General features: G+C 41.7%; 3 protein-coding genes across 6 annotated transcripts in view; 2 read left to right on the forward strand and 1 right to left on the reverse strand.

Moving 5' to 3' along the window:
- Nucleotides 1–6,679: 6,679 nt before the first annotated feature.
- On the forward strand, nt 6,680–34,850 carry LOC109853080 (tRNA dimethylallyltransferase, mitochondrial-like; the record flags this gene model as incomplete). The annotated part of the gene is made up of 6 exons (XM_020424821.1): nt 6,680–6,815; nt 24,023–24,138; nt 33,217–33,313; nt 33,830–33,943; nt 34,144–34,329; nt 34,614–34,850. Coding segments are annotated over 6 exons (799 nt in total), but the record flags the coding sequence as incomplete, so codon positions are not given.
- A 424-nt stretch (nt 34,851–35,274) lies between these two features.
- On the forward strand, nt 35,275–53,607 carry LOC109853087 (protein FAM49B). Of its 4 annotated transcripts, XM_020424832.1 has the most exons (8): nt 36,347–37,120; nt 47,105–47,291; nt 47,868–48,001; nt 48,097–48,321; nt 48,698–49,032; nt 49,950–50,029; nt 50,138–50,264; nt 51,220–53,607. In XM_020424832.1, exons 2-8 carry the CDS (start codon nt 47,266–47,268, stop codon nt 51,355–51,357), a joined length of 1,065 nt encoding a protein of 354 aa, XP_020280421.1. In that variant the 5' UTR covers nt 36,347–37,120; nt 47,105–47,265; the 3' UTR covers nt 51,358–53,607. The 4 variants fall into 4 exon arrangements, with proteins under 4 accessions (XP_020280424.1, XP_020280421.1, XP_020280423.1 ...); XM_020424835.1 differs by lacking the exons at nt 36,347–37,120; nt 47,105–47,291 and adding an exon at nt 35,275–35,547; XM_020424834.1 differs by lacking the exon at nt 47,105–47,291.
- Nucleotides 53,608–58,907: 5,300 nt separating this feature from the next.
- Nucleotides 58,908–72,089, reverse strand: part of LOC109853088 — a 52,393-nt gene continuing 39,211 nt past the window's right edge. Inside the window, exons 3-4 of the mRNA XM_020424837.1 lie at nt 59,941–60,014; nt 58,908–59,326 (exon numbers count right to left, since the gene is read on the reverse strand). Of these exons, the coding sequence (XP_020280426.1) occupies nt 59,244–59,326; nt 59,941–60,014 (157 nt within the window). The 3' untranslated portion in view covers nt 58,908–59,243. The remainder of the gene's footprint in view (nt 59,327–59,940; nt 60,015–72,089) is intronic.

Consider the following 72,089-nt stretch of genomic DNA (forward strand, 5'->3'; position numbering starts at 1 on the left):
TTCGAATTTCACGTGTAAAAATTTACATGTGAACACGTATATATGGACATATATACACGTATAATTTCCGCACAACACCTAGTGAATGGCTCCAATGACCGAATATATATTTATTAGTTTAGAAACTACAGAGCCGGAATAGATTCTTTAATTAAAAATATTTATTTCTTTTTCTCTAGTAATAAGCTCGCGCAAAAAGTTTCTCGCGCCGAATTAATTCGGGAAAACAAAACTAACGCGAGCAACCGACCCGATCGATTTGTTTACAATCGATTTTGCAGAATTTCATCGATCGAGGAAGGTGTTTTCGCCGCACGTTACACATTTGCGCACTCTATTACATTTACCTTTACCCTTAGTCGTAAATAGAATAACGAGTTTATTGCCGAACGGCGGATCGACTCGATCGTTGCGCACGCGATAATACACGGTCCGATACGTGGCGGCTTATTAAACGTATTTTATCATCGCGCGCGCGATTCGACTTTCACGTTGACGCAGGAAAACAATTATTTCGCTATCGCAAAGCCGAGCGCTATTTCCTGCGCTCTGTATCTTGATCGCGCGCGCACACATGCAAACGTATTTCACGTCGTTCGCGTTCGTGTGGTCGATAACTCTTCCCTCTATTCACACCTCTCTTCCGAGTCTTTTCTCCTCTTCCCGCGCAATACCAGAAGAAACAAACGCTAAACACCTGTGTTCACACTAATAGCGTCTGACGTTTCCTAAGTGGATGTATCGACCTACCTCGAGGAAAGAGTGAAAAACCGAGGTCTCTGAGCTCAAGCGCTAATTCGAGTTTATTAGCGCTCCGGAGCCTAAATATGAACAGGTGGTCTTGCACCTTGTTCCACCATGGAATTGCCGATCGTCTATGATAAATGATTCGAAGCCACGAATCGCGCGCGCGTACGAAATACGTTTGCATGTGTGTACCGATCGAGTAAGAAGTATAAAAAACTACCGGATTTTTTGGCCCCAGCGATGAAACCTTTTTTATACATGTTTTTTTATGTTTTTGGATGTGCTGAATTCAGAAAAAGCAAAAGTGCTCCGATGGAAAAGCATTAAAATCCGCATTTAAAGTAGTCCCGCTCTTAGCCTGATCGAAGATTAACAACGTGTATATAACTGATATACACGTTTTCCTGAACTAGCTGGGTATTTAGATAATCTTTTTAATATCAAAGAATATTTTAATGATGATGATGTTGACGATTAAATAAATAACAAAGAACGAACTTTGAACACACACATAGCACAGAGGATTTGGAGGCAAACAATATGGAGGGAGTGACGAACCGTAGGGTTCTTATCTCTGTGGCAAACACACACACACACACACGTGCATACATGGGACTAGGGTTTGTCGGGTTTTAAAAATCGAGTTTAAAAACCGGTTTTGTGGATAAATTTGTAAATTTTAAATAAAATTATCAATTTTATTTGTAAATCTGATAATTGTTAAATCTAGTATCTAAAACCGTATAAATGTTTGTTTTATTATTTTAATTATATTTCGTTTTTTTTTTGCAAAAATTTTTGCAAAAGGAAGTTTTTTTGACTTGGGAAAAAATAAAATGAAAAAATACTTTTGTATAAAAATATTTTCGTATAAAACGTTAGATATTATGTCTCAAGAATGTTAGCACAAATTTTACGGAGCTCGGAATGTGCGTGTCGAATCGATTATTGTAAAAAACGGATTTCCGTTTCAAAGCGCAGCAGGGCGCAGTTTTTTTTCTTACCCTTCTCAATTTTACGAATTGTGATGTGTCACAATTTTTGCGAGGTTCTAGTTTTCTTGTTTTCAACCGTTTTTTTCGTTTGTCTGCGATTGTCGAATAATCATGCGATGAGAATAGTTCCTTCTTAACACGGGAAGGAACACGTTGCCCGAAAAGCAACGACGGCACTATTATTGGAGCGCGGGTGTGGAATTACGTTACCGCCCGTCTTTTATTAGCCGACGGTTGTAGCCACGCATTTCGCGCGCGCGCTCTTCTTCCTACTCTAGTCCTAGGCGAGACTCCTACGGGATGAGTAACTTCTCCGTCCGTTCTCGCTTTCTCTCGCTTTTCTGGCACTATTCCAGAAATACTCCTTCCTCCCCTCCTTCCTCTTTCCCCAGTCGAGAGAAGGATTTTGTGCGCGACTCTTCCTTTCTTCTTCTCCTTCTCTTTTCTCTACTCGTCTCAGCACAACCTTGGCCAAGCGAGTGCTCTTGTCATTGGCATTTGGTAGGTTTCTTTTTCGAAAAACCTTCTTTCCAAGAACGTATATACTACTCGGAACGATAAATTACACCATTTTGTTACGTATTTAATCTGTGTGAAAAAAAATCCCTTACTTGGGTAATATTTATTTTCGATAAAAGTCTGCACTCCGTGTGTGTTGTTTACTTTCGTTTGCCTATATTGACACGCTCAAGTTATCTGATACGCGCCTATGTAGTTGGACATTGCGAAGAGCATATCACATCCCGTGTAGCAAGTATCATCTTGATAACAAAAGGCAAAAAAGTGTTCTCGAAAACCGAAGAGTTTCGAGAGATGATATTTCTCGAAAAAACGAATTTTTTTAATTTATTCCCGTAGGGTGGATGTCAGTGAGCAACAATGTCTGCGAAAAACTTAATTATCCGAAATGTTTGTAAACAAATTAACTTTTTAGACCTGAAAAAATATTCTACCTGTTCAACAAACTGAGTCTGTGAGACCCACGCGACTTTAAAATCGAATATCTCCGCGAAAAATCAATATTTTTTCTATTTTGTTTTGTTTTTTATTTGAAAGGTTGGACGATTCTGCGTCAATCAAAACGAACAAATCGAAAAAATATTCAGTATTTTCGAAGAGCGTTTAAAAAACCTAATTTTTACTAGAGACGCAGGTTTGCAATTTTTGTAGGGGTCTGAAAGAAACCTCTGTCTGTCAGCGAAGAGTTAATTACATGCCGATGAATTAAGAAATATTACACTTGTGTTACTTCGGCACTTAAATAGGCGATATCGACTCCACTTGTGTGTCGGTGCAGATCTTATACGCCTCGCTCTCTGGGATTTAGTTATCAAAGCCGAACACACACAGAGAAAACCCAGCTTCAATAATAATAATAAGAAAAGATATCGTCGCTATCTACCCCATATATATTGCGGCCTTCGAGTACTCCGTGTGGCCGGCAACGGGATTTATGGCAACGACTCTGCGAACGACTGCGAACGAAAATGCGAGTGGAAAGTGGCCTTTTGCCGCGCGCGGAACGGCTCGTAAAATTCTAATCTCGCATTATCTCTCTCTCCGGCGGCGTGTACGTTCTCCTTGCATATTTCGCGCGGCGGTTGTACCTCAGCGAGCGCGGCAACGGCGAGATATGGTGGCGAGTCGAGAGATCTAACACAAGGGGAAAGTATTGCGACGTATATAACGAATCGCGTCGGGTGAATTGCTGGAGCTTGCTTAGTGCGCGCGCGTTTGTTCGCGCGCTATCGCTAGATTTACTCTGACCTCATTCCACCGTCCTAAATACGTTTGCGCGAACTAATACGCGCGTTTCTAGATTCGCGATTCGAAAATCGGAACGACAAGTCAAGGAGCGAACGAGCGAACGGACCGGTCGATGTCGATCGCCTCGGGAGTCATCACTCGTTCGTGGCATACATAAAAGAAATACATTCCACAAACGACACACACGTGTTACCTGATGGCAGACGCGTGTCCGCAGACACAGTGGCACGCGGATATTATTTCATATGCGAATATCTGGCTCTGTGTTCTCGAGAACGATGTCCTTGGAATCCGATCGACCGGTTTTCATTGTGTCGCTCCTGTCAGAAAAAGAATACATGAAAAATCCTGTAAATTCTGAAAATCCTGTTTTTCTGAAGATGATCCCATCCGGGGATCAAAACGTTAAACGTTTTTGAATAAATTTTATTAGCAAAACATTTACACACTGTTAACTGTGTTTAGGCTCACATTGGCCAATTTACTTGCTTAAGTTTTTCTCTTTATGTATTTGTAAATAGTTACCAACAATTTAATTTTATCGATTTTCATCAGTTCGCGTCGAAATACAAAGTGGTAATTGAAGGGTGAGATCACGAGGTGTCTTTTTAAATTGACTTGTACCGGGAGAAAGTCGTCTTTTCCATTTGCTGTTCGTCATCTCCATTTCTCTTCGTCGAACGCCGCTGAGAGAGAATTGCACAATCGACATCGGACGACTTGAAATCGCGACTCCGAAGATATATAGAAGAGAGAAGAAAAAACGGCGCAAGAAACGGCGAATCGAAATTCCAATGCGAATCGGGAACCGCCGAGAGATCGTTAATTTTTACCTCGCTCGGTCCGTTCGCTGCGACATATTTATATATTTTTCATTCTTGAAACGCTGCAATTATCACGCGTTCCGTTCTGCAAAAATGTTTGAATTTTCGGCGTTGTTTGATTTTTTGCGAAATTTCTCGTGGGACCACTGCGGTCATGCTGACCAAGGCAATGCGAGACGAGATAAAGTCGCGATATCGGACGCGAATGTTTCGTAAATCTCGTCGCGGCGTTTCGCAACGAATCGCTTTAATTAAAGTTGCAGAAGATTTATTTAACGACAGTCCCGTTGCGGCTTATCCAAATGGCTTCGCTGAACTTCACGTTCGGCAAATTATGCCTAAATATATCAATTCAATAAATTGACTGATGAGAATCGATGGGAAGAAAAATACGTTTCTCTTCAGAATTTCAGACTCGGCGATGATGTACTCGAAGAGAGTTTCTCATGACCGACAGAGGATAATTCGTCGATTCTGATAATTCGTTTCGCAGAGCTTCAGCGATTTCCGAGGAATGTGTCCTCAAATAATTAAATTGAGATCCGCGGCACTAATCTCACGCAATTGCAACACGCGTGTTGGATATTTGAACTTGTCACAAATTAAAATCTAACAATTGCCGGTACAAAAAATTTGATACTATTTTTTCGTGGAACGAAAAGATATCAATGATTTAATGCGATGACTCGCCTTGACGGAGATATCAGCGAGCGTTGCGCGCGGACTCCGAGCGTATCATTTCATTACGTAACGAAAGAACAGTCGGAATTACAAACGTCCCATTAATTATCGCGAATTACATCCGCCGCGTGACGTATTTACGACTGGGATGATGTTACAGAAAAAACGATATATTTTCGCAATTGATGTCAAGAAAATTGTCGTTACTGTTCGAACGAGTTGACGACGTTATAACTTTACAAAGCTGCGAGCAACTCACGTGCCGATAAGCGAGTGGATGGGATTCGAACCCTATGATCGTGATGGTTCGACGAGAGTGTCGGATTTATTATTATCGCCGAAATATACTGGATGTTTGATCGTTTAGGGATCGCGAATCGACGGCTCGGCTCGATCGCGGCGCGCAATAAGCGCATTCCAACAAAATTTTAACGGAACTTCATATTTTTCTTCGTGTGCGTATATGTATATATATATATGTATATATATATATATATATATATAGAGAGAGAGAGAGAGAGAGAGAGAGACATTTCAGTTCGGGAGAACAAGGCAAGGAAATTCCAGTCCCCCGTCTCTTTATATTTCCCATCGATAGCACATTTCTCGCGAGCGATCGCATTTCGCTTACCGGTTTCGCACGTTGCAAATTGCGTCTATTTTGTGCAATTGTGTTCGATACGGATCAAATATGATATTAAAAACTTTCCAGTGTTTCGAAATAACGAATGCAACGACAAACTCCCTCGCGATTCGCGATTAAAAATGTGATTTTAATCATTTTTTTTAACACGTTATACGCCTCTGTAATGAGATGTAATGAAAATTTATTTTGTAAAATGATTTAAACCTGTACACGAACGTCCGATACACACGTCGACGTTGTACCTACGCATAGGTTTCTACAGCCCAGGGCCGATAAATTTCGTACGATTGTCGAAGAAACGATCGGTCGTTTACCTCATTAACAATCGCGCCGCGCAGTTTCTTTCCGGAGGCTGATGCACCGTCGTCGTCGTCGTCGTCGTCGTCGTCGTGGTGCGCGCGCGCGTCTGTGATCCTCGTTTCTTGTTCTCTATCCTCACCTCTCCCGCCTCGGGGCTTTGCTCGACGACGAACGAGGCGGCGACCGTCACGGAAATAGCGACCCGCTGTCGTAGACAGGGTACGCCCGAATTAAAATCAACATTTAGAGACCCCTCTACCCTCGAAAACGGTACGTGATCGCGGGATCCTCTTTCTCGACGACCCAGTCACGAAATTAAACGACCCATCGAGATCGAGAAAGTCGGAATGACCATTAATTCTAGACGTCGCTCTCTGAGAGCTCACAAAAGAGACTTGCTTCCAATCAAGGGCTGGCGCTTGTCGACGCGCGCCACGAACGTAAATTTAAACACGCATTTGTCGAAAATATGTCATGCTCCTACACACATGTTTCCCGTTACACACAGTCGCTATCTCCTTGAGAGGTAGGAATGTTTGAAAGATTTTTTTTCTGCGACTTGAAGACTCAATCGCGCGCGCACACATACACACACACACGCGCGCGCGCGCGACAGTAGTCGCTCTTTAACGCGTTAATGTTAAGATAAAAAAAAACTAGCGATGAAACACACATCGGAGCTGCGAATTTGAGGATTCGATTGATGACTTTTGTTGCAGATCGTTGGAAGTTTTTTATCAACACGGGAAAACCCATTCCGAGCTTCTGAGGCTCCAACGCGCCGCCGGCGGCTGTGGATTAGGAGGTCCTCTGAGATACTCAAACGCCATTATCCTATGGCTGCGCTGCAACAAGGTAAGTTTTTTTTTTTGTTTTTTTTACCCGCACGATAAAAATTTTTCAACACATTCTTTCTTTGAATACGCTACACGAAATTCATACGTCGACGACGATCGATAACAGCTGTCTAGTACTGTCAGAAGCAGACGTGTGTGATGTATTGCCAAAGAAACGAGGAAAAGTATTCTCTCTCTCTTTCTCTTTGTGTTTGAGTTCGCCATCGGCCGTTTCCCAGACCGCAGTCCTCTACTGTTCGCAGTCTGTCTTTGTCAGTACACATTTATCGGTTTTTGATTTATTCTTCTTCTTTCGAACAAAAATCTTGTGAGGCTATTTGGAAATATTAGTTTTTTTTTTAATAAATATTAGTTCTTGTATCAATATTATCGGTTTTTTATTTATTATTTTTCTTTCGAACAGAAACTTCGTGATATGAAACTATTTTGAAATATTAGTTTTTTATATTAGAATTCTTGTATTAATATTATCAGGTTTTTTATTTATTCTTATCTATTCTTTATTTATTCTTTTCTTTTATCGAACAGAGAAACCTCGTGATGTGAGACTATTTTGAAATATTAGGTTTTTGTAATATATCAGTTTAAATATTAGTTCAAATATTAGTTCAAATATTAGTTCTAATATTAGTTCTAATATTGCTAATAGAATTGAAGGTTACGAGAGCTCTTTCTCTTATACTATTAAGAAATAAAGAAACATCGAGCAACGATAAGAATCGAATTATTTGATAGATAATCTTTGATTCTTTCCGACAGAAAAAACATAAATGTAGTCGTAAACTAACTATCGCATCGCGCGTAGTTGAAATTTATTAACTCTTGAGTGCGCTTCTCTCTCTCTCTTCGTACTAATCGACGGCGCCATGTTTACTTTGCCGTTGATAAGTATTTCATTTTACGAAACCAATAGAAAAATCCGAAGGCACCGAGAATTGTCGCCGTTGGCACACGGTGTTGGAAGAAACGTGCGACACAAAGCGTCGTACTAAAGTACTAATTATTCAGAATTACATCCGAGACGCGCGAATGTGTGTGTTTATCTTGAAACCTTACCCTATCCTACGCGCTTGTTTAAATTGATCTTTCGCGAAGGCGGTGAATAAAACAAATAATATCGCTCGATATCATCTTTGACTCTCGATCTTAGAACTCGAGAAATCGCCGTCGTCGTGTAGTTTTCTCAGCGGTGCTACTAGTTTTCCTCCTTAGTGATAAAGTTTATCGTCTTCAAACTTGGCCGGGTTTATCGACGTCTTTCCGATAGGAGATACACACATAGCCGATAATGCTTTAGCGCAAATAGCGTGTTTCGCGGTACCGGTCTTGAAAGAGATCATTGTTCGAGGATAGCCGTGGCACACAACATCCACGAAAAAACCTTTCATTCGGTTAAACTAATTTAATTCTTCACGGACAGAAGTGAGTCTCCTAGATTCACTCAAAAGTGGAAAAAATATTGATATTTCGCGAAGATATTCGATCTCAAACTCGCGTAGGTCTCACAAACCCAGTTTGTCTTCGTAAGTCATTTTCGAGGTCCGTCCGCGAAAGATTAAATTGTCCAGGAAAAAGTTAAATAAAAATAATAAATAAACTTGAATCGCCGTACGTAGAAAAATATGTAAATTATCGTTCATTATGTCCTTCACACGGAATCGTAATTTTTATTCGATTTCTAATCGCGTTTAACGCGATGTATCAGAATTACCTCGCTGTCAGAGTATTCGCCGTTTCACAACGGCGTATTAATTCACGATGAGCGCGCGAACGACCGTTGTATCGGGGATACAAAATTACGAAAGATAATTACGAAAATGGCGATGCCGATTGCAGCGTGCAAGGGAGAATGATAGAAAATAGCTATTTTTTTGGCCTCGCCTGGAAGTGAAAAGTTCATGCAAGACCGTTAACGATTATCGCTCAAGAAACAGAAACTCATGTCATTATCACTTTGTAAAAAAACCGATGGGAAAGTTGTCAAAAATGAACGCAAACATATTCGCTCACTATTATCATTATCCGTTTGGATGGATTTTTGGATTGACATCTACTTTAAATAACTTTCCCATCGTTTTTCGACAATAGATAAAGACGTTTTTGTTCCTTGAGTGAAATACTTTTAACGTTTCATGTTTCAAGAGGTATGGAATGTTAAGGGTTCTTCCTTTCGTGGAAAATTTTTCATTTCCAGACGGGAAACCGAGAATGGCAATTTTCTATCGTCCTTTTTTAACGAGTTTAATCACCGATATGAATTCAGGTAAAAAAAGAGATAGTAAATACCTCTCGAGATAACATTGTATCTTTATAGGAAACTGAATTGCGATCAGAGAAAATCAGAAGTGTCGATCGGCAGCTGCTCCGTCGAGAGGACTCGTCATTTCTATGCGCGCGGTGTACGTGTGTGTAGTTTCCGCGTTATTCAATTTATTCTCGATACCGTTTTGTGCTCTGCACCCCGGCTTGCTCGTGAAAGTAACTCACGAAATCTCTTGTGTGAAAATAAATCAATAAATAAAAGCTATTTAAAAATTTTAATAAATTTTTGTAATTTTCTTTCCGTTTTTTCTGTCTTGTCTCTCGATTACCCGAAGCTTCTTAAAAATAGCTTTTTAAAAACTATAAGTGATGAAAAACATTCCTGCAGGTAATAAAGTAACAAAAAGTAACTCTCACGAGATTTCGAGAAAAGTAACTATGTGAGATTTCTTCTCTATGTGAACAAAGATCTCGTCAATCACTTTTCTCGCATTATCTGCGAGAAAAGAAGAATATATATTCGAGAATATATTCGCTTTATCGCGAGAATATTATCGTTTACTTTTTTTGTTCACACAAATACCTCGTGAGTTACTTTTGTAACACACTATCTGCGAGAATATTCACTTTTGTCGTTGTTTCGAATATTCTAAATAGTTTTAAAAAAAGCTATTTTTAAATAGCCTCGCGTAACCGAGAGACGAGACAGAGAAAAACGGAGACGAAATCACAGAAATTTATTACAACCCGGAGGGGGAGATCGAATCCTGATTCACGAATTAGTTAACCTTCGAAGGTTCACGTAATCGCTCTCTCACGACGAAAAGTAAAAGCGCGGCGAAGCAAACCCCACATGCTAATACGCCGTTTTAAGCGGTGTCGGATCTCGTAACCGTCTGACACGAATACCGACGCGTTCGCTAGAAAATCACGCGCCTACTTATATCTCAGATATATATACACCCCTCCGCGAAACGGACCAATACCTAAGCTCGATTTCGAAATCGGAAGTCGATCCCCTCGGCCTTGCCTGCGCCGGTTTCGAGGGAATTTCTTTGGCTTACGTCGCGCAAATCCGCGGTCTCCACTTTCTCCAAGATCGGCGGCGTTAAGTAACGGCGCGCGCACGTTCTCCAATAAGGTCTCTCTTTTACATCATGTTTCTCAACCGAGAATAGATTAATATTCCGTAATTCTTTCTTGTAAAATGACAAAAGTCACAAACAATATGTTCTTTAGTCACGCAATTCGCACGTGTGTGTGACTTTCTCGTTTAATGCGTTTGTTAAATATATATATATATAACATCTGTGGCGATCTCGCGAGTCCAGTTCGCGAGAACAGATGCGATAATGTGGGAAAGGTTTAACTTGGTACGTCGCTGTTCGCGCGCGCGCACGGATCGCTGACTGCGTTTCGCGAGCCCGCACTGGAATGTCGGATTTTTCTCCCCGCCGCCCCTCTTCTCTCGAGTTACCTTTCCCATCGATACTCGCGGGCGCACACGCCGCGTTTAAACACAACGCACACACACAGCATCACGGACGAGAGCTTCCGCTCTCTCCCTCTCTCTCTCCGTCCACCGGAGAGTGAGAGGCGATACGCGATTCGCTTTTCCCGTTATCGTTCGCCACCTCTGATTGAGCGGATCGATTAAGTTCCTCGCCCGGTTACGGAGTCACGCGAAAGGATGTAAAACGAGAAATGCAAGTAAACTCGGAATGAAAAAAAAACAACAGCGTCATCTTGCCAACCTCTGATCGTTTCTATTCAAATACGATGGATCGTGTAATTTTAATATTGTGATAAATTTATCTGTCCTTGAATTATCCTGAGACAAAAAAAAAATGAAAGAACTGGTTGTGTCGCGTTGCTACTCGTCGACAACTGACGTCTCCCCCCGGTTGCGGAAGCGACGTATCTAGTTATTAAGAGATATGATTAATTACAATGTAATCCCTCGCACGTGTTTCTTTTTATTATTTTCTCGATAAACTTCGCGCCCATTGGCAGACTCGATGAACGATCGTTCTGGAAAACGGAGAAATCTAGTGAAAAGAATTAATACTTTTAATTTAGCTCGTCCGCGCGATAATTTGACGTTGTCGAGTCTCTCGCGCGAGATTTTCTTGAAACGAAAATTGTCGCGCCAATCTCGTTCGCATGTAAGTCGGCGCGAAGTTCGGAGATTTCAGCGCGAACGCGCTGGAATTCTCGGATGCAAATCCGGGAACAAGTCGCCGACGACGAGTGGCGGAAGAGGATGGAAACGACGAGTGGTGTCGTGACGGCTAATTCGTGGAACGGATACTAATTATTACGAGAGGGGGGGCGCAGAGGCGCGCGTTTAAGTGCGCGTAAACGCGCGCATCCGCCTTTCGTGCATTTTCTTGCGTTGCACCGGTGCAATTGCGAAGTTGCGGGTGTGTCTCGTGATTCGAGTTTGTTAAAAAAAACAGAAATTTACGACAACGATCAAGTTCGCTGCTTTTTCGCAACGTTCACGTCGACGATATTTCTGATTTGAAACGTTCATTCCGCGAACAGATCGCGAACACATAATCGTCGCTAAGACAGCAATCTCGTTTTAGGAGTCGTGAAAATTAACGAATTCCCCCCGACAGTTTTTCTCGCCCGGAGCGACGACCGCGACGAAGTGCCGCATTTCGTCCGCAATGCGGACGCCCGGCTCGTGAATAATCCCGACGAGATATACCGCGATCTCTAGCTTGACGCTGGGACGCGAAAATCCGAAAATCGATGTTCGCTCGCGCGCTTACAGAAACATATCGTTCTCTTCCTTGTTGCAAGTGAATGGAGGAAACGAGAGCCCGGCAGAATTTACAACGTTTGTGACGTATAGCGACACACAGCCCGTTGAACGGATACTAATTATTATGCGAGACGTAAGTGTGTTCAAGTGTGCGGAAATAAGTGCATCCTTGGGGGGATACCTCAACCTTGAACCGAGAGATAGAGCTCTTTTGAGAATTATCGAACGAGCTTTTTATATGTACTTTTTTTTTCTTTTTATTATCCGCTATTAATTCCGCGTTTATTTTTGCGCGCACTAATTGCTTAAGTGGCGGAAGGAGAAACGCGCGTGTTATCGCGTTATCTTTACGCAACGCAAACATGAGGAAATTCACTCGAGAGAGAGAGAGAAAGAGATTTTCTTGCACTTAACGCGCGCGCCCGCGTCTTATCAAACTTATTCAAGAAACGTCGTCGCAAACATTCCTCTCTCGCGTAGGTACATTATTATTTACAATATCTACACGCAGCTTTGTGTTCGCAGAAAACCGCGTATCTGTTTGCGAAATCATTCATGTGCATCGAGTTCTCTCTTTCTCTTTCTTGCGCGCACTTCATCCGGCGACGATTCCTCTTCTGCGCTTTTGCAAAGTTCAAGGCCGCGGTTTTGCAATATGTCGCACAAAGTAAAAAGAAAAAAAGAACATTATACACTTCGGCCCGTCGTAAACAGCTCGGTTTTTTCGATCTTTATTCAATCACGCCCTCGTTTACGAATGCGTTTACGTCGCCGGCATGAAGTTGCGTTTGAATATTGCGAAAACACGATTGTTATTTTGCATTTGTTAGAATTGAATTATGCGCGTGTACGAGGAAAATTGCGCAAATCGCACAGAAAAACTTTTGCATCAACTCCACGCGTTGTATTCTGTTTTTTTCTTCTTTTCAGAAAACAACTGCAAATTTTAATGTCTATTTGACGCGAACCGTCAACGTAATTTCACGACGCGACAATAATTAAAACAAAATTTTTTTTTTTACTCGCACGCGCGACCCAAAATTTCTCAGACACGCGTGACAATCGCGAAACGGAATTGTACGGCCTCCCCACGAGACACTCTTAGAAAGTTCTCTTCTCGAAGAATTATTGAGATGTAACTTTGTTTCCCGAAAGAGAAAGAGAGAGACTTTACGTCGTCAGAGAATCCGTAACCGGTCGTATTTTAAGACTTATCTTATTACGCAGACGCAAGTAAATTTATGCAAATTCTATGGGGACTTAAACACCGTGCTTTTCGGAGATATAGGGGCGTTCTAAAATAGTATGATGCGTTGACGTTAAAATTGAACATCGTTCGCCACGAGAGAACGTTGTTGTAATTCTCATCTCAAATTTAGAACTTCTCAGAAATTAACACACATTGTATTTTACATGCACCGTGTGTGATTTTCGCGCGAAGTTTGTTATTGTTGGACTTTTTTTTGTAAAACATACGCACTGACGGCGCGTCTTTATTGACAGATGGGATCGATACGATTCGAGTGTGTCGAGAAATGACAGCCGATTTCAGATTATCACTTCTCGATTACGCTATCGGATCATATTGACCTCGTTTTGTCAGTAAAAGACGCCGTCAATGTGTTTTCCGTTCGCTCTGTAAATGATACACACGGTTGTCCTGTGAGCAACGACGAGAAGCGTTTCATAAAATGTTGATTCGCGACAATCCGTCGCGCGCGCAACGAGCGTAAAATTCGTGTGACTCAACCTTCCTATATGTCTTGCATTACGTTAGAACTCTGCTGCAACTCTGTTTCTCAGTACGTAGCCTCGAGAGCACGCGTGTGTGCATGTGTGAAACAGTATATGCCGAGAAGCGTCTCTCTCTTTCTCCCTCTCTCTCTCTCTCGTGGTATGCGTGCACCGGTCCGTGTTATTTTTATGAATGACTCGCCGGCTACATAAAATCCCGCGCGCTTGCATGCAACTGCACAGCTTCAGAGCTACGTCAGCGTCTCAGAGCGCCGGGCGGCGCTTTATAGGAAGTTGAATGATTTCTTTCACAGACGCGTGCCTACGTACGTAGGCATTGAAATTAGATTTACGCAAATGTTATCATAGAGATACACAAATGTTACGTAATCGATAAAATTCTATTAACTCGCATTGCACGCGGTAGTTTATCAAGTTAGCACACGCGAGAGAGTCTCAAGCGCTGTGGGAAATAAATTTAATTCGATTTTCTTCGATTGTGTCGATTGAAGAACAATTGAATCGCTCCCGATGTTTGTTTCACCTCAGAGTTTGTACAGACTAGAGTGTAACATTTATTTACGTTGAAATTTATTTATTATTTTTTTTAATTTTAACTCTTCGCAGACAGATTCCAAAAAAGCGATCTACTAATTGGACAGACTGGGTCTGTGAGACCCACGTGGCTTCAAAATCGAATATCTCCGCAAAAAATCAATATTTTTTTTCAAAGTTTGTTTTTTTTCAATCAAAAGTGTGATTCTGCGTCAATCAGAAATCAAATTGAAAAAATCTCTAATAGTTTCGAACATGTAAGCGTTTAAAAAACTTAATTTTTACTAGAGATGTCGATGCGCAAGTTTTGAATGAGCTTGGGGGAGACCCGTGTCTGTCCGCGAAGGGTTAAAGTGTCAATATACACATACATGGAACATCTACTGACTTCAATTATACGAACACACTGTGTAATCTCATTCATGTCCCGAAGACCATTGAATGTGTCTATGTGAGAAACATTCATTTCTCGTGTCCAGACAAGAAAAAGAAGAGAAAGAGGAGGAGGAGAACGCACACTTCCTGTTATCCAGAGAACAAACCACGATGGGAAAAGGGTCATCGAATGGCCCTGAGTTCGGGGTCATCCGTCTCGGAGGATGTCTGGTCGTTAATTAAAATGTGCCGCGCATATGGCAGAGTGCCGTTTCTTTCTTTTATTCTCTCTTCCTTTCTTCGTCTCACGTCTCTTTCCCCGCGCTTCGTTTCGATCCGCGCAGCACCTTCTTCTTGCGCTCTCTCGGAGACGATGGCGATTTTTAAAGAGCACACACGAATACATCAGTTAGTCATTTGGACGCCATCTGCCAAAAGAAACCTAATGCGAAATATGTTGACCCCCCTCGTTTGTTTCTCTAGCAATCTTTGCGACTCCGACCCACCGTTGTGTTTTTTTTCTTTTTCTTTATCTTATTCAAGCAACATGTGGTTGTATCTCGGGATGCTATCTAATTTCCCTCGCAATTTTGGAATGTCGCATATCTTAGCGTGAAAAACACAGGGAATGAACATACAACTGTTCCATTCTTCGATTTCCGTTACAACTTAAACGTTGTACTACAATTAATTTTAAGTTGTAACGGAAATCGAAGATTGATTCGAGAGCGGTACAGATCAATACTTTATGCGAGGAAAATTTTAGAGAGACTAACACTTTTCATTTTTCTACGATACAAAAGTGTTTTTTTTGTCGAAGTGTTCTAAAATATCTTCCTAGAGATAACAATATAAAAGTATTTTTTTTTCAACGGACAAGTTTTCTTCTTTATTCAGTTAGTTAGTTTTCTATTCAGTTTTCTCTTTATTCACTTCAGTCCAGTAACTGTTGTCGTATACAATGTTTCTAAAAAAAAAGTTTTATACAGCCAAATTGAATAGATATTGTTCGGTCAATTTGAACATAAATGTCTTGTGGAGTTTTGCAAAGTCTACGTATTGAGAGATAAATCAATACATGTGAGTCGTGGGAATTAATGGTCCGGACTTAGTAGGTGTGTGAAACTTTTTGATTTAAATTAATTCAATCTACCTTCACCTTTCGGCTGTGTCAAAATTTTTCAAACACCCTGTAGGATCGATGTTTCTTTAAAGTATAAAATGCATTTTGTTTTTAGTTTTTATCTGCGATAGTTGTAAAATCACCTCGCTTTGTGGTAAAACGTCGAACTTATAAAATAACATTCCTTGAAAGCTTGGAAAATAATGATATTGTTGACACTAACAGCGCCCCGTATGACCAGAGAAAAGCGTAAAAAGGTCACTTGCACCAGAGATTCTCTGCTTCTTTCTCAGCTGGATCTCTTCTCTCGTAAGCCACACTACGGAAGCAAACAAGGATTTATAATCGCATTTTCAATTCGCGAGTATTTTCGAAGACGTGAGTCGCTTTGCTCTCACGGAGACGAGTTTATTCGAGCAGCTCCTCGGAGAAAAATCGACGAAACGTGCGTAATTCTCGGTTCGATCTCGTTCTTTCCGGACCAGACGGATGAGGCTGCTTCTGTTATCGCGGTTTCGTGAAAATCATCCCGGAAGTCGGACTACTCGTGTGGTCCCAATCTCATGGAACCTCAGGATCCGGGAAGCTGTCGATAGGAGAAACCTGTTACAAAGCCGGTCAGCCGCGAAATCAAAGTTGTTCTGGCGCGCGAAGCAAAAATACTCGATCAGAAAGAAAAAAAACTCGACGCGTAGTTTCTCTTTGCTTTCGGTATTGTATTACTTTTTAAAAATCCAAAAAGATTTGCGAGAAACTATAAATAAATGTCGCGAGAAAGAAGTAAAATACATTTTAATTGATGAGACGTGCGTTGTGAGAAAAAAGAAATACCGTGATTCTCTCGAAAATTGAAATTTTGCGACGACTTTGTCGCAAAAAAAAAAAAAGTCACAACTATTTCGACGCGCGCGCGCTCGCGGGGAAAACGGTCTTTTAAAATAGACGAACCTCCCGCAGTCGCCACGTAACGTGGTGCGAACGCGCTTTTAACACCGTCAGTCTACAGTCGCTATTAATAAAGTAATTACAAGGGCTACGACCGCTATGTGCTTACTCGGTTACGAGTTCATCCGCTCGTGAAGATGTGCCATTTTTTTGGGGCAAAAAATGTTATATTCACTGCGCTATTTTTTTCAAACTTTAGAAAAAAATGTACACTTTGCCGATGTTTTTTCAATGAAAATTATATCTGGATTTCATCTCGTTGACTCGCCAATAAACAACATTTAATTGTAACAATATTAAAATGAATAATTTATATATATCGGAGATGCAAATTGAGCAAACGAGAATTTTCGATTTGAAATCAATTCGAATTTCCAAGCGTATCGATTTACGCGTTTAAAAAACATAATTGCACGTATATTCGAAGCATTCGCGAGCTTACAATTTGTTGTTAACAATATTTAAATCCTTGTTTTAATATTGTCGAATAAATCTCTGGTTTTTCTTTGGGATCGCAAAAAAATGGCGGATGGAGGCCAGAAATCAACTTTTCTCGGAAAAAAAACCGATCGAGAGAATATTTCACTCGAGAGAGAATAAGAGCAACGTGCGGAACAGACGTATAGGCTCTTCTTTCCTCTGCCAATCTCTCGTTCTCTTCACCCTTTTTGCTTTTTATCGACCGTGGCGTCTCGTATGCGGATCTGACTGCAGTGGTTTTAGACTCCGCGGCACGCACGGCATTTCCGGCAACTCGATAGGTCGAACGCGGTCGAAGATAGCTCGCGCGCGAAAGAGAACGAGAGAGAGATTTTCGTACTTTGTATTCCGACTTGAATTCGCCGTAAGGAGGCGAGAGCGATGATAGCGTCTGTCTCTCGTGCGTTGAGATTAAAGTGGCCCTCGCGCGTTATATCGCATCGCACGCGGTCGGTGGCAATACGTCGGCGGAAGAAACCGGAGAAAGGATTATCGTCCAGTGACAGGGATATTTCTTTTCTAGACGTTCGTTCGCGTCCCTCCCTGTTCGCGTTTCCGACTATTTCTGATCTTCGTTCGTTAAATCCTCGGGAGAAGCGGACGCAATTAAAATGTGATCTTCGTGCGTGCAACTGAATGCGCGCGATTGAATCGTATGCTTATTAATTCACAAAAAAAAATTATTAAAACGCAAAGTAACAGCGCGAAGTGGTAAATACGATAAGAGATAATTAATTTTGTCGCTATAAGCGCGTATTAAACACACGTTCTATTTCCGAACTTGTGTTCGTGAGAAAATCGCGACTTTCACGAAAATACAAGAAAATCGAGAGACGAGACATTTACGTCGCTCGTGTAAAAGTTACGGAGACAGTTGTCGGCCGAGTATTTCAATTATCTCTTCTAGAAAAAGATAAATTCAAGATAATGTATATGGTTTTACGTTATCATGTTTTTACTCCGTACAAAAAAATGCATAGTAAAAGATAAGTAACGCAGTTAAACAGCAACGTAGTAAAGCGCGCGTTCTTCGTCGCGTCATTTAACTCTCGCAATATCTCGCAGGAATTCCTTCACGCATCGTGTATGCGACACTCGGAGAAGATTCATGCGTACAAGCTGCATAATGGATTTTGCCACTTAACAGGAATCGAATTACGTAACGACAGAATTTCCCGCGATCGAATGTGTGACAATGCGCGAACATATAACGTCTTCGCGTACATAGGTATGGTATTTATTTTTTTCTCTCATCTCAAAGAAATTAATTAACGCGAGATCTGAGGAAAAAAGCGAACAATTTCGGATGGGAAAGCCCCGCATCGTTCCGCGCGCGGCACTTTTCAGACAGAAGTTTTGCTAAAAGATATGCGTAAAGAAAAATAAAAAAGAGAGAGAAACCCTTGTAACCAGAAACCTTAATTATTTTGTTAGCGAATCTTTCGCAGGTAATCGCGCGCGGAGCAATTTTTGCGGTCTTCTTAGAATCGGAGTCAGAGGGTCTGGGGAGAATCGTTTTCGTGTATCCCTCCGTCTTGTTAATGCCTCGGGTCACACACGGACACACACGCACACACACGTTCGTGTGTATACACGCGCGCGCGAGGCGGCTTCTCTGGGGCCTTCTTCATTCTTTCTCTATCGTGCCGCCCTTTCGATCGAGAAATTATGCCTAGCGGGGTCTGGCATCGAGTCGCCGCCCGTTCTTAAATAAAACAAAAAGAAACAAACGTGTGTAAACTTCGGCGAGAGAACCGAAAAGGGGATAAATAAGAATATTATCTGTTTGCGAGACGATATATTTGAGTGAGTAACCCGCTCGTGTGCAACGAGTCGATTCGGGTGACACATAGATATTGAAAAAAACTGTGTAAATTTACTTATCTACATCGCAAACACACAAGAGCAATCTTTTACTACTGTACTTCCGCAAATTGCAATGACATTTCTATTAATGTCTCTCTATCTTCGTAGAAGCGGAAACCAATAATCGAAAATATTTCGGATTATTTGAGTTACGTCTTCGAGAGATATATAAGAAAGATATCGCGTGTAGAATAGATGGGCGAGTGTGTGAGGGATCCCTTTTTTTTTTTTTTTTTTTCTTAAATTCCTTTATTATCTTCATTTTTTCCTCCTAGACAAAGTTTTTAAATATTGACATAAAAGTGCGCAAACCAGTTTTATATGCTTATCGGATATAGTATCGCGTGCGTTTAAAAATTAAAAAAAAATGAAAAAGACGCGCAAGTTTTTCATGATCGTCGGTTTCTTTTCCCGACGCTATACTCCCCTTTGCAAGATCCCGGATTTTCGGCTTCTCGTTAACCGAGATATTTATCGACCGGTTGAAGATTTAAACACACACCTGCTTTTATTCTCTCGCGCTTGATCGACTTTCTCGGTATATTATTCGAGACATTTGAGACTGTGTGCGTGCTACATTCACCTACTACGAAGCCACACGAAATCGCGGGAATTATTCGGGTCGGGTCTTGATTTCGTCGTTGTTTGCGGGTCCCAGTTTTACGAACCTCGCGCGGAAATGACGGAAGTGCGGAACACTTGAACGTTACGACGAACAACGCGTAATTGTCTCCACTTAATATTTCATCGTAACAGATGCGTAATATGTTTGTTTTATATTTTTTTATTATTTGTACGTGCGCGTTGACGCGCGTCGAGTTTTCAAATAATTCTCTTGCGCAATTTCACAGTTTTTCCTTCCGTATTTTCCTGTGTGTGCAATGTGTGCGACGTGTATGTAAATCTCTATTCGTGACATTAAAAAAACATACGAGAATACGCATCAGCGTTGCATCGCGCGAAACGATCGGATTACGTGACAAAAAAAAAACAAAAAAAAAAAAACGCGCGTCGAATAAACAAACGGTACGTTGCAACTTCGACATCCGGATAAAACGCTCGAGAGGGATGCTCCGTTAATTGATACGCGAGACGAGATGATCTATGCTTTGCGCGGTCCCGAAGATATGACAGTGCACATCCCGATCCTTCGCCTTCGTCTGAAGGAGATTCGCTCGAGGATTAATATCGTCCGATTCTCTTTTCATCTTTCTCTTTCTCTCGGAGTTGCAAAGTTGCATCAACGTCGCGGAATTCGCGCGATCGATGAACGGTTCCGCCACGAACAGAGAGAAAGAGCTCCGTTCGTGTCTTATCCGCGTGATCTAATCGCGTATTCCGCACGGTAGCGCCGCCCACACGACGCCCGATGACGACGCCCGCGCGCGTTTGTATGCACGCGGTTACCGAATCTCCAACTGGCAAAGTCTCCCGGGCCTTTGACTTTTTCACCTCCAGACAGGGATCATTGATTTCGGCGAAGGCCGCGACGCAAAAGTTGCGCGATAATAGCCGCGCGAAACGATCCGCACACACAGAACGCGCTTGACTATTTGCGGAACGTCCTACCTACGGACTGCCGCTGAATATTTTTTTTTTTTTTTTTTTCTTGAATGCTCATTAGCTTTCGGTTTCGATTCATCAATTTTAATCAGTTATCGGACGGCGCGTGATCTTCAAAATAAACTTTTCACTAGGAGATTTGAATTCTTTTTGACTTTATTCAAATATTGTATTACATTTCATCCGCGCGAAAAGAAACACCTGGCCGAGAACATCTCAGACCTGAAATGAACCACGAAATGTCCACAAAACATGTCGATATAAAAATACACTAGCGCGAAAACCGTCGTTCAAACCCAAAAATCATCTTTTTATAACACACAAAGATCATCAAATGTCACATTATTAATATCATCGTGTGCGTTGGGTAATATGTATTTGTATACAAAATTTGTACACATTTTCGTGACAGAAGTAGAGAGTCGGAAAAAAGTTGTTAAAAAATAACAAAGAGGCAAAATATTTTCTTATTATTTTCTCTGTTTTACGAGCACAATTTTTTTTACGTGCAGCAATCGTAAATGCTGTACAGTCGCACCTTTTGCCTTCACGTGTGACATAAAGATATAGACGCCGAGATATTTTTGATATCGTCTCAATGCCACTCGTGTCGTTTACGTCGATCGTAAAATCTGTCATAGTACGTGAACACACACAGCGAGCATAACGCGGAACGGATGTAATTCCGGAGCTGCGCGGTACCTACGCGCTCGTGTGAGCGATCATCTCATCAAATAACCGATTTCGGCATCGCTTGTGCGTCATCGACGAGCGCGCGCGTTCGATCGTATGAATGAAAACGAGGAGAAAGCTCGCGCGGAAAGATAGAGAGATATATATATATACATATACGCGCTCGCGCGCGCACGTGTGTGTACGGTAGGGCGCGCGCGGTAGAGGCTCCGGCATTTAAATGGGATTTAAAGTGAGCGCACAGTCGAAACAAGTTGCGGAGGTCGCGTTTTAACCGTGAACGACCGTGAGAACGACCGTCTTTCTCTCAAATTGGACGCGATGTCGTTTCTCTCTCTGCGTCACGTCTTTCTTTTCGATTACGATCTTCTTCCTCGCACGGTAATGATTGATGATTTGTTCCTTTTTGTTTATCGGTAAACGAATTTGCAACGTAATACAAAAAAAAAAAAAATATCTAAATATCCAAAGATGACATCTTGGAGGACTCGAGCGAGCAACATTTGATAATCTAGTATTTGTCTTAGACATATTGTCTTAGACGCGTCGTCACGTTTGTCATCGACAATTGCATTGAAACTTTCTCTCGCTGGTTACTTTCTACGCGATTCTCTAACAAACGCGCGCGCGCGCGCGCAAGAGCTCACGAGATGATAATGCAACAATCGAAGTTATTTGTTGAGCGCTTATTTCGTGAAAAAAATGTTTGCAATTATGTCGTAGCAACGCGATAACGATCCTATTTTAACTCTTCGTATTTCACAGGCCATTAATAGCAACTTGATGAGTTTGTCGAAAGAGACGAAAAATTTTTGTATCTTACGGATTTCATCGTCGTTTACATCGTCGTTTGTGTCATATTCAGCCGAGTGTGTTATTTATCAGTTTTTACTATCAGCATTATTCTATCACTCTTATGAGGATTATTAAAAAAAAAACAAAAAACTGAATTTAATTACTTTAAATTTTACGGTCTGCGGATTACCCGTTGGCCTTGAGTTTACTCGGTCATTGACCAAGGCTTTTAATTTTAGCCACTACAGTATTGTGCGTGTAATAGGAATGCCGTTCGCGCGATTAATGTTACACACAACTCGCGTTACACGCTTTCGTCGAATCTGTTACGGCGCGTTATACAACTATAAAACCGCGGGTAGCCGGACAACCGCGCACGTTTGACATTGAAGATTTGACATTGATTACACGCTAAGTGTGTGCGAGCGAGCGAACGAACGCGCGCGCGCGCGCTCAACCGCACATCTCGCGACTGCATCTCTTCCTCAACTCGTTTCCCGCGCGTACCGAGTTTTAAATTCGAAGGATATTTATTCCCGTCACGAGGAGAGCATTTTTTTTTTTTTTGTACGCGATCGTCGCTCGATAATGTTTTTCCTGTTACTTCCCATCGCGGACGCGCGATACCGATGGCATTACACGCGATCGCTTTCAACGATATTCCCGCGTAACGCGCTCACGAGTACACATCGCTCTCACGAGATTAAGAGTATAATCTACTTTTTTTTTCCCCGAGGATTTCACGTCAGAGTGATGTATCGCCGCGCTTAAAAACTGCTTAAAATCTATAGCGATGCGCGCGCGCACACGCACACGCGCGCACACACGCACACGCGCGCGCGCACTACCTGTCGGGAATTTCGCACCATACTCGACCGTCGAGGACACCACCGCCTGTCTTCTAACGCGCCTTTGTCATTAGCGCGAGGCCACGTAGAAGAGAGACATAATTGCGAAACTCCTCGGCAACTACCAAGGTCGCCGGACTTTTTCTTTCTAATCTAACGGGAATGGCTGTTCTCGTCGTTGGTGTCGTTGAACGTTTAATATAGAGACCTTGGTATTGAGCCTACATATTGATCAGAGTCTTTCCTTGACGCGATCGCGATCTTAACAAGCGACACCGAGAGATGATTTCGATTCTATTCGGCACGGTCTTATCTGATATTTTAAGCGAGTACCCTATAAATCCTGCATGTGTATCAGAATATCTTTTTATAAATCTATGATTGACGTTTGTACGCGCTGAACTAGTTTTGCGCCGTGGACTTCTTCCAAGGAATTTTTATTAGTTGTTTGAATGTAATTTTATAAAATTTATAGAGGGATAAATATTTTTCTTTCATAATTAATATTAATAACGGTTTGATGAAACAATTATAAAACTAAGAAAAACCAAAGAGCCTATGTTCCAGGTTTTTATTTTATTTTAAAAAGAATTTAGTTTATAAAATGGATAATTTGTATATCAGAGATGCAAATTAAGCATCTCGGATGAATTTTTGAATTGAAATTAATTCAAGTTTTTATGTGTATTAATTTACATATTATTTATATTATATACATAAATAATACAAATTAAGTATAAATATATATGAATAATATACATGTATATTGTATTTATACATATCATTTATATTATTTAAAAAATATAAATATTTTTACGTACATCCGGCTTGTATCGACTTTTTAAAATATCTGCTACTTGAAAACTTTTGTGAGCTTAATATTTGTTAGAACATATTGTATTTTTCTCATAACAATATTAAAGAAAGAAGAATATCTCAATATCGACAATCAAATCGATCGTTAAAAACTCGCGTAATTTGATCCAACTGGATTGTAGGAAAAAAAAGAAAAAAAGAATCACACACAGTCGTGTATGATAAAATATATTTAATATCTGGAGTAAGTCGCGCGATAGGAAATGCGGTCGAGTCGAGTGGTGTTCGAAACGCCCGCGGACATTTCTTAACGGGCGATGTCTGTCGATCCGCTCTTAATTATTAAGGGGCTCACCTTTCTCCGAAATTCTTTGCAGAAGGTTCTCGGCGAGAGGCTGGACAATAGAGTTGACGGCATGCTGGAGGCCGGTCTGGTGCAGGAATTACTTGACTTTCATCGCCGATACAACGAAGAACGACTCAAGTCCAACACGTGAGTGTCACACTAATTAGTTAATGATAATGTTCCGTATCGTTGCGGGTTCAAAGATAGATATTTACTCCGCCGCTTTGTTTTTTTTCTTTCTCTCGCTTGATCGTCTTATTTAGCATCTATATTTGATGTCGCATTAATGCAACATTTTTTGTTTTTCCTGTTTATCCTGTTTTGATGCCGCCGCGTTTATTGTGACAAAAAAAGTGGACAAACATTTTTAAAAAATCCTTATGCAACGAGCAAAGTTTCTTTATATTGTAACTGGAAAATGCAAATAGAAGCGCGTCAAGGATAACGAGTGAAGGATCAATTTAAAATTCTCTTATCACGATTTCTCTCGATGTAAAATGAAAAATCTTCCGGCGCGTTTCATACGACGCGCTTATAAATTCCCTCTCCGTTTGTCGCGCGCTGTTTGTCATAAAAACTACTATATTTATCATCCCGAAACATGTTTTCGGAAGATAAATTTTTTTTTTTAACACAAACTAATGTTTAAACAATCAGTTTGTTAAATATAAAACTTGTGTGCGTAAAAAAAACGTCAGCTCGGGAATATTTCCTCCGCGATATTTCTTCTTATGTATATGCAAAGTATTGTGAGTCAGGTTTTTATCGGACGTCATAGTCACTTATTGATACTTCCTCGTAAAACGTCAGGTAGAAAAAAAAGATTTATAATTACCTGATAGACGAATGAAATAAATTTTCTTTTGTGCGAAATCCAGCCGTTGTTTTTTTTTTGTTTTGTTTAACGGTCAGTCGTAAGGAAGTCAATTGAAATAATGTTTCTTGCAAATGCACGTCGATGCGTGCGTGCACCGCAGCAATGCGCTTCGTTGAATTTGCAAGTTGTGCCTCGGCATATACGCACACGTGACTCGGCGACTCGACGTATATACTGTATATCGCTGCTGCAGACATGCTTTGTGAATGGGGCCCCTCTTGCCTTGTCGCGCCTCGACTTACTCACTTCCGGAAGTCGCAGGCGTGTAACGCCAAGGCGGATGTCGGCGCAAAAATAAAGGAAGTAGCCGACCGCGAGGAAAAGCACGAGGAGGAGGCGAGCGCGATTACGTGCGCGCGCGGTGCCGGGCACCGAAAATTAATCACCATTTAATGAGCCGCCGTCTTCCTTTCCGAAAGGAAAGAAAAAGATACCGGTTTCGAACAATTGAGACGACGCGGCTTCTCACCTTAAAAAACCGAACCGCCGTCGCGTGAAAATTTCTTTCCAGAGAAAAAAGAAGCGCAGGAATAATAATTTGCTCGACAAACTTGTAGTAATAGAAAACTTAGCAACTTGCGTGCATTTGTTTTTATGTACAAATACATGATCACCTCAAGGATTGACGTTGGACGCACGCGTCGAGCGACAAACTCGATTTAGTTTCAACGCGAGAAACTCTGGGGTTATATCAAATGTTTCTTAACAATTCATGACTAAAGTAAGGTCACGTGACAAAGAGGAAAGGAAAAACAAAACGTGACTAAAGTCACGTGTCTTGAAATAAAACTGTGGATTGAATTGACACAGTACTCGCCAACACACAGAGAAACGGAACAAAGCATGAGCGTTTTACAAATCATTTAATGACACATATGAGAGGTGTCAGAAATAAACGCATGAAAATCAAACTCGTAAAATAGAGAGAGGGAGGAGTGGAAAAACAACATGTGACTAAAGTGACTTATTACAATCTTTTATTACGACTTCCTCCCGCTCGCCGTAACAATCGCAGTACAGAAGATAAATAAGAGCGTGGCTAAAGTTCAGTCGCGGAAATAAAACACGGCGGCGTCTTTCTTTCTCTCTCTCTTATCCGTCACTTCCTTGATCGCGGAGGTTCTAAAGCGAGAAATCAGAACGGTCGGATTGTGCGATGAAAAATACATCCGAGGTTTACGCGCGAGCATAAGGTCACAGTTTAAATGCGGGAACGAGAGAGTTTAAAATGTTGTCTGAGAAACGCGAATGGGAGTATAACGGCGAATCGTATTATGAGATGGCATAATGTTACACCACTTTGCGCGTCGTGTCACATTGTGCACGCGTTGCACATTCTTGCGCAACATGTGCAATCGTGTTGACGACTGCAATACACACACTCATCTCCTTGTATTATATATATTTTGCGTGTATATAGTCTTCCTAGCAAGTTTGACACACATGTGACACTTGATCTTCGTACACAAACATAAAAAATAACGTGCGATAATTGTACAGAATAATTGTACAGACTAGATCTGTGAGACCCGCGCGACTTTGAAATCGAATATCTCCGCTAAAAATCAATATTTTTTCAATTTTGTTTTGTTTTTTTTTTTTTTTTAATCGAAGGTTGAATGATTCTGCGTTTATAAAAAAAAACTAAATTGAAAAAACTTCTAGTAGTTTCGAAGATATAAACGTTTAAAAAACCTAATTTTTACTAAAGACTTCGATACGTAAGTTTTGAATGGGTCTGGGACTCATGTCTGTATACTTGAAAGGTTAATAATTAAAAAAAAAAAAACAAATTCGAATCACTGTTACAAGCCGTTACATGTTTCGCTGTTTAACGAAGCGATTTAAAAAAAGTCGCTCTCGCACGCAAAGCAAACCACCATTAAATCACGGAATTCTGCGGTCGGCCGCGGGCTTCGGTTTATTTGTTGTGTTTCGCGCCGAGGAAGAGAAAGATCCGATCCGTTCACATCGCGTCAAATCAAATTCCGCGAGTAAGCCGATGGTCGCCGCTAACGAAATATCTCGCTCTCCGCGCGTTTTCTTCGCAAAACCATCGATCGATAAGAAACTTGTTACTGTTACACAAATACGCGACAAATTAGCGCAGCTTGTCGACCGCGCGAAGTCCGATCGATCGTTTCTTCATTCGTTCTCGTTTTACAATTTCAAAATTGTCGGATTTAACGTGATTTGTTGACACTGCGAGTAATCCAGTTTCCGAATTTGAAACACGACGAGTCTAAAAGAGAACGAATTGATCGGCGACCCACTTGCGTTCAATTTTCGAGAACAGTTCGCAAAATATAGAATTTGTAATTCAACAAAATCGAATTATATTTTGTTTTCTCCCGATTCTTCGCGAGTTACGTTCCTCGCGCGCGTGTTTCGCATGTTACGCTGTTTTTTTTTTCCAAAACAGCGCACTTTCAAAATAAACTCGCGCGAATCACCGGCGGACGATCATTCGGCTATTTCTATCGGGCAGAGGCGCGCGAAATCTTGCGAGCGCGACTCTTTCCTCGACGCTTTCTTCGCGCGCGGCTTCGAGATCTGCTCCGTTGTGATAACAGACGGGAAAATCGTGCAACGCAAATAAAATGGCATATCGGTCACGCTCGCGTTTATTGCCGGGCCACGTCCGCTCCGTATCTTCCTTCTCGCACACAGGCGGGAGTGAGGATGGGCGCCTCGAGCTGTCTCCGATTTGTTTGCGAAATAGCTGAACCAAACGTGATCCGCGCCACGGCGCAGATATAGAATTGTAACGAGAAAAAAAAAAAAAGAAACGTCAGCGAAGCACCATAGGGCGCAACCATAGTAGGAACGAAATTGCGGGTTTTCTTTCTCGGCCGCAAATAAATTAGACGATCAAATTGATCGCATCGTATGTATCAACGTCCGATAGCGAGTGTAGTCCTTATCGCTCGGAAATCTACAGCGATGTAATTATTTATCCGACTCGGATCTTTTGCACAAAAATTTCTAGTAGTAGTTTTATAATCGCATGACCGGGAGGGAATCGTGCTGGAAACCTGCACCGAAACGAATCGCTCGCGATTCTTTTCCCGTCGGAAGGCGCGGCCGCGTCCACATCGCGTGCGACGATTTCTCTTATCGATGTAGGTAGGTAGGTAGATAGGCAGGTAAGCAAATCCAGTTGGTTATCAGTCAGTCAGTCAGTCAGTCAGTCAGTGCGCGCTCTCGCTTCCACTTACATAATCGGTGCCGATAATACGGGCCGATCTCTCGTCTTCTGCGATTTCTCCGTGAGCTCTTTTGTAAGCGCGGAGTCGCTCAATTTTCCCCAAGATAAATTTCTTATCGATAAAAGCGGCCGCTTATAAATACCGTCCGGTCATTTATCTCTAATTATCACTGACCGCCTGTACGCACATGGCGCATCCGCCGCGCCGCTATGCAAATCGCCGACGCCGCCGTCGGCGCGATTGCGGCACGTGTGCCAATACGTGCCGCATAACGAGAACTTGACGAAGCGATTATATTGAATTACATCGAAAAGTCGGGAGATCAATCATATCTGCCAGTCGATTCTTCTCTAATGACAATAAAAGTATTATAAAAAGTTTTTTTAAATTGAATCAAGAAGCGGAACTTTGACAGCCGTACGCTGCTTGTACGCGCGCGAGAATATATTTTCAACGTGTAAATCAATGCACACACGTAGAAAACATTCGAATTGAATAAAAATTTTAAAATTCACACGTCACTTTGCATTTGTTATACAATTCGAATTTGTTATGTATTAAATGTGTATTAAAAAAATTTTCACGTTAAAAATAGTTTTACGCACGTACAGTATCCCGCTGTAGATATACAACCGTATATGACGGACGGAAGTAGTACAGTGGTTACACATACTACTGTACGTCTGTCTGAACGGCTTCTACTTCTCTTGCCCCTGTGTCTCGGCAGCGAACTTACCAGCGAGGAACTTCCGTCCGACATATACGCGGCGTGTCCTATTTCTTGATTTAATTTATGGATTCGTATATTTGTTTTAATTTTTTAATATTAAAAAGATTAAATAAAAAAAAAACGAAGAGGATTGAAATTGGAACATGATAATAAAAATACGTGAAATATGTGTCGATGTTTGCAGCAATATAGTAAAAAAAAATATCTGTGCGATAAAGCGAAACAGATTTGTTGGCACGACTTCGTAAGGTGTAGATAAGCGCTTTATCGTGTTTTATCATACACATATTCGGGTCGCAAATCCAATTTAGAAATATTGAAGATGTAATAATCGCGATGAGAGAGAATAGAGAGATAAATCGTCAATGTTTAATAAACTGAATAGATAATGTCTGAATTAGTAATTACTTGAGAATTCTTGTGTCTAGTCTCTCTGACATTGCTGCGATAAGATCGATTATGAAGTCAAAACGGCAAAGCAATTTCAAACTGCTCCGGGAAACGAAACCGTTTCGCCGAATTGGTAGTTCGCGAAACTACTGCGAGAAATTTGCATCATTAACATTTAATAAGATGATTTATCGGTTTATCGCTGTTTATGATAACTGCTGGAACTTTGTTTTAACATTGTTGACATTGATTTTCCGACATTGCTGACGAAATCAAAACATAAACTAAATCCCCAAACGAAACATAACGGTTTCGTCGAGTAGTTAATGCGATACAGAACTGTAACGGAAAATTTCAGTAGAATTTTTTCTCTATCTCTTAAATAAATATCAAATTTATGTTCCGGAAAAGTTAGACGGTCTTATCTTATAGATCTTGTTCTGCATACCATATTGATATATTTTATCTCGATACAAGAGCGAAGGTCTCTAGAAAGTATTTAACGCCGTTGAGTAATTGATGAGAGGAAGAGACCGTCTGCTATCTCGCGAGATCTTTGATAAATTACGGGCGATAGATAATCAAGATCACATTTTATCTAACTACGTTGAATTTAAATATCTCCCAGTCCGGTGGTGTGGACTCTCTTGTATCTCAATCGCGACGCTCTTTAAATGTAACATTGAAAATGATGCGTCGTTTCACTCATGATTATCATTATGTCACCGATCACACGCGCAATGTAATTCTCTTATCTCGACAATATGTGCAATAAAACGTATCAAAGTCTCGAAAAAAAAAAAACTTCATTTACACAAGAATACACTTGGGAGAGACCGAGAGGCGCCAAAGTGATATTCAATAAATAAATTGTAACAACTTAACATAGCGGAGAAGAACGTTCTCATACATTTAGCAAGCGAGATACAAGCTGTGCGACAACTCAGCCCCAGTCTTCCCCTAGTTACTTTCAAATATTACCGCCACCATACATCGGAATTCGCAATATCGTACGTTCGCAAATTGCAAATTGTACACACGTGCGCGGAGTTGCTGACCGACGTTACAAAATAAATTTGTTCCAAACGCATAGTCGCAAGTGACGTTACGTAAACGAAAGTGCAGTCGATAATAAGTCGCGATCAAAGATCAGAAATGCCTTGCGATCTTTTAATCGTGTGTTACACACACACACACACACACACAGAGAGAGAGAGAGAGAGAGAGACGAGTGAACATTGTTCGCTCGAGCGGATGATTATTCGCAATCATGTTGAAAAGAGCCCCATTGTGCCAAAGAACAGACGAGATTACTATCAAGATGTATGGACGACGACAAACCGTGTGTCGGAAAATAATACGGCGCCGTTGTATTACGCTCTGTTAACCTGCAACGATGCTATTAATGGCAAAATCGTGCGCAATGTAGCATACATAATACACGCTTTATCGAGACGGTGACCGCGACGGTGGCGACGTGTATCGATGTAGATCGATTGGCCTTGAATTGAAAGATTAACGATTGTCGGAGCCCTCTCTCTCTCTCTCTCCCCCGCATCGTCTTCTGCTATCGATCGTCTCTCGGAGAAGGGTTGCGAGAAACGAAAAAAAAAGTCCGCGACTTTCTTCTTCCGCTCGTTGACGAATCTGCGGGTGAAAGTTCGTCGATTGATTAAAAATTTCTCGCTTCAACTTTCAACGTCAATACGCGGATTATTTTATGCAAAAAGAAAGATGCAAAATTACGTATTTTATGTTCTTCGCTGAACTATTTTAGTTGCGATAAATGTCACGACTGTGAAAAACCAGGTATACAAGAAGAAAGACAGACCAGCGCGCGTGCACTATTGGTTTACGAAGACCATAAATCCTGGAGGCAATAGCAGTCGATTATCTCTCCGGTGGCGATAACTCCATATTTTGTGGCAAAGAAAATGTAATATCGAGAGACATATGTACCGAGAGAGCTGCCTGGCAACAAGTTGTAAAAATATTTAGAGCGGTTACGTATACACGCGCGCGCGCGGCGCGGCGCTTGGTTATTGCTGACACTCTGTCGTTATCTTAATTACAAGCTGTAGTGCTGTTACTGGCGCACAAGTGCTATCATTGCTACCAGTTGTGGCCCGTACGCTCTGTCGTTAAATATCATCGCGACTATTATCAGTGCTTTAGTATTATCATTATTATACTTTAAAGCTAAAAAATGCTGACCGAGAGAGAGAGAGAGAGAGTACGAGCCACAGTCTCGTTGTTGTTCTTGGATGGAGTGAGAGATTCGTGCGGAAAATAATTGTATTCTTAATCTGTAATTAATCTCGATCTAAAAATAATCTGTAATTAATTCTCAAATATTTTACAATTCTATTTTCTCCTATCGACGTATAAAGTCGTATTAAATCACGAAATAATAAAACGTTTAAATATAATTAATTAACAAATGAACGTGAATTATACAAAACTTTTGAGGTATTTAGTAAATAAAATTAGATGTATTTTAATCGTCTCTTCGATTTAAATTGGATATAGAGGTTTTATTTTTATCAAAAACCTTATTGAATGCGTGTTTCAAAAATTAATAAAATTGTTAATGCGATCGATCTTTCGGAATTTCAGAATCAAAATTTAAATAAAATTTTAACAATAAAACAAACAAACGAAGAAAATTAATTCAGAATATATTATATATTTCTTGTTATTAATTCGGAGTAATTTGCAAAAGATGCTTGTGTGAATTTAACTTCTCGACACCAGCATATACAATTGGCATTGACACGTGTGCAACTGGCGAGTCGTGCTCGCGATAGCGACCGGCTTTTTCCCGCCAAATGTAAATCGATGTTACTCAGAGCGAGGTCGTCACACGATTACTAATCAACCGCGTGCGTGTGTGATAAGAGTTTGCGTAAGTCATACGCGCTTGTATCGTTAATTCTTGACAAAAAAAACTGCATTCAGATTCAAATGACCGTAAATTAGTCTCGGCAGATGTGTGATAGCAACACGCATTTAGAAAAATACGAATGTTAATATCAACACGTATATGGTACTATTGTCCAAGAAAAAAACTACTTTATATTTAACTATTCTGTATTCGCGTCAATTTTGTTTTGCAAAAAAGCGAGGTTTTAAACTTTAGATAACGAAGTTGTCACTTGGCTAAATAACGAGAAATTGATTAAATAACTTCTTGCTTTGGCTGTTTTTTGATATTGTTTCTTCTTTCTCTTCTCACTGTCTGAGACTTTCTTTGAACGATATTACTCACTTATACATTATAATTGCACGATCGTATAATTAAAAATAATTATCAGCGTTATCTCTGCACTTCCTTTCCCGCCATGTATGTACAACCGCATGGCATTACGCAATTATGTACTGTGTATCGGAATCTCGAGGTTCGAAAAAAAAATCCGTTCCTCACGTAATTATCTGTGCGATATAATTTATCTTGTCGAAACCTCGATTAGTTAGTTCAATTTTCAAGAGAAGACTGTGTACTTTGTAGTAAAATCGTTTATATTAATGAATTCAACGTCTTTCTCACATCGAAATGGATATTTTTTTCAATTCATACGGCGCGGAATTATTCACGCTGCTACGCGCAACGTGAATTTCATTTTGCGGTGTGTTATAATTAACGAACAAAAGCGTTTTATATATATATATCTATCTTCGAAGTAATCCGTGAACATTGTCATTAATGGATTTTAAGCGGGAACGGAACCCAAAAGGTTGCGCTCGCGTGTATAAAAAGTCGACGAAGTGCGTCGCACGCAATTTCTCTGATTGCACGATCGCATTCAATACACGCGCATGCACACGCACACGTCAGATGTTCGGATTGTAAATTAGTGGGAGAATTATAAATTTAAACGATTATTAGCGACGACAATGCGCTATACGGACGGGTGAAAGGAGAGAGGCAGAAAGAGAGATAGAGGGGAGGAGAAAGAGAGAAAACTCTGTCGCGAATCGAATCGAACGACGATTGAAGAGAGAATGTTTACACATTCCAGGTCACCCGATTACACGAAAGGCATCTTCCAGAGCATCGGCTTCAAAGAGTTCCACGCTTACCTCACACTGCCTGAGGAGGAACGCGCGAGCGAGAAGGTAAGTGACGTGCAGATGGCACGCCGATACGCCAGCATCCGCACACAAGACCCGCTTTGCCTCAGCAGCTGCTTCTCCCCGGCCGGGATCTTCCCCGACTTTTTCTCCCATTAAAATGCACCGTGCGATTTTGCAGCTCGCGCGCGCTATTGCGGACTCTCTCGCGGTTGTATATCTCCGCGGTACCTTTTACCTTTTACTTTTGCGGCCTTTCGCTTTTTGTTCCCGTATCATTGTGCGATACTTTCTCGGAAGACTCGTGTGTATCGCGTACATTTTTATTTGCAATCGCGCCTACGATTTTAAACGTCGACGGGTTCGGTGACGATAACAAGTCGCGCTTGTTGCACAACGAAACGCAATGTGGTGCAAATGCTATAAACGACGCGATTATAAAGCGAGAAAAGATCCAAGAGAAACAATATTCAAGCGGATGTTAATTAACGACTCGAATTATACAACGTGGTAATTATTACAAATAGCGCGGGGGGGGGTGGGGACTGATATCTGTTGCAGGGAAATCTATTGCTCCAGCAGGGAATTAAAGATTTGAAATTCGTTACTCGAAGATACGCGAAGAAGCAAGAGAAATGGGTGATGAACAGACTGATTCGACGTGGTGACCGGCAGGTAATTAATTTTCGGCTCACTTCGTCATCGTGTAGAAGACACACGCGTGTGTGTAAACGTTTGATACCTGTGTAACAATTTGATTTGAAACAAACTCTTTATTCATCTCTCTCTCTCTCTCTGGTGGAAAGATTCGTTTCTCCAGTGTTTAAATTGAGCAAATACGATACGGCGTTTCGTTTTGTTTTTGTTTTTTCGAGGTCCCTCCGGTTTACTCCTTAGATTGTAGCGACGTGACCAAGTGGAACTGCCACGTCTTAGAACCTGCAGCGGCGATTATTTCCGCAATATTGCGCGGCGAGAAACCCGAACAGCGACCGATCAATGAAAATGTCGAGAACCAAAAAGTCACCGACAGTAGTACAAACATGTATAATTATTGCGAGGTAATTATAAAGAATTCATCGCGTGCCATTAAATTAAACTTTTTTATTAACAAAAAACTTGAAAGATATTTCGACACATTCCAATAATATTTGTTTATGTAACATTTACATAATCGAAAATATTCCGTTGTACACGGTCTAATAATATTTTTTATATTATTTACATATTGACGATTTGTTTTTCATTATTCTCTGCCGATTTCTGCCTGAGCAAAACACACACTGAGCAAACATGCAATTCCGGAAAATAAATATCCTTTTTTTTTGTACACGTTATGTTACAGGTATGTGAAAAAATATTTGTTGAAAAGGATCAGTGGCAAGCTCACTTAAAAGGCGGCAGACACATGAGAGCTTTGAAGAGACTCAAAAGGAGAGAAGCGGAGAAAGAAAAGGAACAAACTCAAGAAAACGAGTTGAGCACGAACTCGTGACGAATATCAGTACCGCATAAATAATGTGTGAACATTCGTTCTTGCGTGGCTATCAAAACTGTGATTACTGTATATTTTACAAATAAATGTTCAAATAAATGTTTATGTATATACAATTTTTTTCTTAAACAATTTGTCTTAGAAAGTTTTCTTTGTTATCAATGATTGGTAGGTAAAATTTGATGTTATCTATAGGTGCTAACTTTATTTATCAATTACTAACAAAAATGATTCCTGTTATATTTTTTGTTAATAATGTTTTTGGGGTAAGTTACCGACAGAAGGTAATGCCAGATGCGCTGAGCATATTTGTGCGCGGGAACAAGCAAAACCTTACGAACTTCCTACTGTTCCTTCTGTTACGACAGTTTGTGCAAATTTGGTAAAACTTCTCTTAAGTCCTTCTAAGATGGCCACACTGGCGCACGCACTTATGCGTTCGACACGCGTACGAGGATAAACTGCACCAGTTGCGTGCAGTTCACCAAGTCATTGTACTCTACGCATTAATCGTTATTACATATGCGCGTTGCATTGAGGTAGGTCGCTGATGCATGTCGGGGAGGCACTTTCAAGTAGGAAGCGTCTCTTTGTTAGAAAGGCGTTATAAGATGGAACGCCGATTTTTTTTTGGAAAGTGAATCTTTTGCAGCTCTCTGAAAGCGTGCACTTCATTTAATGATATTTCGCAACACGAGCGAAATTCAACGGAAATTGGAGCAGAGGCCGGATGGCGCATCGACAAATTCAATTTCGCACCAAGACGCGCGAGGCGAGTAACAAGGTGAGTATTTTTACGGAAAAGTAAAAACCGCTCGTTTGCAGTCTCGCGACGCGTGACTCACGGAGAACAAAAAGAATCATCGATCGCGTCATTTAACCGAAGTCTAAGCACCGCCTCGTTAATTTTACTTCGACCTTTCGCTCCGCGTTTTTGTCAAGTATCCGATCGTAAATCATATCGTGGTAATTTTTCTTTTCCGTTTTCGCAAATATTTTCGCGAAGTAGATTTTCTTTCGCATTTACCGCTCTACGAATTCTCCTCCTCCTTCTCCATTAGTGCACCTGACGAGAACATGCGCGCCAGATGGTACAACCAGCTCTGCAATAGTTGTTTCATGAGTCATTGGCCTTCTAACGCGCGATACTATCGTTTTCTTTTTTTTTTTTTTTTTGTTTTGCGGCGCCGATGCGCTAAGAAGTAACAAAAGATTCGATCCGACAAGACAACTGAAAGCGATAGGATGCAATTAAATCTCGCTCTCTCCCGCCGCGATGATAATCGCGACGATCGCATTTCAACGACAAGTTTCGATGGAGCTGTAAGTAGCTGTAGCCGTGACTCAGGCGCTGAAAACATCCACTTTCGCGGAGAGATGCTCTGAAGAGATGCTGTCTTTGTTAAAACTCTTCTCGCGAAAATCGCGCAAATTTCCGACAATATGTTAACAACGGGGCAATACGCTGTGGTGTGTGAATCCACGCAGGAGGCAGTGATGTAAGTGGGGGGGAAGAGCGTCTAGCCGCGCGGAGCGAAACTGTCTCGACGTTTGCTCCACGCCGCTCAGTGGTGTAACAACCTTCGAGAGAGCCATATCGCGCCGCTCTCACAGCTCTCGTACCGGTGATCCTCGTGAGAAACTGTATTTTATTAGTTTCAAAAAATCGATCGTCGCGTCTCGTCCCTCCTCCCCCCCCTTGTGCAAGTCATTTGAAAGTTTGACAGATGTGTGCGGCGCACCGTTCTCCAAGTTTTTTGTCAAATCACCAGGTCACGTTAGATTAGAACCACCTTGTTAAAGGTGCTCGGAGCACGCGTATCTTTCGAAGTTTTCCTCTTGTTTACATTTGAGAAATCTATTGCAAAAGTATTAAAAAAAAAAAAATTGTTACTTTCTCGTTGGGGGAGGAGAAAGGCGCTCGATCGATCGATGTATCGTCTCGACCGAATTGGGATCGACGGTTACACGCTCGCGGATGTTTGAATAAACAAACAGGAAATACAAGTTGAGCCCAACGTCGCTCGTGGTAGACGTCCACACAAGGGAATCATTATTGCACAAGCACGTTGTGCGGTTCGTGCACGTGCGATAAACGTTTTATCTGCCGTTTTATCAAAATCCTTTCCCGTGGCTACGCGGGACACGAGGATCGTCTTCGAGAAAATATATATTGTTGTTTGCGGGGGATCCACATACACGCACACACACACACACACAGGAAGTGAATGTTTACCGGCATAAAGGAGAAACGATGAGCTCGGTGACATTTCGTGCAAATGTCCCTTGTCGCGTTCGCTTGCTGAATAATTCAACTCTCGACTAATACCACGATTTATATCTCGCTTTGTTAGAAGGTAAATACTTTTTTGTATTCATTTTGGATTCCGCTTTTCTATGAGTTTGTCGGGAAACAGATGTTTGAATTGCAAAAATATAAAACGGGACGTTTGCGAGGAAGAGCGATTATTCGCAAATGCAATGAACTTTACGTATCACGTAATGTTTGATACAGACTTGACAATTTTGTAAACTCGATAATGAACTTGTATGTAGTATTCGATGCAAACTTGTGGTAAGAAATTGTTTCGTTTCGAAAGTTTATGAAGAGTTTATTCTTTCTGTCTCTCTCTTTGGATCTTAGGTGTGTTTTTTTTTTATATACCAATTCTTTCACATATAAATTGTGCTTTTAACGTTTATGCGGTTATCGCGGTAACCGCCAGGCCAACATTAAGAAGGAAATGTATATCTTTTCACAAAACTGATTTACTTTGTCGAGATATGTAGTTTCAGAAATAATAACTAATACAGACATAGTGCAGTATTGTTCAAGGGTGTAAGTTATTCAAAGGGTGAGAAATAAACATTGAATATATTATTGAAAATATATGAAATATAGTAACTCCTTGCGGACAGACATGGATCTCCCAGATCCATTCAAAAATTTCAAACTGGTGTCTCTAGTAGAAATTAGTTTTTTTTTTTTTTAAACGCTTTCATCCTCGAAACTACTAGAAACTTTTCCAATTTGTTTTTTTTTTTTTTTTTTTATCTCTCTCTCGACGCAGAATCGTTCAAAGAACCAAAATTGAAAAAATATTGATTTTTCGCGGAGATATTCGATATTTTAAAGTCGCGTGGATTTTACGGACTCGGAGTCTGTCCAACTAGGTCGCTGGAGTTCTCTCTATGAAAGATTGGAAATATTATATACTGTGAAACAAAAAACTACTTCCGTATGTATATGTGTCAATTAAATCACTTGAGATCTCTCAATGTCAAACAACGTAAGTGCAGGAAATGATTCACGATCTTGAAATTGTTCTCTCCCTCTCTCCCTTCGAATAGCGGAGCAACACGTTGCTCGATTATATATAATCTTCGCACGGTTGATTTGCGCGCGATTTATTATTTACGACGTGTCGTTTCGGTTTCTGTCAATTATTCGGAGGGTTTTGTGTGGAATTAATTTTCATGCGGAACAAAAGTAAATTCTCTCTATTCTCCACGTTGGCTCTTTAACACGCGACGGATAAGACGCGAAAAGATACGCCTCGTTCGCATAGAATTGCAAATTTGTTGCAGGTCTCTCTGCGTGACGTAGCGATAAGCGACTTTTTTTTCCGAGTTTTTCCCGCGCCTCCCGGAGAAATTTCGGACTTTAAATAAAAAAAACCTCGCGGTTTCTCGGTGAATTTATTTCAACGCGTGCGTGCGTGCGTGCGTGCGTTCATATCGCGCCGTTTCACTTTTTCAAAATATCAACATTTTTACGCTTTACGCCGATAGCGTGAAGAGATAGCGAGCGTTCGCGCGCGAAAAAAAAAGGCGAACGATTCTCACACTGAGAAGTAAGCGCGCAATTGTAGGTTTTCGCGAGAAGATCTTTTTTTTTTATCGCGCCGCGAAGGAAACCGCAAAACTCGGAACAAGCGGAGCAATTCGAAGACGAGGCCGCGCGCACTTCGTTCGCGGCACGTTCCTGTTCTGCTGAAACGATTAATATCACCGAGCAATAACGGAATAATCGGACGATTTGCTCGTTAAAGTTCCCGAGACTTGAACTTGGAAATCGCGCGCGTAATTGTAAATAGTTCGCCATCCATAAAATCAATGTACACTTACGACGACGTGTAACGCGAGCAATTGTCACGTTTGTCAAGTTTCTACGTGAAACATTTGTCGTTTTTGTGCAAACTTGTTCGTTATTTTGTAATCAAATCCATGTTGTTTGATCAAACATCAACGCAATATTCGAAGGTTGTTTAAAAATTGAGATTTAACGTGCCAATTAAATGTTTCAATTTTGCAAAATGCATTTACATATAAAGTCGTTCTCTCTCTCTCTCTCTCTCTCTCTCTCTCTCTCTCTTTCTTTCTCTCTCTCTCTCTCTCTTTCAATATTGTATTAACAGAATTACAGGATTTTTTTTACTACACGTGTTATTGAACGGAGGTCGAATGTGAATTATTTAATTACTCTATATTGAGTCTTTGCCGCTAATTAGAGCGTGGACCCACCTGTCGACAGTTAACAAGTAGGTCATTCGATCGTTCGCTAGGAACGCAAAGCGAGAGAGAGAGAGAGAGAGAGAGAGAGGGGAGCTTAAGCGCGGATTCATCAACTGCTGCCGGCGTGTTTCATCGATCGGACGGGTGTCATCGAAAATTCCACGCCGTTGTATGCGCGCCTGGGCGAAAATCGATTCTCCCCAAAGCGCGTCGCTTTTGCAGGCCCGCTAATTTTCCGTTGGGGGAATTGAATTCTTTCCGAGCGAGAAATATATACTCTATTTTTCACAAAAGAAATAGAAGAGACTTCGTTACATCGCGGCTCTCACAGAGATTTCAAAGAAAATTCTTGCATCGTGAAAGCACGCTTTGAAGTATACGTGAAATACGCAAATATTTGCCATAATCGGCAAAAGTGAAATGCAAAATAGTGTAAAACACTTTTTCAATTCCGAAAACACTCGAAAAGACTCAAATTTCGGAAGATTAACACGCGCTGACACGTGGTAATCGACAAACTCGTTAATCGCGAAAAATGCCGCGGCCCTCGTGAATATCGGAAAACGCTTTAAAATGTTGTTTGTTCGACGATATTTATATTTTCGCCAGATGGGGGAGAAAAAAAATTGAAAAAGCCAGAATCGCGTGATGTATCGCAAAAAACGTTCAACGCTCGAATACACAAATTGTTCGGCATTCAGATATTTTTTGACAGTTTGTACAAATATGTAAAAAAAACATAGTTTTCCGATGTACAGAGACATTAGCATTTTCAATTTGAATAAAATGGTGCGAAATTTCTCTTTTTTCTACATTGCGCGTGACAGCGATCGTCCATTCATACATTGTGTTCGAGAGATGTTTATAGTAAGATTTTATCTGCTCGACGGTCGCGAGATGAACCAACTATCAGTGTTGCGTCACACGCAAAATGTTGAGGATACTGAAACGGATATCGTGTCCCTGGAATCTCTCAAATGCATTGTATGTGTGTGCACGCGCATAAAAGTGGAACAACTCCGTGCGTGCGCCCGGAGCTTTAACGTTTGATAATGCCACATGCGGGCCATTTGCTCCAATTATCTGTCTGCTTTGTGTTGCAATTTTCGATTTTCTGGGTCATTCCTAGCGCGTCCGCGTGATGTTTATTCGCGCATTCGTGCGGCTTAAGACGTTCACGTCAAATTGAAAAAATGACAGAGTTCGGATTCTCGCTACAACAACTTGCACATTTAACTCTTTGACTGCAGAAAACAACCTACAAGAAGTGTAGACTGGGGTCTGTGAGGTCCACGCAAATTTAAGATCGAATATCTTCGCAAAAAATCAATATTTGTTCAATTTCTTTTTTTGAAGCGAAAGACGATTCTGCGTCGATAAAAAAAAAACAGATTGAAAAAATCTCCAGTAGTTTCAAAAAACATAAGCGTTTAAAAAAAACTCATTTTTTCTAGAAACGTCAATGTGCAATGTTTGATGCGCAATGTGGGTCTGAAAGACCTAGTCTACGGACAAAGCGTATTCTAAAAAGTTCACTACAACATTTATCTACTAAACGCGACTAAAAAAAAAAAAAAAAATTGATTGTGATTTATTTTTGATTAAAAAGAAATGCCGTGATATCATGTGTTTTGATTAATTCGCGATTCCGAACGCACGCGGTTTCCCTCCTTCTGTTTGATAACGATGACGTACGTGCTGAGCGCGCGATTTTTCGCTATTCATCGGTTTCGCTCTTGTCGCCGTTTCTTTTTTCTCTGCTTTCGTTTACAATCAAACATACGCCGATGCTCGTTGACGCATACACGCGTGTGTATTATACGCCCGGAGGGGAGTTTTACTTGGAAGTTTCCTGTCTTCGTCCGGGATATGACGATATCCCCCCTGCTTGGGCCAGTGGCGTAGGCATTCAGAAAAATCTCGCCCGCGGGGTTCGAGTCCTCGCAGTGACGCGACGTGTCGAGTTTTTGCGCGGAACAAAAAAAAAACCTATTTCTACTTAAAACAATTTCGTGTAAAAACCGAGGTTGTCCGACGTTGTCGCAGAATTTGCGCTCGCGCGCGGCACGACTGATTGTTATTACGTTATAAAATGTAAATGAGACGGAAAGTGGGAGAATTCTGCTGGTAATGTGGTCACGTAACACACTAGGCGGACACTATTATTAACTTTCCATACGCGCACACGCACACGCACACACACACACACACACACAATACGTATTCTTCTCGAGCGTTTAACTTCACGAACGTATTTCCTACGCTCCGTCGCACTCGCCGTAATTAATTAGCAGTCACTGCTACGCCATTCCCGTTCGCGTTTATTGTTTAGTTTCCGAGCGCCGTCCGTGGAGAAAGATGCGCCCGCTGTAATTGTTGTCGCGATGTTAACAGACGTGGGAGAGTTTCCCCACCTCGTTGGATGCAACATAAATCGCATTGCGTGTCAAACAATAAAAAAAAAAAAAAAAAAATAATACCAAAACAGGTCGAGCTTTGGTAAATCCGTTATTCGGAAAATGTTCGATAAATCTCGTAGAAACGGGGAAAGTCGCGAAAGCAGAGAGGGTAGAAAGAGATCTCTCGATAACCGGACCTGTGCGAGTAACCTTTTTCCTCCGTCCTCTTCTTCACTCGATCGTGTTTTTCCACATTTCAAACTTATCAGCGACATGAACGTAACGAGTTCTTCTTAAGTATATATCTTCGAGGAGATTCTTTTAGCGGTCTATTCCCGTAACGCAGCAGAAGGGTTTTTGAAATTACCGCCGAAAGTAGGTTACGACGACACATCTCTTGGGAGATTTTCTAATTGCTGTGAGCAGATCCGTAGAACTCGTGTAATTTATATTTCTTTTCACTAAGCTAAATTGAAGTGTGTTTCGATTCGAAACCATTTTCACAGACCTCTTTTTCCTGGAAAGTTATCACAGAGGTTACCTTCGTGTGCACACGTTTTCGTTCTTTATTTATTTATTTATTTTTTTTATCAAACCTATCGGAGTATCTCTCGTCTCTCCGGTCATCATCGTTGGGTCTTCGCTCATCACAACCGATAATTAGTCCGCTTCGTTGTTAAAGAGGGCAGGGTCACGTCACGTGAGAAGCTGGAAGATACACGCTTTAGTAGATCGTTCGCAAAGGAGCGCTTCAGCTTATATCGTACACGCTTATATCGTACACGCGTGTGCGTAATTTAACGAAGCGTCGTGTCCTCGTAGACGCACCAGACCAAGTGTCGCTTACGTGACATTTAAGCTGCGTGCACACTTATACCGTATTAAGCCTTCGCGCTTAATGCGTGCCGGCGTTCGGATACGGTTTTTCAGGGCCGCATCGCCTAATTCGGACGGCTCTTTCGATCGGAGAACAAAGTTTCGAGAGAAAAAGTTTTAATTGACAATTATTTAAATTGAAATATGTTGTTCTCTCTCTCTCTTTCTCTCTTTGTTCTTAAAATAGTAAAATTAATTACTACCGAGATTTTAATACTTGAGACGACAAAAGTGAAATATCGGGATGTGGTACATCGACTTTAAAGAAGAGGCTCGATTAGATTACTTGTTCTCGCGCGCACGTGTTTTATATTATATATCGTGAACACAACGTCACTAACGATATTTTTTTTTTTTTACGAAGCCAAGCCTGATGACATTTATATCGCGCACAGCGCCTTGATGGTCTCCAACATAAAAAACGTGACGTGGTTTCTCTCTCATATATAATATATATATATATACTTACACACACATACACACACATATATATATATATATATACTGTATGTGACAGAGAATTACTTTTTGTCAGGTTAGCACGTGTGATAAATATATGACGCGACTCGTGACAAGTGTGCAAAGCAGAAATAAAAGAAGTTCGAGTCCGTAATACAGAATTATTATTGCGTCGTAGATGCGCGAGAGATGATGTCAAGCAGCAGAAGGGTTGTGTACAACGTGCGATGGGGAGAGAGAGAGAGAGAGAGAGCCTCTCTCAATTGATTTGCTGGAATTGATGCACAAAAAGGCCTTTAATAGGCGACGATTATCCTCGCCCACAATTTCCGACGATTATCCAATCGCGATATTGAAAGAGGTGCAAAAATCTCGTCGCCGCAACGACATTTAAATCTCCCGTTACAATTGCGAACGCGCGCGTCGCACACAGCGCGAATTTTGTATTACGACTTCGCGCAACAACGAATTCGCGGTTCGCGTTTCGTAATTAATTAAAGGGAATTTTATCCGAGAGAAAAAAAGATTCTCATATACAAACGAATTTGATATCGCCAAATATCGAATTCGTTTATATCTTTTGTATCAAATATTCTGTATGCGGCGATGTATGATTAAATACGATCACGCACGAGATGGTATCAATTTCATACACGGAAAAAAATTCTTGCTGGAATAGCGAGAAGATTGATTACTGTGTGTAGCTACCAAGAAAAATTTGCGCGCTAAGTTGATTGAATATTTTGCAAAAATATTTTGTTGAGAACAAAAACTTCAACAGCAAATTTTTCTGACCGTAAAGTAGAACTTTTCTTTTCCGTGTTATGTGATTGTATGTATAATTATACACAACTAGATGCAGAATTTCCACATGTGAAGGATTTTGTTCTCGTGTGTTTATCTCAGTTTTTAAATACGTTTGCGCTAGTTTGTTTTGCTAACAAAACATTAACTTCGTTAAAACAAAACATTCCGTAGACTTGCAAATTTTTTTGTTGGTCATGTAAACTTTTTTTCCGTGATGCGATTACGTAACTGGATATAGGATTTGTCTGTGTGTAAAGAATTTTTTCCCGGGTGTTTATTCGGTTTTTTAAACACGTTACATTTTTTTTTGTTCTGCTAACACAAAACATTTTTTCGTAATGTAATTACACAACTAGATATAGAGTTTGATGTGTTCACATATAAAAAATGTTTTCGCCGAGTGTCTATCAAATTTTTTCAAATGTACACAAAACTTAATTTTTATCCGCATCTAGTTTTTTTTTTTTTTTTTTTTTTTTTTTTCAATAAAAAGATGCTTAATTTTTTTCTCTGTAAAACTCATTCGCGAGGAATTCCGACGCTGGAAGTGGGACTCGATCTTGAGGGAAGTCAAGTCGTCATCGAAGAGTGCCCACATTCTTTTGCGGATAGACTCTGTTGCGGGATTTCCGTGCGGTCTGAAAAATCGAAGTCGGCCACGTCAAAACGTCTGTTTACGCGACGACCGTTGACCCACAAAAGCATCGGTGCAACCTAGCGCGATGCCAAGCGACGCGAATGCTAATTTGATTAGCTTCCCCCCGAGTGGCTCTCGGTCTACCCCCGGAGCGACGTCGGTCGCCCTTACGTGACGTCGGCGTCACAACCCCGTTGGTCCGTAAAGAGTAATAGTAATAGTATCGATAGTAATAGTACATGCGACACGTGGTATCGACTCGATATATATATATATACACACGTACACCCATCTCTCGCACGTGTGCATCAATCTTATTACTGTCGCGGATAATAGCCTCGTAAGGAATATCAATTTCTCCGAACGGCGCGCGCCAATCGATCGCCAAGCGCGCTACTGAAATGATGAAAGTGCGTGAAACCGCGTTTGAAGTTTAAGTTAAGAGTCTCGGAGATTATATATTTCGCGCGCGATCTCATATATAAAATTTCAATCACCTTGATACAACGCGCGGAGCAAAATAGAATCTCTATAAATAAATACAACAATTTATCGCGCACTCGGGGAGTCTCCTAAAATATGTCCCGATATCGATATCGGAATTAACCCCACGGACTCTCGTAACTTTTCAAAGCACACAATTTTCTTTCCAACTTTATCTCTCTCTTTCAAATTTGTTATTGATTTCTTTGTCCGCGTATTTACCGCAGAGATTGACTTTTGCCCCATTGTCGTAATAAATTCTTTTCTCAGCCGCGCGCTTGTTTTCCTTGCTTTCTCGACCGAGCTTCTCAAAATTACACAAGAAGGGATTTCGACATCCATACGGCAATCCCTCCCATGTTCAGCGCCATCTCGGCGCTCTCGCTTGCAAAGCCAACCCCCATCGATTTTCCGCGCGCGCGAGCGTGCCGCCGTTTTACCAAATAAGGGAAGGACTCGCGCAACCCACCGTGAGCAACCCCCCTGCAATATGGCCGGCTGTCGAATGACAGTTGTTGCACCGGGCTGCCCGTTGACCCTGCGACGCACCGCCGTCCCGTTCCGACGTGCACCTGACGGCGTCATGTGTTCGCGCCGCCGGCCGCGATTACGCCGCGATTACGCCGCGACGATGTGCGCGTCGATTGTCACGCGTCTAACGCCGCTGAGAAACCTCGGCGAATCCTCGTAAAATCCTGGCACAGGACATTTTCTAACTCCGAGTTCCTACGACGGAGCCTGCCGCTCCGTCTCGTCACCGGTGGAGCAATCAGACATCGCAACGATCTCGCCCTATTTGTGATATTGTAAATATTATTTACAGAGATTTAATGTGTCCACCGTTTTTCTCGAGTCATCAATCGGTTTTGTGTTTATGTTTACATCAAATACGCGCATAATTATATCACATCATTTTTTTTTCTTTCTCTCTCTCTCTCTCCTCTCAAGAACACACATGTGACAAAAGTTAATTAAAATTGAACATGCACATAAAGTTCGATTTGCAGTGTTTTTGAATATCATCAATTACCGATTAACCCAAATTGCTTGCTGATGTAAATTAAAATGTGGTTTTGTAAAGATTACAATTGTACAGGACACTGAAATTTTATCTGAAAAATCAATAATCACGCGATAGGCCGTGGAACAACTTGGCCTTTAAAAAAAAAAAATTAATTACTTTAATCAATCAGCAACGAAACTCGCAACGCGTTTGAAGATTTCTCCGAGTTCTTTGAACTTCTCTTATTTGCGTGGGACTTGTTTTGGCGTCCGATAGTCGTTTTGGTCGCGGTTCGGATAGGTCGCGGATTTGTTGTCTCAAACGCGGTGCACACGAGAGAGCCCGCGGTCGCTCGGTCGCACGATAGATTGGAATATGCGCGCACACACAGACATTCTTATTGTGGATATTGGCGTAGGTGGATGAAAGATGAAGAAACGTTCGGGAAGACACACAGGTCACTCACACCGGCGTGTGCGTTTAATTAGAACGCGACGAGAACGACTGTGCGCCGCGTTTTCGCTTATCAAAAACACGTGCGCGCGTACGGCGCGACATGAAATTTAATTCGCACACGAGGGAACGATCGCGACAGATAGAAACGTGTGTTGCTTGTTTCCGCAGACCGCACGGATTCCAGAGGAAATGTCATACGCAAACATTTTCTTCGCACAGCGGTTTTGATAACGGCCGCTCTCGTATATCGCACATTGATATCGCTCGCGGTTGTTGATAAACGTGTTATCAAACACGTCACGGAATTCTGGACAACTTATTGTTGCGAGATATCTTTTGTGTAAAAATACATAAGCAGCGAACCACCGTGTTTCACAACGCTGACTTCTTTCAAATTAGTTAGAAAAACATTCACGCAATTCTTGTTTCTCAAAATCAATTTGATATTGTATTTTTTTGTTTCTCAATCTCTGTTGCGTACGTTACAAAAATGTCACTTTGGTGTAATTTTCTTCGCGTTTTCACACGAATTATTAATATAAAATATATCAAACCTCAGCAACGTACGATACAATTCTTTTTTCGAGCGCGGGTTAGCTCGGTCGAAGATGACGAGCGCGAAATGCGGTTTTGGTCCAAAAATAACGCGCGGCCCGCGTTCGTTCGCCGCGGTACGGAATCTCGGAGCGTTCGTTTGCAATTTTAGAAACCGATCGTTCTCTCGGTTTGCGCGTACAAGTGACAAGTGCGAGCTCGGTTCTCTCTCGGACGTGGTGCCTGGACTCCACCGAGTTCATCACGCGCGGCGTAAAAACTCGATCGTTCCCACGTGAGTCACCGTTGGATCTTCATCATCAACGCGATCAAATGGAACCCTTTCGCGAACGTTTCAGGTGAGGTCAGCGGGGTCGTCTCGTTCGCTGAAAATTGATCAGCGTATATTCTCTCTCACGTCTCTTCTTCGCAAGAGTTCGCGGAATTCATTTGTAACCGCTCGGTATCGAGAAATACATACGCACTAACTCCGCACCGCTCTTATGCGTGCGTGCGTGCGTGCGTGCGTGCTGAAATTAAATGATTCGGAGTGAATATAAAGGGGCTTAAACTCTCGCTCAGAAATTTCAATTTCGCTCTGGTCTCGGACCAGATGAGTCGCACAAGTTATCGCACTCGTCACATTTGAAACTCCCAACTCCGTGTGTAATAAAACGTTTCTTTCATATTCTCTGTTTACATTAAAATGTCGGACAAACTCTCGCGTTTGTTTTCCAAACACATTTGCCAGATGTGTTACACCGCGTGAGATCTCTACGATGTATTTCTTTTTTTTTTTTTTTTTGGTCGGAAAAATATCTGAGCGCAAATTGTGTTTTGATACGCGCGGCATCGCGCGACAATAATTTCGAGTTGATTTTTCGAATATCTAGCGCGCGTCACTCAAACAAATAAAATCGAATTGTGCTTTGCAGATGCCTTTTTTATAAAGTGACTCTCGTCGAAAGAAGCTGTACACTTACGATGGGCAAGCTTTTGAGTCTTCTGGCTCGAGACGAGTCTACCTGTTGCACACCTCAAAAGTACGACGTGTTTCTGGATTTTGAGAGTAAGTAGCGCGTTTTTTAAACCTGAACTGTATGCGCGATAAAAAAAAAAAAGTACGTAAATTTTTTGATTCTATTTTGTATCTTTTTCTTTTAGACGCGCAACCATCGGACATCGAGCGCGAGACGTTCGAGGCGGTCCAGAGAGTGCTGAAAAATTCAGAATCAATTCTGGAAGAGATACAGTGCTACAAAGGGGCCGGAAAAGAAATCAGAGAGGCAATATCGGCACCCACGGAGGAATGTCAACGAAAAGCTTATCTGACTGTGGCGCCCCTTGTCGCAAAACTCAAACGATTTTACGAGTTTTCCTTGGAACTCGGTACACGCTTCATTTATCACATTAACGATAACAATTTTCTATAAATAACGACGATATGACGCCGCGCGCCTCTTGAGAAACTCGATATATCGGGTGAATATTGGGAAAAACTTCTATCTCTGCACGCTGTCGTATCTGACCGTGTGCTTGCGGCGCGGACCTTCGGTTTATATTAAATAACGGTGGTTACGTCGTGGAAAAACAAAATAACATTTGCGCGCATTTCAATCTGAAACGTTCTCGTTATTTGTGTTACTTGACTCAAAATTTATTTGTACTGACCTCGTCGTATTGTCTCTTTTCTATATTTTGCACATACCACACGTTGTTTGACTGGCAATTTCATTGTCCGCTCGTTTTTTTTTTTTTTGTGCAGAGAGAGTCGTGCCGAAAATTTTGGGACAACTGTGCTCGGGAAACCTATCGCCAACACAACATCTGGAAACCCAGCAAGCTCTGGTTAAACAACTTGCTGAGATACTGGAGTTTGTGTTGAAGTTTGACGAGCACAAAATGAAAACGCCGGCAATACAGAACGACTTCAGCTACTACAGAAGAACGTTGACGAGGGCGTCTCTGGCGCACCAGGACAACGCCGAGAAGGATCTGATCGTCGGCAACGAACTCGCCAACCGAATGTCCTTGTTCTATGCCCACGCGACACCCATGCTTCGAGTTCTGAGTCACGCGACCATTACTTTCTTGATGGACGTAAGTGGCATCACCTCCGCTATATACATTGTTCTCGTCCGCGCGACCTCCCCATTGTTGCCCAGACAATTATCGATCCGGCCAGCTGATGGCAATTAGATGAAATTCTGCGGTAATCCAGACTTTTCCCCGCGCGTTCTCTCAATCATTCCGACGTGATGCAGTGTTTCGTTTAGAAAATAAAAAACCAAGTCTTTCGCGCGCCAAAATGTATGACAAGACAACGCCATAAAATTTTTCTTTTATTTCAGTTAAACTTTTGTACTTTAAACAATTTTATCGAATACGATTTTATCGGATAAATTCAGTTCTCGTTGCGTCACATCATTGGCTTTTGATCGCAATGACAAATAACCGCGTTACGTGATCGACATGTAGTGTGTGTGTATGTGTAATAATCCCGGACAGAACGGACGGGAAAAAAATTCGCGATGAGAATAATGGATCTGTTGAAGCAGAAAATTGACAGATATCCTGTTCTGCGATTTAAATTACCTCCCTCTGGTTCTCTTTTTTTTCTCTCTCTCTCTTCTCTCCACTAGAGAGAGAACTACAACAACATCGATCAAACAACAAGTAAACGCGGCGAAGAGCATGATGCATATGCGAGCTATATATTAATTAAAATCGATAACAGAGAAACAATAGAATATTGAAATAGCATTCTCTCGATTTTACATGCAATTAAAATATGTATTTTGCGATACAACCGAGATGTTAGAATGATTGTATTCAAAAGCGAGCTCTGCGACATTGAATTTCCGATGTGCTAAAAAAAAGTAAGAATAAGACAATAAATCGTAAATTATGTATACGGCTCGCGCCGGTTTTACTAAAGTATTTCATCGTGTGCGTGTGTGTGTGTATGTGTGTGTGTGTGTGTGTGTGTAATAATTGTTTATTTTTCTTGTTTTTAGAACGAAGACATAGCCAGGGAAAATATTACAGAAACACTCGGTACAATGGCAAAAGTGTGTCTTCGAATGTTGGAAAATCCGTGAGTATTACACTGAGTGATCGGGGAATGCGCGCGAGAAGAATTTCATCTCAAGTGAGAGAAGGAGAATTTCTTCAAAGCTAATTTGGGATATATGTCTTTTTCCAGGAATCTGTTGGCGCAATTCCAACGAGAGGAGACTCAGCTCTTTGTTTTAAGGGTTATGGTAGGTCTGGTGATCCTCTATGATCATGTACACCCCCAAGGTGCCTTTGTAAAGGGTTCGAATGTGGATGTGAGTATAATAAACAAAATTGTTAATAAATTGTTTTTATACGACAGCTGAATGTTTTGAGCTGAAACGACGATTGAGTTGGAAAGAATTTTTTTTATCAAAGCACGCAATATCTTAATGATGTAATATTATCAACTGCAAACTTAAACGCTCTTTTTAAAGGACAGGTCTGCTTTCTCAGGTCGAAGATAATATTTGAAAATCTTTTCCTAAGCAAATAGAAAAGAGACAGAAACATGGAATTTGAAGTATTGTATTTAACTTTTTTCTTTTTTAGAGATGTTTCACTTTTCCACAGACAATGCCACAAGTTAAAAAAAAGCAGTCCGTCAAAACACATGCAACAAAACGACGAACACGATGACGATCAAACAGATTAGTCTAAAGCAAAATGTGGGAAAAGATTTTTTAACAAATTAATTAGAGAATGAATTACAGTTTGGTTAAAACAGTGAATAATTGACAGACAGGCGGCATTTCAAAGTGAGACGTTGCGTTTTTGCAAAACTTTTTACATCTTTTGCCACTTGAGTCAAAATCTTAATTGCTTAAGATTTACACATATTAGAAGTTCATCTTCTAATAAAAAGTGTCTAATTTTTAAAAATCAAAAATCCAAATTGATCGGACGAACGTCTCGAACGCTATCGTGTTCGCCAATTTGAAAAATATAACTTTGAGACGAACATGTTTAAAGTTTACTTAAACATGTTTAACATGTTTAAGTTATATATTGTCGCGGCAAACCTGGGCTGCATGTAAAAGAAGCTGTAATTACCGTATTTTTACGAATTTTGAGAAATCAGAGGCATATTTCAAAGAATTATTCAAAATAAAAATAGATGTTTGGAGAAAATAAAATTGGTTTTTCTGATCTGAGAAAGAAGATTTTCCTCTTAATTATTATGATCCTTTCATTCATCTCATAATTACATAATATGTTGTAATTTAACAGGTCAAGGGTTGTGTGAAGTTGTTGAAGGATCAGCCGCCTTGTAAAAGCGAAGGACTTCTGAATGCCCTTCGTTACACAACAAAGCACTTAAACGAAGAAAACACCCCGAAAAATATAAAGAATCTGCTCGCCGCATGATTACCAAAGCAAACTGGCTGTTGTATAAGAAGCTAAACATTGCATTGCTAAGTCAAAGATCGTTCAAAAAAACGATCCACAATGCAACCTTCCCTTAGAAAGGTTCAATGACATTTAAACTTCACTTCGGCTTCTAGTAGAGGTCCAGCATCCCTACCGTCTTGTTTATTTCAGTTAGGAAATAGAAGGTTCCGTTTCTCAAACGTTTTTCAAACGAAATGTCCTTTTGGTCCTATTGATCCCCATCATTCGTTTTTAATGTGACCACATCAAAATACATATGTTATACTATACACATAAGAGAAGCTCACATATAAACTCTATAACAAAGGTTGAAAAAAAGTTGTTCAAGTTATTCGGATACTAAAGTTTCGAATAAACGAGATTCCATATATCACAAAAGTTAACTACTAGTTTTACACACCTTTTCAACAGATTTTTTTCAACTCTATTTAGAACCGAAAATGTATGGCATCATTCCCCATGACGATACCATGCTGTTCGACAACTGTCCGAGAATCATAAAGTCTTCGAAAATGAATTATTTACTGAAGCGGTAACGTAATAACAATCGAGTTGACGAAAACATTCAGTCGTTGCGTGTTTATTTCGCAAGTTTCCTATGTTATTTTGAAAATACATGTGAGCGATTATTACTGTCATTGCATTGATATCATCGTAAACGAGATGTTGTCTTGTCGCGGAACGAATCTGTTGTGTATATCCATCAAGTGGTTTTATTTGTAAGTTTGAAATTAATGTTTTAGTTGCGCGGAACACATTTAAACAATGGAATTTTTACAGCAGTGCGACTTTTTTTAATGCGATATTTTAATCAAAGTCGTCGTTTTATCATGATTTGCATCCGAATATAGAATAAGAAGTTAGAGCATATCATAGTGTATTTATAGAATAACATGGAAAATGTGAACTTTCTTGAAGGTGTTACACAAAGAGAGAGAAAAAGAGAGAGAGAGAGAGAGTTTTAATCACGTTACAGATGGAGAGATCTTTAGCTCTTGTTTTCTTTGTTGAATGGAGGGCGAGAGGGTGGATTGCGAGACTGCGAGGTTTTGTAAGGTCGAATTACTGCCAGATCACCGATGATCAACAATCTCATTTTATCGACACGTTCACATTTTTATCTCCGCATTTCTTTATTATTGTGTGATCTGGATTTAATTAACATCTGAACACACTCCTTTTATACAATCTTTTTCTTCTAAATGTTTAAAGAGAACCAAAGATGTGCTTTTTTAGCGTATTTAAATAAGTTAAAAAATCAGAGATGTGATTTTACCACTACTGTGTATCATTATTATTATTATTATTATTATTATTATTATTATTATTATTATTCTCATTATTATATAACGTTATATAGGAATGTTCTCTATTTATAGTGACAAGCCAAGTTCGCACACGCCGCGATACATGTTAAGCAATGTCGTTCACATATTAATCTTCCAAATATTATACGTATGCAAAATATACTTGTCGTCGCGCAATAATTGTTTTGTATTTTACTTTTCCGATATTTTTCAAATTTATATTTTTTACGTGAATTTCAAGGATTCTGTAAAACTCATATAGTTTCAGATTTTGAAAAAATCACCGACGGATATTGTCATAGAAACAAATTGTTTGAAGAAAAAACAATTTATAACAAACATGTAGGATTTTTTAAAAATATATATACATGTCAAGGAATCAGGAAAAACTTCCTCAGGAGTTTTCGAACTGACCGTAGCACAAAACATCTTCTTGTACGTTTTTTTTAGAGATTAAAAAAAACAAAAACTACTTTGAAGACTGCTTGGCGATTTTGATGAATACCGTGGAGAATCCTGCTGTGTGTGTGTGTGTGTGTGTGTGTGTGTGTACATATTACTTACATCTGACTAAAGTGATCACACTTTACACGTAGAATTTTAACGTGAAACGTTCGTTACTAGCGAACTCTACAAATATATTCGTGACTCTGTATATATAGATTGTTACTATGTATTATTGACACTTGCAGATATTACTGTTACATTGGCACTCTCCATTGACAAGTGCCCTGAATTTTACTGCCTTGATAATTTTTAAGAAAAAAACTATTAAATTAAACAGTATTCAGTTATTTTCACGAACCAATTTTATTGTATTGATTTATTTCTTAACATTCAATGTCAATTAACACGAGAATATTGTCGCACATATTATATACGTATATGATTGTACTTGAATTAAATTAAAGTCTCTTAAAAGTATGTGTACACGGTATTTATATTTCGTTCTTTATATAAAATAAATATATATTACTTACATAATTAATTAAGTACTAAATGAAAAAAATAAAAAAGTAAATAAAGCACTAAATGTGTGTGTGTGTGAGAAAAAAACAGTTTTAACCATTTCAATTTTTTTCATTTTTAAACAATTATGACTTAAGGCTCGTTAAAATTAATAACAAGAAATATATAAGGCCTTACGAGCCATTCCCAGGATGTTGAGCGGAAACTGTACGTGTATATATATATATACACATGTAACAAATTCAACTTGTAAATTTTGTTGTATATATATATATATATATATACACGTACAGTTTCCGCTCAACATCCTGGGAATGGCTCGTAAGGCCTTATATATTTCTTGTTATTAATTTTAACGAGCCTTAAGTCATAATTGTTTAAAAATGAAAAAAATTGAAATGGTTAAAAAATTGAAATGGTTTCTTGTTATTATTTTTTTCATTTTGTTATATAAATTTGAACTTCCCGGATCCCTTATTATATGTACTTTACTCGTAGAAAAGAATTTCGAGCCATACAGCCAAAAAAAAAAAAAAAATTATGAATGTGCCCAAAAAATTCAATTTTATCGATAAAAACAGACTTAACACATTGCGTACGGGTCACGAGATATCTCGTTTTCATGTTTTATTTCGATTCAATCGGCAACGTAAGCAACCAGTGACAAATATTTTTGTTACGTTACCAGGGTAACAAAGCCTCTCCCATTCTTAAGACAAATGATGAGCGAAATAATATTAATATTAATATTAATAATATTGCTCGCCAAGCATGCTTCTTCTACAGCATTCGGAAATGTGCGGGTTTTGAACGCGGTTTGAGCGCGCAGAGCGCCGTACGCAATGTGTTAAGATTGCAGTAGTGGAGACCAGAACCCGGCTTGGGCTGGTAGAGCCCAACGAAGGTGCAGACATATTATGTTGATGTATGACGGCGGTTCCCGCTTGTGTGCGTATCCCCATCACGTTGGTGTTCTAATAGCACGAAATAGAACCCTGTCTACAGAATATAGCACGGAATAGAACTATGTCTACGAAAAGTGATTACACATTCTGTTATGACCGCTCTCATTCTTTTCTCTGCTAGTGGAGCCATAGGAGAGAGGAAATATATAAATTATAAGAAAATTAAATTTATTAACATTATGTATTAAATTTTGGAAAATGACCGCACGCGGTCATTTGTAAATGCTATTGTTCAAAACTTGTCGGCATAAAAAAATATAACAGATAATTCTTTATCATTTGTCAATAATGTAATTTGCTATGTACGTAACTTATCCTCAGTGTGTCACAGACCGACAGGAAGTACATCATTTTTATATGAGAACTATTTCATATCAACAGTTGATTCAATATTATTAATATAGTGCTAAAAACATCGCAAACTGTAGCATTATCAAAAGGTATAACTTGTGTGCGTAAGCAAAATTATAGACTGAGCAGAGGAATCTTGATCCTTATAGAAGATGGCGTGTTAGAATTGTGAAGCCCGCCATTACGTGACGCCACGATGGTTATTAAGGCGCAATTCTTTAAATATTGATTGAAAGTGGGCTGAAGTTGGTGGGTGATGTTCGAGAAAGAGAGAGAGAGAGAAACTGGAGGGATGGCGAGGAGAAGGTGAAGGCTGCTCGAACTGGCGAGATGAGATGAGAAGGTTGACCGAGAAGGGAGACTATCTATTATATATGATGGGCGCGGTCGCTTTTTATGGATTTTTTTCTCTATTATAAATGCATTCAAAAAAATTTCCTTCTCTCTTTCAATCTTAATGAAAAATTAAGTGAAACAAAACTGGATTGATTTAAAGAAAAGCAAATTGTCAACATAAATAATTAGCATGCATTTGTAAGACGATCAATAAATTAAATATTTCCGCGTGGCTGTTATACGACGTAGCACACGCGTTATTTTATAAAATTTCTAACTTTTCTATTTTTAATTGAACTACATGATGTAATCTTTTAAATAAATTATTCAGTTTAAACTTTACGTCGCTTTTGAACATCTATCGGCAAATAAATTAATAATATCGAACAACCTATTCGATTATCTCTTTCTTTTTCTCACACGCTTTATGTTATTTAATTATATGTTTTGTATAATTCGCGAGTTAGCTAAATTAATTAATAATTGTTATTCTTTCCATCGTGTCCGGGGGCAGCCATGTTTTTTAAAGGCGTCCGAGAATGTCGCCCAGCTTTTGTTTTGCCTTTAGCGCGACCGCCACCGCCATCAGCACCACCCTTGTAAGTTTCCCGTCCGTTCATCCCCTGTGCCACGCACAACCCGCTTCAACGACCCTTTTTTTTTTTGGGCTAGATGCCGTGGAGTGAGAAAGATGAACAGAGGGATCCCTATGGATTTTTTTTCCGTACCGCGAGAGTCGCCGCACCCCTCCGCTCGCGATGTTCCGAAGGCTGCAACAACGCCTGGCGGCTGTTCTAAAAAAAAAAAAACTTCAGCCTCCAATTTGTGAGGTTGGCGGTCTGTTTAATTGCGATATCCAATTCCTTCTCGCGATCCGTCTTTTTTTTCATCCTTTTCGCACTGTCTTCTTCTCTCTCTCTCTCTCTCTCTCTCTCTCTCTCTCTCTCTCTCTNTCTCTCTCTCTCTCTCTCTCTCTCTCTCTCTCTCTCTCTCTCTTTCTCGCTCGCTCGTGGTTTTCGAGGCGTCGAGATGCTTCATAAGGGCTGCTCGCTCGTTAATCTTCCAAGACGGTTTTTTTTTCAAGACGCTACATCGTCTTTTGCTCGGGAATAATAATGATACTAATCCGCGCGACACACTTTGTACATTAATTCCTCGCACGAAATGTTCCTCTCAAGTTGGCCACTTGAAAGTCCCGGCGACACGATTTTGTTTTTTTTTTTTTTTTTTTAATGGCGATAATTCGAAGAGAAAAAAGACGACGCGACGGTCTTGAAAAATGAATATTAACGATTGAACAGTCACGATCTTGGCAACGCCAAAAATCCTCCGTGAATATGAAAGAAAAAATATTCTCTCTCTTCTCCGATTATTTTCCAACAAGCTTTCTGTAACGGGATGTAATTGCGTCGATACGTAAAAAAAACCCCTACTCAGCGGGTGAGCATAATGCCAAAGTTTACAGTTCCGGCAAAGCACCCCTCTCGCGATTAAATCGCGTGACACCCCTTTCTGCCCGCTATGCGGGGACATTATGCAGCCTTCCCCGGTGCGCGGTCGGTCTAATTGTGATATCGGTTTTTTTCGCTCGGCTTTTTTTTATCTGTTTTTTTTTTCCAGCTCATCATCGCGTTCGCTCTCGTTCTTCGCGCGCGCGGTTTTTTGTTCGTTATTTTCCCGCCACCCGGTAATTATGTGGGCGCGGCGGACCAAACAAGGGAAGAGGCCGACGCGGCGAGGAAAAAAAGTCGCTTTGCATATTTAAATCCCGCTAGTGAGGCCAACGAGGAAAAACAGCAAGCGAAGAGTGAGAGCAAGATGGGGCGAAAAGGGGTGCGTTACGAAGCCAAGCTTTACCCCTGCAACCACGGAAGCGAGATGGAGAACAGAGTGAAGGGCGCGTGCGCCACGACAATGGGCCGTGTTTGCACACCCGAAAATTGGCCGACGCAGAAAAAGTGGCGACTGTCTCAGCATGAGACAAAAACTGTTGAGAAAAAAAAACAGTCAAAGGGAAATCGACTAATCGGAGGACACACGCTAACCATCTTCGTCACGCCGGCGCTTCGTATTCGAAAGGGTAATTCGCTTTTGAATGAGGAACAATTACGAGACGATATGTTACGCAGGTATTACGTACAGGGAGACTTTGACGACGAAAATATGTGAAATATGTTTTAAAATTTCTTTCAGTTTTTTTCGCAATATTAAAGTAACGTTAATTTATTGTCATCTACTTAGTTCGCTCTCTCATCGAACCGCGAAATCAATTTCTCAAATCGCGGGCAATTTTTCCCAGATGTTGCCGAGACTACACAATGCATCGTGCGCATCGACGTGTTACAAGACACGTGGAACGTAGGCCGGCATCGATCGCGGGGATTAGCCGAATCCAATTTTCCGCGGGCGATAAATTAGAATTTATGAAATGAGCGTGAAAGGCAGCGCGCAAGTTCTTCGAGGGTGAGTCCTCGCGAGGGAAGTCCAGTCTCTCTCTCTCTCTCTCTCTTTCTCTGCGAGCACCTTTCCCGCAAACCTCCCCCTTCTCAACCGGAACTAATAGTTTTTCCTCTGTGTTTTTTTCTTCATACGATGCCCTATGATGCCCGACGCAGAATCGCATCGTTCTGGTCGTCAGCAATATTCGTGCTGACACTCTTGGTAAAACTCATCAGTAGATCCATCGGATGTGTAAGATAATTTTATCTTCAGTATATATAATTTTGTGTGCGACACGTAGCACGCAAATGTGATATATTTTGCAAAATAGATATTTAGGCGAGTAGCAATGTGTAAAGAATAACTTTTGTAAAAAACTATGGTACCAAAAATTGGTAACAAAACTGTTCGCATCGAGTTTTTTTTAGATAACATCAAAGTTTTAGTTTTTTAAATCTTTCTCCTTCAAACCTACTATATTCTGTATTGTATTCTACTAAGTCTACCGATTTTACTCTCATTATGAGGGTAGCACATTCACGCTGAGAACACACTCCATTTCGGCACGCGGAGAACTAGTCGATCCATTCGATAGACATCGAGGACCGACAGATGTTTCCCATTTTTTTCATACTCCCTCTCCTCTCTCTCTCTCTCTCGTCGGAACACCGTTATTTTCGCAAAAAAGTACCCCGAAACCGATCGGCCGCTTCCGCACACACGTGATCCTGTCCCGTTTCGTGAACGGATGTTTCGTTCGACCGATCGTTTTCGAGGGGTTCGGAAAACGCATCGTCGAACAGTTCGTAAGCATCGATCCCGCATCGCTTATCGTCTCGCTTTTCAGTTAGTTCAGTTCGATATAACAAGTCCGTTGCACTCCATGCGAATATTCATCTGTACGTTGTGCGTATAAATGAATATTCCTACAATATTTTTTATTTATTCCGAATGCAGAAAAATAAAAAAAATAAGTGTAGAGAAATAAAATAAATAAATAAAGTTATAGGACAAAATAAATATTTAATACAAATTAATATTATACAAAAAAGTTGATGTATTTTTTTAGAATTTTTGTTTTATTTTTTTTTAATTTTCTAGTACAATATTATTTTATCGCGGTGTTGTTACATTTGTTACTAAATGTGTAACAAACGTAAAAAGAAATTTATGAAAAGAATTTTTTTTATCCTTCAGCCGCGCTACTTTTATTTTTAATATTACGCATAAAGGTACACATAAGGGCATGTATAACTTAAGTGGCTATTATTTTTTTTTTTTTTTTCATGAAGATTATACGACGGTTGGTCATTTCGCGGGGTGGTGTGGCCGTGTAATCCCATCGTGATACACAAGGATTCAGGACTTTTCCCGGAGAAAAAATCCTGAAAACCCCGTAATCCAGGATAGACAGGAATAACGAGTGTTTGATTACGGGCACTATGGGGCTTCGAAACCACCACCCAGCGGCTGGTAATGTCCGAGGCTAAGGGAATTACGCAACGTGAGAATAAAAAAAAACTGAGACACACGCTCCGTGGGATGGCGTTTTTGTGCTTCTGCTCTTTGGGGAGACGTCTGGAAAGCGAAACGTTAAGTTGTCATTTCGTGACTTATTACTTCAAAATTAATTAACTTTTTTAATGAGCGGTAAGTGAGTCAATAATATAAAAAAACTGAATCAATTTTATCATTGATTAATTTTTTGTACAATTGACTGATTTATGTTTCACTACGTATTTGATAAATATATATTTTATTTTTCTTTATTTTAAATACAGAAATTGTCGCAAATTTAACAAAACAAATTTTCTTTTTCTCGATAATTTTGCGAAATATTCTCATGCAACTACAAAATACTGGAAAGTAACACCCATTGCAATGGAAATCTTTTCATTTCGAAACAGTTTTTGTAAAAAAAAACTACAGGCTATTCCTTCCGAATAATGATATATTACAAATTTCATGAATGTTCTACGTGTGAACGCTTCGCGATCATTTTCTCTGCCCCTCGCCACCGGTATGGGTAGGTGAGTGACCCCCTTCGGGTTTTATACAAGGGTTTTTCTGAGGGGGAGACTCTTTTTTTTTATACTGAGGGGGCACCCGTGCCTGGGGTGGAGTTCTTTTTTTTTATAGACCCAGCATCTGTACCCTCGTGGCTAGGAGAGAAAAATTTTTCAGTCACTCACCTGGCCTACTTCGGGACGGTCTCCGGAAAAATTTCTCGTCTCCTCGTTTTAACATCGCGAGTCCTGAAACAAATCTGTGAATTTTTTAATCGTGTATTTTTTCTGACAGTTGTCAGCATTTGTGTGATAAAAATGGTGCGCAAAACTAAGCTCGCGATAAAAATACGCTGCGGAAAACGTATCCGCGATTCAGACGGACGATTGAAAAGGTCTTGATGTACGACGGAAAGGACAAAGGTATGAAAAGTTCGAGGCACAAGAGACACGGGTCCGGTACGCTTTTTTATTCTTCAACCTTAGTGGCATTCCATTAAAAAGAAAACGCTTTCTCTTCCACACACACACACACACTCTCTTCTCTCTCGCTCTTTATGCTCCCTCGAGATTAAAACATTCGCGAACGACTCGTGAACTCGTTTGTCGTTTATGCGCGCCTCCGACTACTCTCCGCTCTACGTCGGCGCCGACAAACGATCCTTTTCTCTCCTCGTTTCTCGCGACGAGAGTCACATAACGAAGCGCCGAGCATCGTGCAGCTAATTTTCCGCAATTTCTCAAAAAAGGAACGCCGGCGGGACCTCTCCCACGATGTCACCTTTTAAAACTCATCCCCCGGTCTCGCCGGAGTGCGAGAAGCGCGCCAGAGAGCAGCGATGAAAAAGAGAGCGAAAGAGAGAGAGAGAGAGAGAGAGAGAGAGAAAGAAAGAGGAAGTGAGATAAAACAGAGAAGAGAGAAGGCGAAAGAAGAGAAAAATAATCTCTTATATACGACGCCCACGGTGTAATGGAGGGTATTTCGCGCTGCAAAACACCCGATCCACCCCCTCGTGCCTCGTCTCCCAACCTACCCATCCTCTTGCCTTTAGTAATCCCCGCCGCGCCTGAAAATAATATCTATCTCTCGCCGAGAAAAAGAAGGAGAAAAGACAGAGGAAACGTGCTAAGAAAAGAGAGACAGACAGTCTCTGCTGATAAATCCGCGTTGTGCCATCTAAAAGGAAACGTAATTTTTCAGAAGGCCTCGCCTCGAAACTAAAAAAAAAATGGAAACCGTTTCACAACAATTAACATCGACGTTAACATCGGCGCAGTTTATTAATTTGTTGTATTTTCCGATAATACGCGAGAGATTACGTGATCTAAAAAACGCTCCTCGTGAGGCGCGATTTTATTCGATACGAATAACCGCACGTGGATTTTATCGATCGGCTTACATCGAATGGAACAAACGCGCTCGTCGTTTTATACATATATATATATATATATATATAAAAGACGAAATAGAATCTCTCGCGACGGAATAATAAATTCGAAGGCGGCGGAACAAAAAACAGGAATAATAGGCGCGAGAATCGTGGCGGTAAATCAAGAGCGGAGTCGCACAACGATAAATAAAGGTAAATGACGGTGGTGATTCATAATTAAGGAGCCGAGGACCGGACAAGGCAACCGCGACTGTCCGCTGGTGAAAAAAAAAAGAAGAGCTAGCATGTGTTGAAGAAATTGCGATGGAGAGAGGAAGAGAGACCGATCCCTTTTGCGCGCCAAAAAGCAATACGTCGCGATGTCTTTTATTTTTCAATGCCGCGCACCAGAGTCGAGTTTGATCGCGCAATTACGAAATTTTTAATAAACGTTTTTAACGCGGAATCCGCGCACACGAGAGAAAGTTTCGCGTGTCTGCACAAACTGTAACACGCGGGCATCGTCCGCCCGTCAGAAAAAAAAAAAAAAAAAAACATTTCTGACATGTTCCGTCAGACTTTTCTAAAGGACTCGCGCGCCGCCGTATCCGCGGGCACGCAAAGTTATATTGGCGAACGATAACAAACCATATCGTGTCCAAAGAAACGTTTTACAAACGAGAAATCGCTGCGAGCTCTCTCGCTTTCCTTCCCTCTCTCCTCCCCGTTTCTTCTTTCCCGACCACGGGCAGAGCTTTCCTCCAAGTGTACTCGAGATATACTCGCGTCTGGAAATCGAGTCCCGGAGCAGCAATTATCCCGAGAAGCTCCGTCGATTTTGCATCCGCATGAGGGAATACCTGGATCGGTGGAAGGAGTACAAGGTGAGGAGGAGGAGAGAGAGAGAAAGAGAGCGCGCGCGAAAGAGAGGGTAGAGAGAGAGAGAGGAGACGAGAGAAGCAGAACGAGAAAGAAAACGGCGAAAGAGAAGGGCGCGGATCCTTGGAGAAGGATGCACTTTGCAGTAGCGGCGGAGTATAAGCGGGCTCCATTTTGTCCTAGGGGGGTCCTTAGGCGCCCCCTTCCCTTGGTCTCTCTCTCTCTCTCTCTCTCTTTCTCTCTCTCTGCCTGCTCACCAACACGCTCTCGATGCACACACTCATTAGAAGCGTACACGCATGCACACACGAGCGTGCACGCGCGCGCGCGCGCGCTTCTCTCGCTCTCCTCCCTCTCATGTGGGGTATCACCTTCTCTTTTCATCTCTCGTTTCTTTTTCCGCCCGCTCTGTCTCTACGTGTGGACCTCGAGGGTTCGTCGGAAGGGATGCTGCACGCTGCGCGTGCGCAACTCGTAAGATATTGATAAAAATAAGGTCCACCCCCACCTACACCCCTTCCCCCCCGACGAGCCAGCCCCATCGTAGGGAACTAAGGAGATATTCTGACGTCGGAAAGAGAGAGAGAGAGAAAGAGAGAGCTACCCCTCTGTATTCTCTTTTTTCTCTCCGACTGTCCCCTACTCGTGTCCCTCTCTTTTTCTTTCTCTTTCTCTCGACCGAGTCTTATATTACGACATTAACATAATTATTAATATTTTCGTGGGTCTCGTTCTGTTTCCTCCACAGTTTCCTTTGTCGTTGAGTGACGCAGCATCCGCCATTATGACAGTCACAATGCCCTGACGTTCGTGTAACTTTGCGGAATTAGATCTCATTTCTACTTTCTTAAACTTTATCACTCAAAGTTATTTCTCGGTGAAATATATATTCTCGAAATCGGAAGGACAGGAGTTTCTTCAAGGAATTACGCGATAAATTGCTACCCGTTCGTATCGCTATCTTATACCGATATAGATATACATGTATATACGATTTGTCATTTTATTATTTGCCTTCTTCTTGAAGTCGCCATTTCTATCTGGTTTCTGGACTGATTTTTTGATGTCTTTGACTTCTCAATCTGCACCTCTGTTTTTTTTTTCTTTCTCATCTCTTCGTCCCGTCACCGCAGTGCGGCTGAAACGTTTCATTAATCCTAACGACCCGCGGCTTAGCCAATGATCCGTTGTCCCTCTCTCACCCCTTCCCGTCATTGTGTGCAAAGATTTCCTTATATTCCCCAAGATTTCTCGTAGAAGTCAAGAAAGAGAGAGAGAAAGAAAGAGAGAGAGAAAGAAAGAGAGAGAGAGAGAGAGAGAGAGAAAGAGAAAGAGAGAGAGAGAGAGAGAGAGAGAGAGTAGGACGGAGAGTAAATTCAAGCTCTATCGATCTTCCTCCCGCGTTAAAGTCCTCTCGTGCATTTACGATCGCGCGTGATTACGTCATTGTATAAATGAATAAATGTGCCGCGGATACGGCAAACTTTTGTATCGATTAACTCGCCGCTTTTCACCAAGTTGCGATATTTTCGTTCGCGGCGTGTTGAAAGTTTCGCCGAGCGCTTTCGGTGGTCTCTTGTGCGAGCGTTAAACGTATCGATTATAATGAATCCGAGGCCACTCGCAGCTCCGAGGGTAGAGCGAGAAAAAGGAACGGAGAGAGATTTAAAGAAACGGGCAAAGGGACAAGAGAGAAAGGCGAGATGGGAGATTTTAGACGCGTGTGCGCGTCGCACACATAACCGTTCCTTTTCTCGGAATCAAAGGGCCACAATTCCCCCCTTCGGAGTTTTCGGAGCGACGTTTTAAGACGCATTTTCCTTCACCGACGACCGCCGCTATCGCGGCGGCGCGGAAACACTCGCAGACCGAGCGGAAACAATGAGATCGCTACGGGGCTCGCAATTAAAACGTTCTGGTTCAAGTGTTTCCCTTTGAGGATGCCAGAGAATCCCGAAGGAAAGTCCAGGGAGGAGGAGAAGCCCGGGGGAAAGAGGCCCCGATCAAAGAGGATTATTTCATTAAATCGACTAATCATGCGCGCGCTTTGTGTGTCCGAACGATCTCTCGTAAATCGTAACGACTCGTGACTTCATTTGCAAACGGGGCGCCGTTGTTTGTCGAACTACGCGATTACGCGCAGCCAATAATATCGCTTCGCGTTGCTCGAGCGATTAATTAATTTTTGCCTTTTGCCAAACGATGGTTTTATCAATATCTTTTTCAATCCAGCGAAATATTTCGACTTTTCTCAGCACTTGATCAAAACGTGTTAATCCTCAGGACCACCCTAGGAGGGCTATAAAAGCGGCGGATGACGGCAGGTTCGATTCGAAATTATATTTTTTGTCGTCTGAACACGTTCCCGGTGTCCAGGACACTCGCATCCCGAGGGTATTTAAAGACTCTCCGTCGTTCCACGAGGCGGAAATCGGGAGGGTTGGAGACCCAAAGAACGAGAGAGAGAGAGAGAGGGAACGGAGACGTCAGGGCGGCTCCTAAGGCAAGTAATCCTTCGAGCTCTCACGCACGAGTATTAGTCCCCGTATGAGATGGAACACATGTACGCGCACGCACACCCGCACGTTGACGTAGCTTGCACGCACACGCCCGGGGAAGCCGAAAACCGCGATCAAGTAGGATTACTTCGGAGCAATATGCTCCCTCTCTCTTACGGCCGCCTCTTTTTCTCCACCACTCTTGACCTGCCCGCGCTCTGCCCCCGCAAACCTCTCCCTATAGCCGAAGACACCCCCTCCTCTCCCCCTCCCGCATACACGCGAAATATATACACACGTGCTACCCTATCTCGCGGGCAATGGCCGTTATCTGGGAAAGCAGCCTGAAATAAGAATTTGCCGTGTGTGCCGAGCGCTAAAATCGCCAGCCGATTGCTTAGATTTGCCGTTAAACGCGGAAAGAAAGATGGCGGATAATCGACTTTCTTTCAGTTCCTTGAACTCGCCATTACACGTTACGTTAAACTTTTGTTTTACTTTCCGTTCGCGAGAAAAAGGACTCGGTTCTGCTAATTTATTGTGGGAACACGCCGGGAGTTAAGATACAAAAACTTAATCAAGTTAAAAGCGAACTGTCTCTTGAGGTCGTAAATATTTCACGAATATTTCTGACAAAAAGAAAAATCGATACAGCGCACAAAAGTCCAAAAGACGTCGTGAAAATATTCATTTAAAAAATGGCTAAAATAACTGACGTTTTTGGAACATTTGATTTTGAAGATTTCTTTCGGATTTTTTTGTTGCGTTGTCTCGGTATATTTAAAAACAAATATACAGTTTCGCGAATGTGTATGTACACGTCTCACATATCTCACGTGCAATGACCGTTACTAAGCGACTTGAAATGAGAATTTGTCTTCGTTGTTTTTCTGCAATTCGACGTCGCGCCACTAAACGCTGACCAAAGGTATCAGCTCTACTTTCCAGAAAATCTTCATCTCACTCGTGCCTCGCACTTCCGTCTTCTCTCTTCCGTCGATCTCATTACGATTTTCTCCCCCCACGGACTATTTTTGACCATCCCTTTCGAACTAAACCTTGGCAATACGACGGTAACTTTAAACGTTTTCAGATTGTTCATCTAACTTCCATCTTCTCGCAATTAAATCAAAATAGATATTGAGATCAAATTAGGACACGGCGATGGCGTTGCAAGTTGCCGAGTTAATAAACGAGCGCTGAAATGTGTAACAGTGATACCGGTAATAGCAAAAGTTACGTAACATGTTCATGAGAAACGGAGCGGTGTTAAAACAAGTTTTAAGGACGACATATAGTCGACTTGGCAAGCCCGTGAGCGTGATATTTTCGCTCGGTGCATATTATAAGAATCGTAACAAAAGGAAGCGACCCGAAGCACCAGAAGGAGATCAGAAAATTCGGTTACGCTATCAAGCGTTTCAAAATAAAAACGCGTGGCGAGACTGATAACGCGTCGCGCATCTTCTTCGACAATAATCAAATACGTTTATTTACAAACGCAGAAAAGATGCGGACGTGTAAAGAAAAGTTAACGTCTGAAGAAAAACTGAAAGAAATAAACAATTATATAAAAAATTAAACAAATATTGGAATATTGATTAAATTCAAAGATATTCCGAATAACGAGGATCTTTTAATTAGAAGCAACAAAATATAATTATTAGAGTTGAAGAAATACTAAGTCGGGAAAATAAAGAGTTCCGACAAGCAACTTTGAATCTGACTGTAGAAACGGCGGTGTCGGGAAAGTAACGTGAAATCCAAGACGCGTCGAGCAGTCAGCCTTAAAGCGAGTTAAGGATGGTTACACAGTCGCCCCGGTAAGGTGCAAGCATAATATTCCCGAGGCGGGCAAAGTAGGTGCCGCGGTACGATGAGACGGCGAGGTGAAGCCGGATGAGAAGTAGAAGGCGCAGAAGAAGCAGTCGATGGAGGAGGTGGTGGAAGAGAAGCGAGGAGGAGTACGTAGAAGAAGGCGAGGAGGAAGCAGAAGAAGAAGCGGAGCTGCCACCGCGATAGGCAGGGGTAGGGGAGAGAAAGCGGAGTCGGGAGAAAAGGGGGGGTGAGGGTGTAACGCGGGGTAAAAGTCCGCGAGCCATTTTTCCCCATATAATTATAAGAGAGGGACTGGGCGTTTCCATGGCAACCACACACCACCCTCTACTCGCCTACCTCCGGGTCCCCCTCCCTCCCACCCTCTCCCTAACCCACATACACCCCCTCATACACTCTGCACCCCGTTTACTTATATGCCGGAGAACGCGCATCGGCACACACGTACACACGTATGCATGCTAGTGTGCGCGAGCGCGAATAGCTAGCGATGGCAGCTCTTATGTCTCTCTGTGCGTATACATTTGTGTGTATATATATACACACACATTCACACGCGCTGTGTCCTCGAGCGTGAGCGCGCGTGTATCTTTAGTGATGAGAAAAGGAAAGAAACATGGTGTGAGAGAGGAAAGAAAGAGAGAAAGAGAGAGAATGGAGAGACAAGGGCGAGTTCGTGCGCGTGTCAGAGAGACTAGGCGTGTGTTTATACGGAGAGACGCCGAGTGACGCAGTGGGGTGGGGAGAGGGTGAAATTAATGTATTTGTTCTGCGGCCACCCTCATATGCTCCTGGGCGAGAGAGAACTCGCTCTCGCGAGAAGGTCTCTCACACGGAGGATGGCCGAGACGACGTGGCCCAGCTCCACGTAGAATATCAGCGTTATTGCTTTTGTGTGCAAAAGGACGTCTGTTTCCCGTCCCACCTTTTTCACCACCCATCTTCATTCTTTGCCGTTTCTTTGCGCTAGTCGTTTCTTCAAAACGCGCGTATGCGCCTACATATCGCGTCCTCCAATGTGTCGTTGCGATTCGACGCTTGGATTGCAAACTGAGACTTGCACTACTTTGTTTTAAAAGAGAGAAAGAGAAAGAGAGCGAGACAGAAAGCTGAAGTTTAATCAGCCGCAAAACTTTTAAAGCGCACGAGTGAGAGAATAAAATATTCCGTACGCAATTAATTTAAGATAAAAAAAAAAATGTTTAAAAAATAGTAATGTTTCAATCGAATGTATACAGAGAAAATGGCGGTATCTTTCCCCCTTTGAATTATTTAGACTTGAAAAGGGTCTCGCGGAATTCGAAGTAACTAGCGCGCGGCACTGAGGGATAGAGGAAGGGGTGGGGTTTGTTCGAGTTCCCCTTGGAAAAAAGCTATTTAAATAGGTACGATTCGTAGCGGGTGGGGTTGGCTCGATGGTGGGTCGGTTCTCCATTACTTCATTCCGAGACGAGAAGCAACCGGCCATAGGAATACGTAATATGGCTGGTTACGATCATGTCTAGAAAAATCCTCGACAGAAAGAAAATCTCATAAATGCAATCGGAAATTTATCCACAATTTGATATTCTGTTTTGTTTTTAATTAATAATAATTATGCGAGTATTAATTGTGCCAGTTTAAATATGAAAACAACGGAAAAATATTTGCAATTACTACTCCGTACTATTTAGTTACCGTTTACTTTGCCACTCGCTTTGTTCACGAAGAAGCGGGTATTCTTGCGCTTTATTACGTTCTTTTTCTTTTTCTTTTTTTTTTCTTGATTTTTTCTGAAGCGCAAGAGAATTTAATTCCATTTCGATTTACATTCCGATGTTGCTTATTCGTTCTGGCTATACTGAATATAACGTGTTGCCGGTTACAGAATGAATTGCGATTATTGAATCAAGAAAGTCTGGTCTGCGGAATGTTTCCGAAAGTTCGGACTTTGCATTCCCAAGCCCGCTAGAGAGATCGCGATTTTATCGTCGGGCTGCAGCAGTAGCAGCAGCTGCTGCTGCTGCGTCATGCCGACCACTTAAAATCACCTGTCTCCGTGTTTACGTCCCGCCTGGTGAGATCCCGACGGTGGCGGCGGCGGCGGCGGCGGCCGGGCGTTCGTTTAAACAGTGGCGCCTGGAGATTCCCGTGAATAATTGAGCCGCGTAATTTATCGCGCGGAATGCAGCCGGTGGCTTCCTCTCTTCTCCCGGTGCTGAGGGTCTCCGTACCGAATGGTATGGAGGAGGCCGAGGAGAGGTTACAGGAGAGATGTAGAAGAGAAGGAAGAGACGGAGGAGAAGGTAGGTAGGTAGGTGAGAGGGGTGAGCTAGTGGAAATTGAATTTCGATCGAACACCGCCACGACGGGGAGAGAGCCAGAGGGGAGGTTAAAGCGGGGTGGTAGTAACGCGGGGAGAGAAGACAGGAGAGAGTGGCAGAGGGAAAAGGGAGAGACGGAGACGAGGAAGGGAGGGAGAGGGTGAGTAGAAGGAGGCTGTAGGACATTACAGGGCATCCTCCGGCCCCGTCACTACGGCGAACAAATGAGCAATTCTCTCAACCCCCGTGTCCTATGATGTCCTGCACGTAGGACCTGGCGATGGGCGTCTTCTGGGTCGATCTCGAGCCATACAGGCTCCCCCGCCCTCCTCGTCGCACCGTCTTCGATCTTCTTCCGCCTTCTATGTACTAACGTCGAGGTTACCCCCCGAGGTGATCGTAGTTTAAAATTTCTCACACGGAGCTCGGAAACCACCCGCGCTCCCACTCTTTCTCTCTCTCTCTCTCTCTCTCTCTTTCTCACTCCGTCTTTCTCTCTTCCTCTCTCTTCTGCCTCCATTCAGCCTCTTCGGGTTCCGCGTCGACGACAATCACCCATCTACCCGACCGAGCACTCGTGACTCCCAGCTGCCACGAATGCTGACGAATTATTTTTCACAAGTTCCGGCCTCATAATCTCGCGGATGTTTTCCCGATAGATGTTTTGTGCGCTAGATTGACGTTACGTTATATATATTTATATGTCTGAATGCGCGCTACGCTTCCAAATGTTTTATAGCACAATAAATAAATATCGATGATGATGTTTGTGGACTTTCCGCGTCGAGGGTCGCAGTAAAACCGCGGCAGTTCGAGAAGCTTGATTTTTGAAATCGCACGCGTTTACCATAAAAAAAAAAAAATAATAATAATAATTTTATCTCTCGCTGTTCTTCGCCATTTTTCAAACGTGTCGTAACCACCACATCAGGTAAAACGCGCAAGTTCCTATTTTCCAAAGCGCGTCGTTTCATTTAGCGCTTAGAACACAGACAACTTCCAATTTTAAGTTGTATCAATCCAATTTCGCGATTGTGCATCCAATTTCGTGGACTGCGCGACGACCGAGTTTTCTGTGTGTAATGTCACGCAAAATAGCTACGACAAAAAGCTCGCTTATTTACGAGCTCTCATCCCGCGAATCAGCGTTCTTCAGCACATCCTCTTTTCATTACTCGGCGCACCTGCGATCTCAGCGTCGAGTCGCCGTAACGGAAAGGCGTGCGGCGGACACGTTAATCAGACCGGCGAAGGTACCGGTCGCGTATTCTCGGCGGAGGCAAAGGACCGAGAGCGCAGAGAAAGAAAATGGCCGGTCCGCCATTAATTAATAATAGAACCCAGCGGAGTAGCAGTCGCTCGGCTGCTTGCAGCAATAGAGAAAGAGACGGGACGACGGAACGAGATGGGAAATAGAGAACCGGATGAGGTTGGAGAGAGACACGCGAACAAGGGTAGTTCTTCGCGATCTCCGTCTCTCTCTCCCCTCGAACTGAAAGGGGGTGGGGCGGTCTAGGGGGCGGAAGGGGGCCTGGAACGGGGAATGGATTTTATGCCCAGAGCGAGATATATGGCGGCCGCTACGCCCGGGCAAAAATAATATTAATATCGGAAAGGAAAGGAGGGAAAGTTTCGCAGGCAGGCAGGCTGGCTGGCTGGCTCGCTCGCTCGCTCGCTGGCCCTGCTTCGGGCAGGGGATATCAAGTATAATCATAATAATAAACGCCCGCGCGCGCGGAGCGCCATTGCTGGCTCCGCCACCCTCTTCTCCCGACTTTCTCCTCTCCTTCACTCTTTCTGTTTCTTTCTCTCTCTGTGCCACCCTCATCGCGCGCACACGTCGGTGACACACATACGAGTACGTACGAATGCTACTCTCAGGTATTACACGAACATCTTTCTCCCTTTCTTTCTCTCTTTCTCATCTCTTCCGTGTGTGTGTATCTCGTGTGTCCTTGTATATGCGTGTTCTGCGCGCGCGTGTCCTCCGTTGAGCCAGCTATATACACTCGAGGATTAGATTAGCTTCCAGCGGCTTCGCCTGCAAAGGCTTATATCCGCGGGTCGAATGAGCGGCAAACAAAAATGGCTCTTTCTCCGAAAAGCGCCGCGAAATCGTCCGGAATTTTTCACCAACGCGGCCGCCTCCGACGCTAGCGAACGTCGTGGGCGATTTATGGCGGGATGAGGATGCAACTCCGGCGATATTTACGCTGATTACTTTGTGTCGCGGTCGATTATCGTCTCGGATATACCACCGCCGATATTTACATACGAGCGCTCGCCGCGGTTATTTTATTTGTCAAACACCAACTTCGCTTTATATCTACGTTATAACTTAACGCTCAAGTTAATCGATATTTGTGCTAGCAAGTACAGCGCGAGATTGTAGAAACGCAAAAGAGCTTTGCGGATATAACATCTCATTACGTAAAAGAATCGTCGATCCAAAGATTTTTAAACAAGAACGACAGGCTCTCTTGCAAAGAGTTTTTTAAATTTTTCCGCAGAACGAGAGAGAGAGAGAGAGAGGGGGGGAACGCGTGTCGTAACCCCGCTTTCGTTATCTTTCTTCATGTTCTTTTCGAAAAACCGAGATTCTCAGATTTTAATCTTCGTCGTCAAAGGAAAAATCCCATTACTCCACTTGCTATCGAGATGGAGAGTCCGTGTTTTCATCCAAAAGCCGCCATTGTTTATACGGAAATCCGAAACCCTCGATCTCCTAATTAATCCACGCGACGGATAAGATGGCCTTTCCGCTCAAACAGAGACATCCTTCGACCTGCTCCCTAATCCTCGGTCGACCGTCCTATCTCCCACAACCCTCCCCTCTCCCTCCCTCTCCTCTCACCCCACCTCTCTCGCCTCTCTCCGATCCCCGCGAAGCTCACGGGGGGTTACGAGTAGCGCAGATGCATTTATATCGAATTGCAGCTCCGTCGTATATTGGCTCTCTCGGAATGGAGGCTTTTGTCTTGGCGCGCCTCATAAGCGTGGATTTGCCCTTATCCTTACCGTACTTTCTTCTCTTTCTACGTTTTATCCGCCTTCCCGCTCTCACACGCGTCATTCTCCGGTTCCACGCTCGACCACCCCCGAAGTCAACTCCCCACGTTCTCCGCTCGCTAGAAGCGAGGAAATTCGCTTCCCTCCTCTCTCTCTTTCTTTCTCTCTCTCTCTCTCCCTCTCTCTCTCTCTCTCTCTCTTCATTGTGTTCCTCTCTATCTCGCTCGGCCTCTCTATTTCTTTCCGTCCTTTTCATCTCTCTCCCTATTTTCTCTCCGTCACTAGTTTCGAGAAAGTGTGTTAGCGCACGCTCGGTCGGCGCTCGGTCGCCGCTACGATTCGTTTCATTATCATACCATTATTTTTTGCCGACACTCATAAATTGCTTTTTTTCCATGGATATCCCGGTGCTTTATGCGTCCCACTTCTGCCATTAACGT

Source organism: Pseudomyrmex gracilis, unplaced genomic scaffold (genome assembly GCF_002006095.1).
Source record: "Pseudomyrmex gracilis isolate BER0280 unplaced genomic scaffold, ASM200609v1 scaffold_43, whole genome shotgun sequence".
In the NCBI taxonomy this organism is placed as follows: Eukaryota; Metazoa; Arthropoda; class Insecta; order Hymenoptera; family Formicidae; genus Pseudomyrmex; species Pseudomyrmex gracilis.

What these genes read in the sequence shown, in the direction of transcription:
- LOC109853087 (XM_020424832.1), top strand. Translation starts at nt 47,266, where the DNA reads ATGGAACCCTTTCGCGAACGTTTCAG. An exon ending in CGTGTTTCTGGATTTTGAGA is followed by an intron (nt 48,002 to 48,096) that starts GTAAGTAGCGCG and finishes TTTTTCTTTTAG; the next exon opens with ACGCGCAACCATCGGACATC. An exon ending in CCATTACTTTCTTGATGGAC is followed by an intron (nt 49,033 to 49,949) that starts GTAAGTGGCATC and finishes TCTTGTTTTTAG; the next exon opens with AACGAAGACATAGCCAGGGA.